The sequence below is a fragment of the Amborella trichopoda genome, chromosome 6 (assembly GCF_054954075.1).
Source record: "Amborella trichopoda isolate Santa Cruz 75 chromosome 6, AtrichopodaSantaCruz75HAP2 v2.0, whole genome shotgun sequence".
NCBI classification, from domain to species: domain Eukaryota; kingdom Viridiplantae; phylum Streptophyta; class Magnoliopsida; order Amborellales; family Amborellaceae; genus Amborella; species Amborella trichopoda.
The window spans coordinates 6,469,184-6,525,046 of NC_142341.1; the positions used below are offsets into that span (position 1 = coordinate 6,469,184).

General features: G+C 36.5%; 4 protein-coding genes and 1 pseudogene across 12 annotated transcripts; 1 reads left to right on the forward strand and 4 right to left on the reverse strand.

Annotated features, from left to right (window-relative positions):
- The first annotated feature begins 4,768 nt into the window (after positions 1–4,768).
- LOC18434340 (uncharacterized) lies at positions 4,769–8,493 on the forward strand. The gene is made up of 2 exons (XM_006844412.4): positions 4,769–5,283; positions 8,025–8,493. The coding sequence occupies exons 1-2, from the start codon at positions 5,036–5,038 to the stop codon at positions 8,440–8,442; spliced, it is 666 nt and encodes a 221-aa protein (XP_006844475.2). The 5' UTR covers positions 4,769–5,035; the 3' UTR covers positions 8,443–8,493.
- A 1,946-nt stretch (positions 8,494–10,439) lies between these two features.
- LOC148781517 (APO protein 3, mitochondrial-like) lies at positions 10,440–11,632 on the reverse strand (the record flags this gene model as incomplete). The annotated part of the gene is made up of 1 exon (XM_088869923.1): positions 10,440–11,632. A coding segment is annotated over one exon (789 nt), but the record flags the coding sequence as incomplete, so codon positions are not given.
- Positions 10,440–14,742, reverse strand: LOC148781516 (protein MEI2-like 4 pseudogene; annotated as a pseudogene). Its single transcript, XR_016056926.1, has one exon. The product of XR_016056926.1 is annotated as a protein MEI2-like 4 pseudogene (transcript).
- Positions 14,743–14,916: 174 nt separating this feature from the next.
- On the reverse strand, positions 14,917–17,150 carry APO3 (APO RNA-binding protein (DUF794)). Its single transcript, XM_011625106.3, has 2 exons — positions 16,493–17,150; positions 14,917–16,420 (listed from the first exon to the last, which is right to left on the reverse strand). The coding sequence occupies exons 1-2, from the start codon at positions 16,852–16,854 to the stop codon at positions 15,235–15,237; spliced, it is 1,548 nt and encodes a 515-aa protein (XP_011623408.1). The 5' UTR covers positions 16,855–17,150; the 3' UTR covers positions 14,917–15,234.
- Positions 17,151–20,858: 3,708 nt separating this feature from the next.
- Positions 20,859–37,734, reverse strand: ML1 (MEI2-like protein 1). Of its 8 annotated transcripts, none has more exons than XM_088868820.1 (15): positions 37,370–37,734; positions 34,663–34,932; positions 34,116–34,161; positions 32,298–32,663; positions 31,500–31,936; positions 31,131–31,289; positions 28,458–28,574; positions 28,214–28,362; positions 27,735–27,832; positions 26,798–27,238; positions 25,650–26,307; positions 24,766–24,850; positions 24,580–24,648; positions 24,311–24,490; positions 20,859–21,677 (listed from the first exon to the last, which is right to left on the reverse strand). In XM_088868820.1, the coding sequence occupies exons 2-15, from the start codon at positions 34,807–34,809 to the stop codon at positions 21,528–21,530; spliced, it is 3,102 nt and encodes a 1,033-aa protein (XP_088724946.1). In that variant the 5' UTR covers positions 34,810–34,932; positions 37,370–37,734; the 3' UTR covers positions 20,859–21,527. The 8 variants fall into 8 exon arrangements, with proteins under 8 accessions (XP_088724946.1, XP_088724945.1, XP_088724944.1 ...); XM_088868819.1 differs by having other exon boundaries at positions 28,211–28,362; XM_088868818.1 differs by having other exon boundaries at positions 28,458–28,595.
- Positions 37,735–55,863: the final 18,129 nt, after the last annotated feature.

Genomic DNA, 55,863 nt, shown 5'->3' on the forward strand with positions numbered 1-55,863 from the left:
AAAGTAGAACCTAGTTGGATGCCAAGTCAATAAGATATGATTTTCTTGAGTATGCTGGTGATGATAGAAGTTATAGTATTTAGAATCCTATTGCAAAGAAGGCTATCTGAAATCGGGATGTTCTCTTTAATAAGAATGTAATGTTTGCTGAAAGGAAGCAGGAAGAGCCGAAACAAAAAAAGCTTGTTGTGGATATACAAGAACCAAATCTCATTGTTTTACCTCAACAAGTGCAATAGAGTCAAGCTCGAGCTCAAGACAGTTTAGATGGAGGTGATGCTAGTTATGAGGATGACACTGAATTAGTTCAAGATGAAGAGGGACTACCAGTTACACCTAAGTCAGAATTGAGAAGATCCACACGCCCTCACAAACCCATACAAAGGTATTCTCCTACCTTATATTATGATTTGTATACTGATAGTGGTGAACCTAAGTCTTTTTAGGAGGCTATTTATTGTCATAATGCTGAAAGTGGCATAAGGCGATGGAAAAGGAGATTGATGCTTTGCATAAGAATGATACGTGGGAGTTGGTGGAACTTTCACATGGGAAGAAAGCATTAAAGAATAGGTGGGTAATGCTATTAAGTGGGAGGCACATGGCCTTATGCGATATAAGGCCAGACTTGTGATAAAAAGTTATCAGAAAAAATCAGGTGTTGATTTTAATGAAATTTTTGCTCTCGTTTTTAAGCATAGCTCTATTAGAGATGTTTTATCTTTAGTTGCTAATTTGAATTTGGAGCTAGGACAACTTGATATTAAAACTGTTTTTTTGCATGATGATCTTGATGAAGAAATTTAAATGTGTCAACTTGACGGTTTTGATAACAAAATCAATTCTAGCTTGGTTTGCAAGTTGAAAAAGGGATTGTATGAGAATCTAGGCAATGGTATAAGAAATTTGACAATTTTATATTGGGTGAAGGTTATTCTAGATGCGATTTTGATCATTGTGTGTACTTCAATGGTTCAACATATAATTCTTTTACTATTTTGTTAATTTATGTTGATGATATGCTTGTTGCTAGCAATGATCTGAGTGAAATCAAGTGTTGAAAGCTTGACATGTCTAAGCATTTTTCCACCAAGAATCTTGGACTAATCAAGAAGATTTTGGGCATGTATATCCATAGAGACAGAAATCAATATAAGCTTTGATTAAGTCAATCTGAATATATTTTTAAAGTTCTTGAGCGCTTCCATATGATTGACTGTAAACATGTTTCTACGTCATTAACTGCACATTTCAAGTTGTCTAAAAGAGACTCTCCAATGAATGAGGAATCTAGAATAAGATGAAGAATGTTTCATATACTTTTGTAGTGGGTAGTTTGATGTATGTCATGGTTTGTACTAGACCTGACATTACCCATGCAATGGGAATATTTTCCAAATTTATGTTTAATTTAAGTTGGGAGCATTGGCAACTAGCTAAATGGATTCTTCGGTGTTTTGAAGGACACGAAATGTATCCTTGTGTTTTGAAAATTTATCATTGGAAGTTGTTGGTTATGTAGATGTAGATTATGTAAGATGCCGTGATACTAGAAGGTCAACCACTGGATATATTTTTAATGTTGGTGGTGGTGCAGTCAGCTTGATGTCGAGGTTACAGGATATTGTTGCATTCTCATCAACTGAAGCTGAGTATGTGGCAGTGACTGATGCAGCAAAAGAAATGATTTGGTGAGAATGTCACTTGGCCAGTTTGGGGTGAAACATGATAAATATGTTATGCATTATGATAACCAGAATGTTATTCATCTGGCTAAAAATGCAGCTTTTCATCCAAGACAAAGTACATAGAGATTAGATATCATTTTATTTGGTTTGCCCTCGAGCGTAGAGATTTGGAGCTGGACAAGATTCACACTAATAAGGACCTTGCTGATATGTTGACAAAGATTGTTTCAACTAAAAAGAATACGATGTGTAGAATACTTTTGGGGTTGGACGAGAAGTAACCTCAGGTGGAGTGTGGTGCATTGGTGATTATTTCGAAGATTTTGTGATTTGTCTTTAAATGGGATATTGTTACATGTAAGAAAACAAATCATACATGTGGGAGTTTTATTTAATTTTTCTCTCTTTTATTTTGGGCCATTGGATTTCATCTAATCCATTGGTTGTAGTATTATAGGAACTTTACTCTTTTAAAAAGATTAATTAAAGAGAGAAATAGTGAAAAAAAGATAGAGAGATGGGGCTACAATTGGGTTTTCTCTTGAGGGCTTAGTATGCTCTGTTTTAGAGAGATAAAGTGAGCAAAAGGCTTTAACTCCATTGTAGGTTTGCTGTGTGCCATGTTTTAGTGAAAGAAAGTGTTAAAGAAAACTCATTTTTGGGTGTTTTTGGTGCCTTGTTTTTAGGTTCGGTTTAGAGTGAAAAATGGTTGTTGGAAATTGATATTTTGAGCTTGATTTCACCTTGTAATCTTCCTAAATCAATAAGTACATTTTCGCACCATTCTCCCGTGGATATAGGTCACATTTTGTTACTGAACCACGTTAAAAATTTGTGCTCTTTTGATTGAATGTTGTTGGATTTTTCATTCCATGTTCTTGCTTTGATATTGTGTAATTTTCATTGCTTGTTTATATTGATGTGAATGCACAATACCTTTGAATTTTATAAACCCTTGCTGATTTTTACCAATCGATCCCAACCAATAACTCCTCAAACTCATGAAGTTATATAGATATTTAATTAACCAAAGGTCAATTATAAAGTAGAATTGGTTTGCATTGCATTTGAGCTTCAAATCTACCCCTTCAATCGTGTAAATAATGATGCAATTGATTATATTAATGTTAAAGGGGTTATGGAGTTTATTTGCATTTTTTGGCTCCAATACCATGTAATTTGGGAGAATTTGATGGAGAAACAGTCGAAGGCCATCCTGCCTGCAACTAGAAGTGACCCTTTTGATCATCCTGCCTGCAACTAGAAGTGACCCTTTTGATCATTCAATTGGACCCTCATGGGAGTAACCCTGATATATATATATATATATATATATATAAAAAGAGAGAGAGAGAGAGAGAGAGAGAGAGGATTATGTCAGCCCATGGGCAGACTACTACAATGTCAGCCAATGACTCAGATTCAATCTGGGCTAATATGACAGTTACAATCTCATTTCGTATTTGAATTTTTCATTTTTTTAAAAAAATACAAATCACTTGAAATTTTAGATGTTCACCCTTCTCATCAAAGCTCACATAATAAAAATATAAAAAACTAATTTGTAAAATATAAATAGAACAAAATACCCTCAAAATATTTTGGGGGTATTTTGGTTAATTTATATTTTACGAATTATTGGTTTTATATTTTTATTAAATTCTTCTATTTTTGAATAATATATGCTCCAAATTTCAAATGATTTGGATTTATAGAAAAAAAAAAATTCAAATAAAAAATGAGGTCGTAACCGTCATATCGGCCCAGATTCAATCTGGGCCATTGGCTAACACTGTAGCTATCAGCCCGTGGGCTGACATGATCTTTTTATATATATATATATATATATGGATATGAGTGTGAAAAAATCCCTAAATCCCTCAAAATTTCATCTCATTTCACTATGAGGTTTGGGAGATATGATCAAAAGAGTGCCGAAAGGTTATTATCTTTGGGAACCCACCGTCAATATAATTTTCAATAGTTCATTCGAAAATGGTATCATCATCATCATTATCAAACCTTTTTCAAACTATTTGGGTGGCTATACAAATCCTGGTCTACCATTCTGTTTTGTCATTATCTAGAAGTTGCTTTATAATTGAGCCAGTTTTTAAGTTCCCAACTATGAATAGTGCCTTGTCAATGGCTTTGGATTTTGAAACCCTATATCTCAAGCATCTGATATCAGAATGCCTTGATTTTATGAGGGTGTCTTGGGGGCATCTTAGGTTAAACTTCAATCAGCTTTGGTGGTATTTTGAGCTTATTTCATTGAGGTTTTGTCATCTCCCTTATCCACCATCCGTGTGACAGTTCAGCGTCCCGACAATGTTTGGAACCCAATATTTTTGGCTTAGAAGCCCCATTTCATATCTTATGAGGAAGGCCATTATTTGATTATGATAAAAACCATTTTTCAAGTTCTCAACAGGTTCTAACCGTTCTGGTGTATATGATACAGTTTGCCTGTTTGAATGGCTAACCTTATGCTTTCTATAGTTAGTGGCTTACCATTATGAAGATTCCCTTATATTCCCCACCTTTCAAGGATTTGGAGTCCTAATGTCCATCCCTAGGTTTTGATCCCAGGTTGCCAGGATAGGATGGTCACAATCTAGTCCAATCTTGTACTCCATATTTGACCAGACTAGTTTTGACGCCATGTTGGATGTCTGGATACAAAATTCACCCAAACAATATCAAAATAAAAATGAGAGCATACCACTACTACTGCATATCTATATACCGTGCACATAAATCCACCAGTGGAGTACTATTCCATCATAGAACCATAGATTATCATTATCATCGTCAAAGCTTTTTTTTCAACTTGTTGGGGTCAGCGACACGAATCTTAATCCACCATTCTACTATATTAAGGGCCATAGAGTATGAAAATATATTTTCTTAATCCAATTCATAGTCCAAATATAGAATTTTCCAAGAAGTGTTCTTATCACACACAACAAAAAAAGCCATGGAGAGAGAGAGTATAAAAAATTATACATTCAATGTAAACAGTTAGAGAAATAAGTTGACCAAGAAGCACTAGAACAGACAACCTCAAATTCCCACCACAAGGTGCTGAAAGGATGTGAAGATCTGGTTTCAACAGTGCAACGTTGGTGCTCAGTCTACCCCTCCTTTAAAGAAAAAGTGAGGCATAGCAACCACACAAACTTCATCTCTCTCAAACCAAACCAAGACTATGCAAATTCTCAGTCAATGCTTTACATGAGTGCTCTAACACTCACAACTATATAATATGCGCATACATATGAGAGAAAGATCAAATTTGAATCTTCAAGTATCTCTACAGAGGCAGAGAGAGATTTGCATTGAAAATGTTTCCCATTAGATGGTTATCATCATTATTAGTGATTGGGGTTCAGTTTTTGTTTATCCAAAATGCTTGGTCAAAGCCCTATGAGATGCCTACCAACTGCAAGAGACTAGAATGCCCTTCTTATGTGGTTCTTCACCACTTCAATGAATTTGAGATCAGGAGCTACCAGGGCCACACTATCTGGATGTCCACAAAAGAGATTAGCAGCAACTCGTATAAAGAGGCTGCCAATGAAGGCTTTGAAACGTATGTATACTCATCCGCCTTGTTCCCAAATTTCAAACATAAATTGCCGTCAGTATTTGTGGTTTTAGTACTTGAAAATTTGAACCTGGGGGGTCGTTTACTTCGTCCTAAAGTTCTTCAAGAGTAAGAACTTTTTTTCATATTTGACTTTTTTTCATATTTGTTTTATGAAAAGGTAGTATGCCCTATTGCTCTTCATCAATGCTATTTTGTAGGAAAGCTCATTTATATCTCAAAGGGGAAAATTACAAGAACCCATATTGACTCAACTTCTTTTACGGCCTCTCCTAACCGATTTTTTTAGGGAAATATGTAGACTTTATTTTTATGTTTCATTTTTCTATAGACCCAAGCTTTCAAAATATATATTGCTCTATAAATATTCTATCTATTATATCTTCTAATCCCTAAAACAACTTTACTCATTTTAAATCAATTTTTTTATCCTAAATAAATTTAAAACATACATCATTTCTAAACCCCATCTTTCTATTTTTCTTTCTTTGTCCCGGTAAATCTCCGAAACCCCTCTCTCTCTCCAAAATTTCCCTCAACTCTCCCTCCGCATGTCTATTACAAATTTTGAGATAGAGGTTTGGAAAATTCATGAGGAGAGAGAAACACATCAAGAGAGAGGGGTTTAGAAATAATGTCTTTTTAAAATTTGTTTGGGCTAAAAGTATATAATAAAAATAGGTAAAATTGGTTTAGGGGTTAAAAGATATAAAAAAAAATTACAATAAAACCCCTAAAATGATCCTTTCTAGACAACCTACCCCAATAAAGTTTTTATAAGCAACTTTTACTCCAAATTGAACTTTTCTAGCAAATACCTTCCCAAATAGAAAAAAAGTCCTATTTTTTAACAAAAATGTCCGTATTGCTGGACCGCCCTCATTTTGTGCTGGACCGCATGCCTAAAGTACCGCACCGCGCCTATTTTGTATCAGACCGCATGCTCTCCACAAGCCAAAGTCCCAGACAACTCCCATTTTGTGTTGGACCGCATGCCCAAAGTATCGGACCGCCCCCATTTTGTATCGAACCGCATGCTTTCCATAAGCAAATTGTCAAACCACCCCATTTTGCGCTGGACCGCATGCATTTCAAATGACAGTTTGGCTTTCATTTTACCTTTTTATGATTTGGGGATATTTGCTAGGAAAGTTAAAATTAGGGTAAAAAATGAGAAAAAAAGTTTGGTTAGGGGTAAGTTGCATAGGAAATCTATTCTTGGGGGTTATTTATAATTTTCCCAAGATATAATAGAAAGATTATTTTCTGGAGATAAGGTTTTGAAACATTGGGTTTATGGAGAAATAAAACCTAAAAATTGCATCTATGAAGATATTTTCTCGTTTCTTTAACGCAACTTTTATCCCAAAATTAACTTTTATAGCAAAAACCCCCCAGTGAAAAAAGCCATAGTTTGAAGGATGAAAATACCCTTACCCTACGTGAAGGCGCTACATTCCCGTAGATGCTCAATCACCAAAGACGATCCAATACATATTACTGTCAGACCTGAACCCATACTACATTAACTGTCGGACAACGATATGTCAGACTGCATACAACTTATGCCAGGCCAAGGCATCATAGTGTCGGATCGACAAAATATACTCTCTGACCGCTTTAGAATTGTCAGACCATAGGCCTTGCAAGCAACACTGCCGGACCATATGGAACATAATAACAGACCGTATGTCAAATATGCCGACCTTTGGCCCACGTTGCCAGATGGTTTTTACAAATGCCGGGCCGACGGCATTGGCATTTTGGTCCAAAGAATTATGATTATGGCAAATAATGCCCTAATTTGTTATAAAAGTTTGTTTCGGGATAAAAGTTACAATAAAAAAAATGGTTAGGAAGAAGTTGTCTAGAAAGTTTAATTTAAAAGATATTTGTAATTTTTCCTAAAAACTATGTACTAATTTTCCATTGGCGGACCATGTAATGTGTGAGAGCTCTCTCAGGGAGAGAACTTCCACATGAACCAAATGACCACAATGTTTAGAGAATGGTAAGATCCATATGTGTATAAGAAATTTATGCTCATGAGTATCCAATGCCTTCTAATTGATGGATGGACCGTGTGATGGAGAGAGTGAAACCCATGACATGTATTATACTGGTGGATCCCCTCTCTCCAAACTGGCCAAAGGAGTTGGATAGTGATGAGGGAGAGCAGGGTGTACACTGCACAAATGTACTTGTAGCAGGGCTCATTATCCTTCAATCACCATCCAACCTACTAATGCGATGGTGCTAATCATTATGAATAAAAATTTAAAATGTTGAAAAGCAAAATAAATAAATAAGTTATATAAAAATGACATTTTCTCATTTTTGGCTTTTTTCTTCTTTGATTGTTTGATCTTCTTCCTAACATATAGTGTGCTTATTTCTCCTAATAAATTGAAGACGATTAATAAAATACCGGTGATTTCTTAATTCTAAATTTTAAATAATTTAGGTCCCAGTTTTCTCTAACAAATATCATTTTAAAAAGGATGGATAGTTGGTCCAACTTCGATATCAGCTTTGAGAAGTATATTTTATTTTGGAAAAAGTTATTATAAAGTTGCAACCTTAAAAAGTAGAATTAAGGTACATGTCAAAAATCCATCGAAAAAAGATGTTTGAATGTTGAAAAACCTCTAATTGATCATCTCACCATCTAAATATGAAAAAAAAAAAGATTTCCATCTGCCTAATTCCCACCTCATTTTCGCCAGACTCTTTGACTATATACAAGGCAAGAACAATGTCCACATGAAAATTGAAATGACGGCACCGGTCCTTGTCGATATTGTCCCATCATCAAGCCCTCTCTGCAACTCCACTTTCGCCGTAAAATTTTATGTGCCCAAAAAACACCAGAAGAAGCCACCAGTTTCCAGTCAAGTCGAGCCGGAACAGTGGCCAGGAAATCAATATGTAGCAGCTAGAAGATTCGGAGGTTTCATGAATGACTCAAATGTAGCAATGGAAGCATTGGCTTTGAAGGAGAGCTTGGAGAAAAGCCCATGGGCTTCTAGAACTTCTTTAAAACGAAGGAAGGGCAGTTCTGAGTTCACAGTTGCTGGGTATGATTCCCCATATGAGTATGACAATAGGGTCAATGAGGTTATGATATTTTTAAATGATTATTGATGGGTGTACAAGAACTTTATTAAGGGAAAATAATATGAAAAGTCTCTCTCCCTCTCTCCTCTTTTTTCTCACTTGCACAAACAAGAGGAGACTGTTGCATAACTGCCATTAAGAAATCATGTCTTATCTCTCCTCTCTCTCTTTACTCTTTTCTCATCCCTTGCTTTGCACCTTGAGAATGAAGATATAATATTGAGAAGGTTTTGGTTGGAAGCTCGGGATATTTGTGGTAATAAGGTAGTGGCTTTCAATCATGTCTTTAGGAAAGCGAATGAGAAGGCAAACTCGTTTGTTAAGGATGGAGTGTTAGCCCCGTCTTTGGTGCTCAATTCTTTATCCTTTTAATTGTTGTGCTCTTCATCTCTTCAGTGTAATCTTTGGATTGATTGAGAAGTAAAGTCATTGTGACCTTGTCAAAAAAAACAAAATACAATTAACTATAAAACATTTCAAAAGTTTAATCAGTGAAAAATGCATAATTCTGGCCTCAGAAGAGAATGTAATACCTAAAAAGAGCCAAAAATGCCTTCTCTACTCTATTTTTTTGTAGGGTTGCAAGCAGAAGGATCCCACTAAAAGAAAACATATAATGAGCATGTCACAAAGAACACTCGTTTTTGCATTGACAACAAGACGGCAGATGTGCCGTTTTGAATTGAGAAGAAGAAAGGTACACGAGCCTTTGTGAATTGAGAACAAGAAAGGTATATTTAGCTTCCCAATTATGCTCATCCAAATATTTGATTGAGCCCACCTAAAAAGAGACTTCCTCTAAAACCTTTGAGTTTGGGTCTATATCTAATTTTTACTTGACAAAAAGAGGATACTAAACCAAATCAGACTAGACCATTGGTTTTATTGCTTTATCTCTTCTTATGATGTAGCTTTCACTTCTTTCCTGAGTATTTCTTAATGTACCTAATGTAATATCTTTTATTTCTAATGAAATCAGAGAGGGGACTAATTTCTCAGTTGACTTGCCCAAAAACAATTTAAGAAAGCACTCCTTCGCAAAAGCATGTTGGGTGGATTTTATAAATCCAAATTTTGCCACACACTTTCTTCATCTCAACAATCAATCTCAAGTGAATTCCCACCTTATAAAATCTCAGAATGAGTATGCACCAATAATGAACCTCCATCGTTCATTTGGTTGATTACAACTACAAACTCCCTTTTTACAAGGGGAGGAACGTGATCATTTATTTTACTTTAGGGGGGCTAATTTAGCGGGGGTTTTGGCCCAACCAAAAGTGCATTAATATAAAGATGAATTTACAATAATTTACAGAACTGAAGTCCCTAATTTTTATTTTTATTTTTCCATCTGGTAACTAACATTAAACTGAAATCCTAGTTTGGAGGAAAAACATAAATGGGTACACACCCTTCCACAATTTCGTTTTACGGGTAAGAAGCTCGCTCCACAAATTACAGAATCCCTATAGATCCATCTGGAAAAGGTCTACAAGGATAATGCATTAAATTTAACCGTGTAACATGCCTCAAGGAAAAGACTCTTCACCATATTTTCGAGCAAGCTAGGGTAGTCCCCCTCTTGCAGGGATAAGGTCGGCCATTTCACTGTTCATTAATTCTATAAATATTGAAAAATGGGGGATGTAAGAGGTAGAACTTAACTGGCTAAACAATTTAAACTTTTCAGTATAGAAGCAAACAACAATTGAATGCATGAGATTGATTCAATTGGCAAGGCATCAACGCTCAAACACCTGAGATTGATTCAATCAGCAAGGAATTAGGCCATTTGCCTGCTCATAACACGGAAATTTTCCTTCTGGCCATTTTGTTGTGGGATGTAAGGACAATGCAGAAAATGATGATGTTAGCAGTGAAAAAAAATTTGCATCTCACAAGATCTGCATTAATCCCAGGAAATAGTTCAATTTGGGTTTGGTTTAAAGCATTGCTGTGAAGGTTTGGATAGTCACCTTCCACGCATCCACAGATCAGAACTTGGTTGTCCTACTAGGTCAGATCATAGAATTCAAGAAATACACATTGAGAATTCAAATACAATAAAATATTTCCCTTACGATAGCTCCAAGCCCTCCTCAATGGGGCAATGGCAGACATACAGATAGAGCTAAAACACTCTTGTAACATCTATAAATTACACCTGTTCCCTATGGTGATACAAGTATACAAATCAATTACAGTAAAGGGGGGACACTTCTAGTCAGTCCTCAAAATGAGAAGAAGCATGGAAAGGATCGAGCAATCCTAAAACCACACCAGAGGAAAAACCGTCAACTCTCCGACTTTCGAAATCCCACCCCAAATTAAGATTCTCGCCAAAAAATCCTACACATCTCTGACTAAAGTTTCAAGAGACAAGATCAGCTTCATCCATACCTGGAGAAACCAAAATCCAACCTCATCATGCCCCTAAATTCAATTCCTCTGGAACTGGTGCCCCAGCTTGAACACAGAGCTCAACAATGGCTGGTGCCTTACCATAAAACCTCTTTAACTCGTTGCTTAGTGGAGAACCATTGGGATCTGCAGTGTGCCACACATATTTGGGGAAAATCAAATCCTCCATTGTAGCCTCTTGCCAAGCATGTTGGCCATTGCGTTGCTGGTGCTTGAAAACCTCACACATTCTCACCTTGGGCCCAACCTGAACCTCAAAACCATAACCACAAGTCTTCACTGAATACTTCTTCATGAGCTTCTTTGCTCCTTCCCTCATCTTAAACCATGAGTTCATGGTCTTAGTGCTCAATTCTCTCACATCTTCTTCTCCACTTTCAAAAGAAAGAATGCTCAATTCTCTTACATCTTGTACATTTTCAGAAGCAAATACTCGAGACTCTAACTGAAAACCATGAGCTGAACTTGGCTTCAATCTCTCATTTTCAGAGAATTCTCTCAAAGTCTCTTTTCTGAAGTCAGGAGGAAGGTGATTACGTACGAATGAATCATGGATCTCTGAATTACCTCCCAGATAGGATTTGGATCCTTTTAATGAACTGGAATTTTCTTCACGTTCAGGAGTAAGCCTAGTGTGACAAAGCAATTCATTGGTCGGCGAGTTATTGGCCGGATCATTGCATTGTAAGCTCTCACCTGAGCATAATTGGGGCCTTTTCTCCGAGTTCAATTTCCTTGAATTCTCTGCTCTCACCTTAAAATCAATTGGCAAGTAAATGAAATCATAAGTTCGTCAGTGGCATCCATCAATGGCATCCAGTAACATCTTTGATGTGTATATATGGATGAACCCCAAATAAAGAATCAGATAATCCAATATCAAACATAAAAATACCATATACATGCATGCAACCCGAAAACAACATAAAAAGAGGTCACATCTAGACGAGAGTAACAATAATTAATTTTGATAAAAATCATAGTAACAATAATTAACTTAGTAATATCTGTGCCTTGTTCACCTTTTATTTGTTTAGAATGTTTAACAAATTTTTAGTTTTGGACAGAATCATGGTCGTACTGAAACAAAAAATGACAATGAAAAGATAGCCAAACTTATATCTTTTGATATTTTGTGAATGCAGAGATACCAACTTTCTAAACAATAAATTATTTCAAGGAACCTTTAACAAATCTTATATTGGAGTTTTTTTACAAAGGACTATAAACTGAATAACGTACAGTCTCAGTTGCAGTTCCCATGGAGTCCAGACAATCCTGGAAATAGGATTTTTTCCACTAACTTATTACAGTATTTACAGGGTCAAAGATGAGTTTCAGCTAAATTTTTAAAAGAAAGCATATTATAACTCAGTATACTAAGAAAAAACCATTGTCCACTTGATCATAACAGGCCATCACTCAAATCAATGGCGATGGAGAGAGAGTAGGACACACCAAAACAAGGCAGGGTCCCAATGGAAGATTGAAACAATCTCCATCTCCATTCATCACTGGACAGGGATGACTAAATCAACAGTGGTTTTTCCGTAGCCCATTAACAAGTAGTACACTTTCCCAGCTTTTAGTTTAAGGATGTCATAAAGGTATATAGCAGGACCATCTACTTGTTAGGAATGTTCTTGATCATAAACGTGGTTCGTATGTCTTCTCCCCGCAAGATTCGATCAATGTCAAGCTCATACTGCTTCTTATTGTCAGTTTGATTAGAACTTGCCTCGTTCCTACGACTCCTAGCCCGCTCTGTGGGATTGTCAAACGGAGCAAGCATACCCATCATTGGGCATCTTGGAGGGTACATGTGGTGATGTTAAGGAGAAGGCAAACCTAGATTTGGAGAGGACAATGAAGGATTCATATTGTTTGCACCATGCTGCCCAAGCAAGTTATGAGCAGCGAGTTCTACGAGATGCAAACCAGAGCTCCCAGCAAAGCCCACACTTCCAAGAGAACCTGGGTGAAATCCAGAAGCATCGGCTGATTCATTTGTATAACTATGTCTTCTGTCCCAAAGGGAGGGATTCATAACAGGTGCTGAACCCACATGGTGGTGATGAAGAGAAAGAACAGGGTTTATGACGTGGCCATCAGCACGAGGAAATCCATGCAATTGAGGGGGTCGACTGTGAACACCATTAACAAACGATGGGGAGCTTGACCACATCATGGGTCCTGGAGCATGAGGATGGTGATATGCATTAGGGTTTCCCCAAACAAATTGGGTCCATGTAAAGGGCAGCTTTCATTTCCTGAAACACCGACTAAGAGATAGTATAAGATCTTTATATTTAATCAAAAAATTCCCCTAAGGCAAGAAATAGATTAAGCAATATTTAAACAAAAATTCGTTCTTACAGAATATGTGATTAAAAATAAAAAATAAAAAATAGCACGAAAGTCTGAGCAAATTCCATTCTTAATCAGGCTTAAAACACACTTAGTAGCCCCTCACACATTGAATAGAAGAAATCACTAACAAGTTATAAGTACAAATACAAATCTCCAAAACATAACGCAACCAGTTCATTAGTGTCTACTTCAACTGAGACATGACTGTTCCAGGCATTGACTGCCAAAACTAACTCTAAAAATGCAGACATCATTCTCTTTGTTTCTCATGAATTCCACTAAAGAAATGCAAGCAGGCATTCCGCATCATAAGCTCCAGATAAAAGCAATTCAGTCTTGTAAGGAACGTAAAGAGCAGAGTAAGGTTTCTTCTACGGTTTTCATTCATCTCATAAGAATGATTGTTGAAGCCATTAGAACCCCTTGCATGGATTGCCCTGCCATCAACTCCTTCAGCTGGTCCGGAATTTATATTTACAGCTAGGCCAGATATGGCACCCGGAGAATTATAGGGAACACTATTGCTGAGACCATTGTCATACTCTAGAAGCGAGTGAGGATGGAAAGCTGGCATGCCTTGAAAACCGAAGTTCATATTGTGGCCCACAGAATGGCTTTGCTCACTGAGACTACTGTCATGGTTGGCAGCTGAAGCAACCCCAACCGGTGAGGATAACGCATGGGGAACACTTGAGGAGATCCCATGATATGGGGCATCCATGTACGGACTTAAAGGTGCTTGGATGGTGGAATGCTGACCTTGGATAGCCCCGTTATCTAGAGAGCCAGGTGTAAAAGTTCCATGTGGGAACAAGCCTGCAGGTTGGGCAACGACTTTGGTAGAGCTAATGATGTATTTAATGAATTAAAGAAGGGAAAGTTTTTGAAAGATATGGAAAATTTAACACTTTACAGATATCTTTTGGTTTAATTTCGAAATACCCATGAAAGAAAGTTGGAATAGTTGCAAATGGGTAAATATTAAATAGTTCATCACTTATGAGTATTTTAGTAAATTTTCCATTAAAGAATTTAAAATGAGTGAAGCATACTATATTCAAGGGACTATGGATGGTCACCACTCTCTAAAATGATCGATGTTGATAGAGAGTGTGGGGACTACCATTGAGGTAATCTCCTGTTTTGGTGGTCCTGTCCTCCATCAGCAGTCCGCAATTCATGGGTGATGACCCCAATGAATTATAGCTTCCCTTAGTCCATTATATTATCAAAATACTTATTCAAAACTAATGGACAAGTAAAAGTGGCTAGGGTTATACCATAGCATCCAGAAGGTGAGTTATCAGGAGGGCGGCATGCCCTAAACAATTTAAACTTTTGAGTGTAGAATTCTGCAAACAACACTTGAATGCATGAGATTGATTCAATTGGCAAGGAACACTCAAACACCTGAGATTGATTCAAGCAGCAAGGCATTAGGCCATTAGCCTGCCCATAACACGGAAATTTTCCTTCTTGCCATGTTGTTGTGGGATGTAAGGACAATGCCGAAAATGATGATGTTAGCAGTGAAAAACAAATTTGCATCTCACAAGATCTACATTATTCCCATGAAATAGTTCAATTTGGGTTTGGTTTAAAGCATTGCTGCGAAGGTGTGGATAGTCACCTTCCATGCATCCTCAGATCAGAACTTGGTTGTCCTACTAGGTCAGATCATAGAATTCAAGAAATACACATTGAGAATTCACATAAAATAAAATATTTCCCTTATGATAGCTCCAAGCCCTCCTCAATGGGGCAATGGCAGACATACAGATAGAGCTAAAACACTCTTGTAACATCTATAAATTACACCTGTTCCCTATGGTGATACAAGTATACAAAACAATTACAGTAAAGGGGGGATACTTCTAGTCAGTCCTCAAAATGGAAAGAAGCATGGAAAGGATCGAGCAATCCTAAAACCACACCAGAGGAAAAACCGTCAACTCTCCAACTTTCGAAATCCCACCTCAAATTAAGATTCTCACCAAAAAATCCTACACATCTCTGACTACAGTTTCAAGAGACAAGATCAGCTTCATCCATGCCTGGAGAAACCACATCCAACCTCATCATGCCCCTAAATTCCTCTGGAACTGGAGCCCCAGCTTGAACACAGAGCTCAACAATGGCTGGTGCCTTACCATAAAACCTCTTTAACACGTTGCTTAGTGGAGGACCATTGGGATCTGCAACGTGCCACACATATTTGGGGAAAATCAAATCCTCCATTGTTGCCTCTTGCCAAGCGTGTTGACCATTGCGTTGCTGGTGCTTGAAAGCCTTACACATTCTCACCTTGTGCCCCTTGGGCCCAACCTGAACCTCTAAACAATAACCACAAGTCTTCACTGAATACTTCTTCATGAGCTTCTTTGCTCCTTCCCTCATCTTAAACCATGAGTTCATGGTCTTAGTGCTCAATTCTCTCACATCCTCTTCTCCACTTTCACAAGAAAGAATGTTCAATTCTCTTACATCTTGTACATTTTCAGAAGCAAATACTCGAGACTCTAACTGAAAACCATGAGCTGAACTTGGCTTCAATCTCTCATTTTCAGAGAATTCTCTCAAAGTCTCTTTTCTGAAATCAGGAGGAAGGTGATTACGTACGAATGAATCATGGATCTCTGAATTATCTCCCAGATATGATTTGGATCCTTTTAATGAACTGGAATTTTCTTCAAGTTCAGGAGTAAGGCTAGTGTGACAAAGCAATTCATTGGTCGGCGAGTTATTGGTCGGATCATTGCATTGTAAGCTCTCACCTGAAGGTAATTGGAGCCTTTTCTCCCAGTTCAATTTCCTTGAATTCTCTGCTCCGTGTTCATGAGGAGGCCTGGAATAAGAAAGTGAATCATGGGTCTGCAAGTTATTGTCTTGAAATGGCTCAAAATCTAGAACCCTTCCGTCGGCAATATAAACAGGCCTGGTTCTTCTTCTGGTTGGGTAATCTTCAAGGTCTAGACCAGCCTGAATACAGAGCTCCACAATGGCAGGAAGCCTCTGAACTTTGAATCTTTCATCATGAACAACTCTTGGTCTTCCTGCTCTATCATAGAGATGGAAACAATGGGGAAAACCCACCACATCTTCGATTCTTCCCTTCCTCCATACATGCGTATGGCTCCTGAAACCACTTTTGGGGCCTGTGCATGTCCTTATTTCATAGCCAATGGAACCGATATGGACCTCATGGCAGAACCTGAAAGGAATTCCAGAAGCTCAGAGAGAATACAGAGAGAGAGAAAGAGAGAGAGAGAGAGAGAGAGCATACCTGCATCTTTTAACAGGAACCACACCATAAACAAGCTTCGAGAGACCATCGAGAAGTTTAAGTCTAGCCCCGTAAACTTCGTATGCGATGGGAACGAGCTCTGGCACTAGAAGACCATTATCAGGGGGTGGAAGAACCCTAAAATGATTGGCCTTTCTCTCTTCTTTTTCCTGCTTTGCTCTTTGTATGAGGACTTTCATAGGTGTTGGATATGGCTTCCTCTGAGCTTTGGGCAATGGCAAGGGCAAATCAACATTTTGCAAGTCTTCATTTGATTTACAGGAATACAGGGATGAATTGAACCCTGGTTTCCTCAGTCTTATAGATTGGAAATAAGAAATCCTAGAAACCCACCTAAGCATCCCATCAAAGGAAAGAATGATTACTTCCAGTTGCAGATATCAGGAAACGCTTGAAGACGAAGCTCACATTTTCAGATGAAGATAGCCATTTTTTAACTTTGTCCATAGAAGAGAGACAGAGACAGAGTATCCCTAAAATCAGAGCATCTCTCAAAATATGTATGAACCAAAGTAAAAACGCATGATCTTTATAAACCCAATCTCTCTAAAAACCAATTCTCACTTTATAGAAACCCATCTCTCTCGAACACATTTTTTCTTACCAGAAACCCAACGTCTCTTTCTCATAAAACAGTGTTTTAAAAATCGGCCACACGCAACCATCTCGTCCGAGTCGAGAATAGGCGACCCACGTCCATTTAATATAAGTTCAAACGGGAAAAGCGCATCTCAAAATTCTTTATCAAAACAGATGAAGTGATAATGTAATACTCATATTTTTTATTGAATTTTTAAAAAAATAATATTTATAATAATTTTTAATAATTTTTTCAAATTTTTTTTTAAAACTTAATTGGATTGATTCGTCCGATTCTCGATCTGAATCACCGATACGAATGGGTTTTTGAAGAGACCGATCCGAAACACCGATCCATTTTTTAAACCATTGCTATAAAATATAAACCCAATATCTCATTCTCTATCTCTCGAACACATTTTCTCTTACTAAAAACCCAATATCTCATTCTCTTTCTATAAACCCAATATCTCTTTCTCTTTCTAAAACCTAATCTATCTTTCTCTCTCTAACTATTATCTCTTTCTCGAAATTCATTCTCCTTTTAAAAATGATCCTCTCGTTCTAAAAATCCAATCTCTCTTTTTTTCTCTAAAAATCCTCTCTTTCTCTCTAAAAACACAAACTTTTTTCCTATTTTAAATCCGATTATCTCTCTCTAAATATTTATTTCTCTTAAATTCCAATCTATCTCTCTCTAAAGACATACTCTCTCTTTTAAAAACCTTATATATATTTCTCTATCTAGCAATCCATTTTATGTAGAAACCAATATCTCTCTAAAAACCCATTTGCTCTCTAGACACCCAATCTCTCTTGCTCTCTCTAAAACATATTCTCTTTCTAAAATCCAATCTCTCTCTCTATAAAACCCATTCTCTCTTTAAAAACTCAATCTCCCTTTCTCTATCTAAAAACCCTCTTTCTAGAAACCCAATCTCACTTATCTCTCTAAAATTCCAAGCTCTCTTTCTTTCTCTAGGAATCCAAGTTCTTTTTCTCTCTCTATAAATTAATTTCTTTCTCTTTGAAAACCCAATCTCTCTATCGCTCTCTAAAATCAATATCTTTCTCTCTCTAAAAACACAATCTCTCCTCTCTCTAAAAACTCATTATCTATCTAGAAACCAATACATCTTTTTCTATCTAAAATCCCAATCTCTCTGTCTCTAAAAACCCAATCTCTGTTTCTCCCTCTAGAAACCCAATATTTTTAAAAAAAATTTAAAAACTATTTTTGACTTATACCAACAATAATAGTTTGAAGAGTGAAATAAAAACAAGGTGCAGTCTGCATAGGGATGCATTCGTAGGTGTAGAGGTAAAGTGCACCTTCAAAATTTATCATGGTGTATAATTTTGATGTAAAATGTTTTTAGGATTATCTCAAAATCTATTTTTGTATCTAATTATAAAATTTTAAGTTTCAAAATTGTCAAAATCAAGTAGATTGATAAACATATGAAAATCTTGAAAATGGACGGTGTGGATAATATGTTGTAAAATGCACTATTTCTGATACTTAAAATCTTTTTATTTTCCATAGTCATACATCTCGATGTCGAGATAAACAGTCAAAGCGTTTTTCAACATTAAAACTACCTTTTTCGATGAATTTTTTAGGGGCATCCGTAGTTGCACATTATAAGGTAGCATCCTTGTATACACTTTTTCCATAAAAAAATAAAAAAACGGGGGACTTCTTAATGGGCTGAACCAGGCCCAGGCCTAATATATTCTTTTTAGGTTGGTTTGGGCTGGACCAGGCTTTGATAGTACATAGTATGTAGGTCCAGGCTGGGCCGGGTTTTGATTGTACATAGGATGTAGGTACGATTCTTGAAAGATAGTACAAGGATGTAGGCTGGGCCGGGCTTTGATAGTACCTACGTAGGATGTAAGCTGGGCCGGGCTTTGATAGTACCTACATACGATGTAGGTACGATTCCAATTTCTTAGATTTTAAACACTTTTTATGGAAATTAATTTCATAGGTAAAAAGATTTCTTACTCTTGTGAATATAGTTATTTTCTAAGAAAATTTTCATACGAACCAAGCGTGTCCTTATTTTTCATTGATTTTCTATGAAATCAGAGGTATTTTACTCTATTTTTCTACCATGTATCTGATCATTGCGAAAACTTTCATCTAAACCACGAAGGGAAGAATACAAACTACTCAAACAGGAACCACACTCTCCTCATCGAAGCATTTTCGGCAATTTCATCAAATTATCTACAATGGATATCATTTTTTTTAATGCAAAATGCAATAATCTCATTTTAAATAAAAAAAAAAAATAGCTGGCTTTTTATTTTGTTCAAGCTCCGAACAATTCTCTTTTTAACCCTCTCGTTGACTCAACCGAGTTGCATCAAAATCACCAGTCCGATTTGACCAAGAAACTCCGATCCGGCATGATCAAGCAGGAACCACACTCTCCGCATCGAAGCATTTTCGGCAATTTCATCAAATTATCTACAATGGATATCATTTTTTTTAATGCAAAATGCAATAATCTCATTTTAAATAAAAAAAAAAAATAGCTGGCTTTTTATTTTGTTCAAGCTCCGAACAATTCTCTTTTTAACCCTCTCGTTGACTCAACCGAGTTGCATCAAAATCACCAGTCCGATTTGACCAAGAAACTCCGATCCGGCATGATCAAGCAGGCAACTGAGTCCGGGGCCCGATCCAATTTTTTAGACCCCCGGATTTACAAAAGAAGCTATCTATCCGTAGCTACAGAAGAATTGAAATTCAAGGATCCATAGTACAATCTCTGCGATTCATTATGAATGGAATGGTTGATCCCCCACGGTCCACAATTGAAAAATTGGCAATGGAGATCAAGTGGACACCAATAAAGATTGTTAATATTCGTCAAAAAAAAAACCAAAAAAACCATACCACATATAATTTACAGCATACTACATGTGAATATGGTATATAATGTCCAAGAGAGCCCACAATCAATCTATTAAAATGCAACATACCATCCTATAGTCCATATGCACAAATTCTGCCAACTCGAGAAGCGATATTTTTAATGTGGGATAGAGTTTTTAAACTCTCTATGCACTATGTTTCTCACTCATACATCTATCTCTCTAGTCAAGAGATTTCATGCCCCAAAGAAAGCAGACTGAAGACTTACTCTCTGGAATAAATCTCACAGTATTTTCAATACTCCAAAATTTAAGGATGTATCATGTTCAATCTAGCCATTAACTTAAGATTGGGATTCTTGAGCTTGAAAAAAGATGTCCTAAAATTAAACAGACTGCCCCATTTTTGGACAACCAGACCCTGTTAAAAAACTCGAAACCATTTTTTTTCTTGAAAATAATAGTCTAGTAATGCTTAAATGGATTCCAGAATTTCAAACCAAAAAATCCCCTTACGATAAAACTTCAACACTTCACCGACTCCCGGCTCAAACTTGCGGCTCAAACTTGCCCAAGTCACTTTGACCCAGGACCTTGCCAGGTCCCAATTACAACAAAATTTGGGCGAGTCTAATGAAGCCAGAGATTTCGTGTGCATCTCTCATTAAGGGTCGGCTGAATTTCTGTAAAAGAAATATAGAAGAATATCTGCTACGTTGGTGTCTAACCGGGGGCTGATCGTAGCAAGCCCAGACCTGAGCCTGGGTTTTTGATCAACGGATACAATGGTACAAAAATTAAAAGGCGGCAAGGATCAGAAAATATGAACAAGTGGTTCTGAGTAAGAAAAACAGATAAAATGAGCGACAATCAGATCTTTTGTGACCGCCCATCACCAACTCTTTATTCAGCATGGATGAAACATTAAAGATGTGACATGGCCTCAATCCACATAGGGCAAGCACCAAAGGGAGAGAGAAAGAGACCTGAACCATAGAGACCTGAACCATAAATATATAACTACATATAGACCCAACCCTTCAGATGCACGTCAACCATAAATATATAACTACATATAGACCCAACCCTTCAGATGCACGTCAAAAATTCATAAAAATACACCGACCCTTCCATATTACATTCATTCTTTCCACTCCAAAACAGAACCACAAAGGCTCTAATCTCACACAAGAAAAATAAAACAGGAGGACATGGAGAGAGAAGCCCTCAATAACAGCACAAAAAGAAGAGAGAGAAACTGAAATAACAAAGACCGACCACTGAAACTCCTCCTGTACATACTTTCACGCCAAGCTCTTGTACACCCGTCTTCTGCCTCGTCAGCCTCTTGATATCAAAAATATTTCAAAACTTCGGCTCACCCACAAAAAATTGTGTCAGCCCAAAACCCGTAATTACTCAAATTCTGAGGAAAAAAAAGAGAAAAAAGGAAGAAAAAAGAAAACCGGTCCAAAGATACCGGTTTTCTGGTTCCCACTTTGCTGTGTAGTTAGTGATATTGATTATGAGAGGCTCTTGCAAGGGGTCATTCTCCATCCTTTGAGGAGTCGTTACCATTAGAAGAGTCATCCCCTGTACCAGAGGTCGGAGGGCTCCCTTGAGAGATCTCCTCATTGCTGCTTGATCTCGATTTGCCTGGCCTTGTTCGGACATTTACACCCATTGGAAATGGCTCCTGTGAAATTAAAAGTGACAATCATTACAATCTGCCAATCAATCAACCGATCTATCAATCTAGCTAGCTATCTCTGTGTATGTATGTGTGTACTAAAAAGAGAACCATTTTGTTTTAAATTTTTTAATGGATGAGAAAGAGATGAAATAAAAGAAATAATACAAGACAAAAGCTATGCAGACATTATGATTGATCTTATTTCACCGTACATTACTAACTTTGTACAGGGTTCATTGCATGTTTGCAATTATCTGCATACAGGACTGTGCACACATGCATGTGAGGAAGTGTCCTGAACATGCATGCACATTGTGTATACTGTTACGAGGACTTTCGAATCATAAATTACGAAGTTTGCAAGCAGCCATCTGTGTGTACATGTCCAAGATTCTAGTGGTGTTAGCTGTATAAAGCCGAACCAAAAAAAGGTGATGTCAAACATGGGTGAGCAAGTTATAGAGATGCATATCTAAGTCTTGTTAATGATACATCTAGGAGACCCTTGCATCCGCTTGAGAAATTGGAATGCATGTCCCATCTTCATTTCATCTATAGAGGCCATTAGGGAAGCCTCATTGACAAAGGATACTTGAAAACATATTGTTTGCATCTCCGCCATAATTTGGGAAAAGTGCACAGATGACTTAGTGTATGTACCTTTCAGATTCAAATAACTCAGTGATATGGATGTGTAGCCACCAAATGTGTCCACTTATGATCATGCTTCCCTCCAAAGAAGAGGGAATTCCACAAAAAATTGTTCCAGTGACAAATACGAGAAGATTTCTTTATTTGAGAGTTTATGCCATCAATAATGATTGGGAAGAGGATGTGGAATACTACTTTCCATCTAAGTTGATTGTTTGGACATGAAAAGGCTTAAATTCACATCTTCAACAAAATCCAGAAGTTCAAAGCAGTGCTCGAAAATCACTGATCCAAACAAAATCCATGAGTTTAAAGCAGTTTTGAAAAATCACCAATCCGAATCTGGCTTGATTCAAATCCAGATCAGGAGGTGGGCAATTCTGGTTTAAGGAACCCTAGAACCACCCCAATATCCCAGTTTGTTTTCCTTAGTTTATTTGTATTATATAGCCCAACCCGACTCAGGAATCGCCGGAGTAGGACAGGCATATCAGAGTTGGACACTGGACGATTCAGGGCCTGATTCAAATTTCTAAAATACTGGTTTAAAGGCTAGATTCTTGTAATTTTTTTTATGGTTTGAATACTTGGTTAGTTTTATATATGGGGAATCAACAAGAAATATCCAATGGATAGAAGCATTTGATGTACCCAACATTTTTTATCAGCATGAACATCACTTTGTCCCCACAAACTTCAGGTATAATTTCATGAAAGCTGACCACCACTGTCTATTATCCTGATGCCCCCACCTAGGCCTCGCCACCCACTATCATCTCTCATCCTTTCCTACCGTATGTGTCATACTTTACAACTCCATCATACTCAGGCCTAGCAGTTACTAAATTATCCAGGCTCTACACATCATCCTTCTCCCTACTCTGCCTAGTCACTCAACACCCATTCAAGTTACTTGTATTTACCACATGTTCGTGACTCTAAATCACAGACATAGGATCCATCCATGCTAGATGTTCTAGCTTCCTGTTCAAACTACATACTTTAAAAATCTTCCTCACCATTATTCAGAAAGCTTGCAACTTGAGGACCTTCACCTAGATGGCACATCAAGCAATAGGTGGTTGTTCCCATCGTCTCAACATCCAATGGAAATGTCCTTTTCTTTTGACATTCCAATAGTGTTATCCTCAATGGAAAACACATGTTCATTATACTCAACAAGCTGACATGAATTACCAAGAGACCCCATTCCAACTGGCAGCAAAAATCCCAGGATAATGGAATAGAGCAGCAGCAACACTCCATGATAGGGATTCAAAATTTCAAACATTTTCACTATGAAGTAAACATTTTTGTAACAAAATTTATCTATCAACTCTTTAGAAATCATTACTCAACTGAAGGCTTAAAATGAACTCCAATATGGAAACCAGCTAAGTGGACAAGCTGATGATTGAACAGGATCAGCAACCACATCATGTTAAAAAACCGGTCCTTTCAAGGAGAATTCAGCTAAAAAAAAGACTAGATATAGAGGAAAAAATCAATCACAACAACAAATATTTTCAAGCAATCAGTACTAACTCTAAACAATAAGGCCTCCTACTTTTTATGCTTTAATTTATTTTCTGTTTTCCTTTCCTTTCTTTTCCACCACTAACCAATTGAACCATACCCGAGTGAATCTCGGTCTAAACATATGTATGCATGATCCCATCTCCAAAGCTAAACAACTAACATAATTCATGAAAAAGATTGCCATTCTTTCTTATAGATATTCAAGTTTGGAAAAAGAAACTCCAAACCTGAAGATTGAGCAAGAGAGAGAGAGAGGTCTGCTCATTTGTGAAACCAAAAATCCTCAGGACCAGAAACAAAGAAAAAAACAAAAAGAACTATGCTGCATATGAATCACAAATTGGCCTATTCATTTTAACTCCTTAAACATCACGAACCACAGCGTCAGACTATATCTGGAGAAGGGCAAAAAGGGAATCCAGTAACGGCAGAACAAAGCATGTTACCTGGTCACCAGCATTTGGACCATCTGAATGGAAAAGAATAGGCCGGCATCGTTTATCTTCATTCATCAAACTTGAATTCTGGAAGTGAGCAATGAGAGCAGCTTTCCCCTGTATCCGCGCATAGGCAAGTGATGCCACTTTTTCACTATTAAACTTCTCCCATTTCTTACCATCAAATGCCTGTAAAAATGATAAACAAATCATTTACGCACAAGCACTTGCACAAGAAGACATTACTGAAACAAAGTGAAACTGCCGAAAAGACATACCTCAAAGAATGGAACGATCTGCATAGGATCAGTCATGTTGATGAATGCATAGCCAACATTGCATTTATTCTTGAGGAAGGAGATTAATATAGTGTATCAGTTGCATGGCCACCCATTTATTAAAGATGAACAAAACTACTCCATGAGCAAAGCCTGGAGAACCAGTAAATACAACAAAATCCTCACCTTAAAATCAATTGGCAAGTAAATGAAATCATAAGTTCCTCGGTGGCGTTCATCAATGGCAGCCAGTAACATCTTTGATGTGTATCTATGGATGAACCCCAAATAAAGAATCAAATAATCCAATATCAAACATAAAAATACCATATACATGCCTGCAACCCGAAAACAACATAAAAAGAGGTAACATCTAGATGAGAGTAACAATAATTAATTTTGATAAAAATCATAGTAACAATAATCAACTTAGTAATTTCTGTTACTCGTTCACCTTTGATTTGCATAGAATGTCTAACAAATTTTTAGTTTTGGACAGAATCATGGTCGATCAGTTACTGATACAAAAAATGACAATGAAAAGACAGCCAAACTTATTTCTTTTGATATTTTGTGAATGCAGAGATACCAATTTTCTAAACAATAAAATATTTCAAGGAACCTTTGACATATCTTATATTCGACTTTTTTACAAAGGACTATAAACTGAATAATGTACAGTCTCAGTTGCAGTTCCCATGGAGTCCAGACAATGCTGGAAATAGGATTTTTGCCACCAACTTATTACAGTATTTACAGGGACAAAGATGAGTTTCAGCTAAATTTTTAAAAGAAAGCATATTATAATTCAATATACTACGAAAAAACCATTGTCCACTTGATCATAACTGGCCATAACTCAAATCGATGGCGATGGAGAGAGAGTAGGACACACCAAAACAAGGCATGGTCCCAATGAAAGATTGAGACAATCTCCACCTCCATTCATCACTGGACAGGGATGACTAAATTAACAGTGGTTTTTCCGTAGCCCATTAACAAGTAGTATACTTTCCCAGCTTTTAGTTTAAGGATGTCATAAAGGTATATAGCAGGACCATCCTACATACTTGTTAGGAATGTTCTTGATCATAAGCGTGGTTCGTATGTCTTCTCCCCGCAAGATTCGATCAATGTCAAGCTCATACTGCTTCTTATTGTCAGCTTGATTAGAACTTGCCTCGTTCCTACGACTCCTAGCCCGCTCTGTGGGATTGTCAAATGGAGCAGGCATACCCATCATTGGGCTTCTTGGGGGGTACATGTGGCGATGTTGAGGAGAAGGCAAACCTAGATTTGGAGAGGACAATGAAGGATTCATATTGTTTGCACCATGATGCCCAAGCAAGTTATGAGCAGCGAGATCTATGGGATGCAAACCAGAGCTCCCAGCAAAGCCCACACTTCCAAGAGAACCTGGGTGAAATCCAGAAGCATCGGCTGATTCATTTGTATAACCATGTCTTCTGTCCCAAAGGGAGGGATTCATAACAGGTGCTGAACCCACATGGTGATGATGAAGAGAAAGAACAGGGTTTACGAGGTGGCCATCAGCACGAGGAAATCCATGCAATTGAGGGGGTCGACTGTGAACACCATTAACAAACGATGGGGAGCTTGACCACATCATGGGTCCTGGAGCATGAGGATGGTGATATGCATTAGGGTTTCCCCAAACAAATTGGGGTCCATGTAAAGGGCAGCTTCCATTTCCTGAAACACCAAGAACTGCCAGAGGGTCCGGGTCAATCTCATGACTAAGAGATAGTATAAGATCTTTATATTTAATCAAAACACTCCCAAGGCTAGAAATAGATTGAGCAATATTTAAACAAAAATTCATTCTTACAGAATATGTGATTAAAAATAAAAAATAAAAAAAAGCACAAAAGTCAGAGCAAATTCCAATCTTAATCATGCTTAAAACACACTTAGTAGCCCCTCACACATTGAATAGAAGAAATCACTAACAAGTTATAAGTACAAATATAAATCTCCAAAACATAACTCAACCAGTTCATTAGTGTCTACTTCAACCGAGACATGATTGTTCCAGGTATTGACTGCCAAAACTAACTCAAAAAATGCAGACATCATTCTCTTTGTTTCTCATGAATTCCACTAAAGAAATGCAAGCAGGCATTCTGCATCATAAGCTCCAGATAAAAGCAATTCAGTCTTGTAAGGAACGTAAAGAGTAGAGTAAGGTGTCTTTTACCGTTTTCATTCATCTCATAAGAATGATTGTTGAAGCCATTAGAACCCCTTGCATGGATTGCCCTGCCATCAACTCCTTCAGCCGGTCTGGAATTTATATTTCCAGCTAGGCCAGATATGGCACCCGGAGAATTATAGGGAACACCATTGCTGAGACCATTGTGATACTCTGGAAGCGAGTGAGGATGGAAAGCTGGCATGCCTTGAAAACCGAAGTTCATATTGTGGCCCACAGAATGGCTTTGCTCGCTGAGACTATTGTCATGGTTGGCAGCTGAAGCAACACTAACTGGTGAGGATAACGCATGGGGAACACTTGAGGAGATCCCATGATATGGGGCATCCATGTACGGACTTAAAGGTGCTTGGATGGTGGAATGCAGACCTTGGATAGCCCCGTTATCTAAGGAGCCAGGTGTAATAGTTCCATGTGGGAACGAACCTACAGGTTGGACAAGGACGTTGGTAGAGCTAATGATGTATTTGATGAATTAAAGAAGGGAAATTTTTTGAAAGACCAGGAGATATGGAAAATTTAACACTCTACAAATATCTTTTGGTTTAATTTCAAAATACCCATGAAAGAACACATGGCCTTCAGTTGGAATAGTTGCAAATGAGTAAATGTTAAATAGTTCATCACTAAAGAGTATTTTGGTAAATTTTCCATTAAAGAATTTAAAATGGTTGAAGTATACTATATTCAAGGGACTATGGATGGTCACCACTCTCTAAAATGATCAATGGTGATAGAGAGGGTGAGGACTACCAATGAGGTAATCTCCTGTTTTGGTGGTCCTGTCCTCCATCAGCAGTCCGCAATTCATGGATCATTCATTGGTGATGACCCCCAATGAATTATAGCTTCCCTTAGTCCATTAGATTATCAAAATACTTCTTCAAAACTAATGGACAAGTAAAAGTGGCTAGGGTTATACCATAGCATCCAGAAGGTGAGTTATCAGGAGGGCTTCCACTTGGTCGACACAGACCCGCCTCGTCATGCTCCAATTCTTGACATAATTGTTGCATCAAGCTGTTCAAAAAGAAAAAACTGAGAACACATGCAGATATTTAAGCATGCAAGACACAATGTTACAATGGCAAGCTGGAGAACAATAGAAGTTAAGATAGGACAAGCAAGAGACTTATAATATTGGGATGAATGGTCTCCAAAATGATTCCTTCAAGCCACAATTAGAAATAAATAAGACCAAGCTCATCTAATAACTTCCAATTATTGGAAGAAGTTCGAATAAACCATGTGATGTACTATTAGCACGGGCACACGCACAATATGACAAGTCACATGATTTGATGACTGCTCTTATGAAAAAATCTCAATTAAATTATTGTAAAATCACATAGAGAATAATCATCCAGAACATAAGGGAAAGCAATGGTTCGGCAGTACCACCGTCTTGCACCACCAGGACGACTTGGCTCAAGCTTAATCCGCTTCCCAGCAATATCACTCCTATTTAAAGCACGGAGAGCAGCTTCGGCTGCCCTAACATCATAAAATTCAATGAACTTGTGGTGACGCTTGTGAGGAGTCTCACGAATCTGTTGTGGCAAAGACAATAGTCATAAACATCACCAGTAGATTAGTACTGAACAAAATATATTAGAGCCGAGATGATGAGAAAATAAGGACTCACCTCTTTGATTTCACCATAAACACCAAATATTTGGCGAAGATCATCATTTGAGACAGAAGAATCTAGGTTAAAAACCACTAGTGTGCCTTGATTAATATCCTTTTCTGACGGGTTATCCTGACAATAGACAATGTTGAACTAAAAAGTTAACCTCATAGATGCTGTTCATATACATTAAAACAATTAATTCAATTAAAACAACAGGGATTATGTTTAAATCTCTGAAGAACAAAATACAAAACAGCCAAAATGATGAACAGAAAGTGCATTCTCAAAGTCAAACACAAAAATTCCCTATAACTCGCATAGAGAAGTGACAATCAAGGTAAGAAAGCGATAAAGGACGGGAAATTGGGACATTAGTGAGAATCAACTAACCATGGGCGAGGTAAGTAATGTCAAAGCTGAAAATGTTTTCAAATTTAATAACATGTTTGAAATATAAATGGCCATACTTCCACAACTCAGAAAAAAAAAAAAACAGATTGACCATACGCAATGTCACAAGAAGATATGGAAGCACTGGAGGTTGTGATCCATAATCAAATAGTTCAATAATATTTTGTCGATCATATGTTTCCTGGAATGAGATGGCTGACTGTATTAAGAAAGTGGCAAAAGAAGTTTTAGGATAATCTAAAGGGAAAAGAAATTCCGATAAGGAAATTTGGTGGCGGATTGATGAGGTTCAGAAAGCCATTAGCAAAAAACAATCATATTATTAAACTTGGCAGTGTAATAGAAATGATTAAAACTTAGAGAAACATAAAAATACTAAGAAAACATTAAATGAATTGTAAGTAAGTTAAACTTAAGGCATATGATAATATATATAATAAACTGGGAACAAGAAAATGTGGAAAAAGATATATTCAAATTAGCAAAAATGATATAAAAAAGGTGTAGGGATTCAGACCATATTAAATGCATTAAGAGTGATGATCGAAGGGTCTTGGCTAAAGATGAAGAGGTCAACAAAAGGTGAAAAGTTTATTTTCAAAAATTATTGAATGATGAACACAATGGGAACATAGCGGTAGAAGGAACCGTTGGCATAAATGAGGGTGGAGGTCATAGATATATAAATAGGATTAGGATATTGGAAGTGAAAGAAGCTTTAAAAAGGAAGAGGATAAGTAAGGCTTTAGGACCAGATAGTATCCCGAAAGAGGTTTGAAAGTGTACGGAGGAGATTGGCATTGACTGGCTGACCAAGTTGTTCAACAAGGTATTAAGAACCACGAAAATGCCAAACAAATAGAGAAAAAATATACCGACGTACAAAAATAAAGGAGACAAACAAAATTGTGCAAGCTATCAAGGGATTAAACTTATGAGCCATACTATGAAGCAAGTATATTACAAAACCATTTTAGTTTTATGCCAGGGAGGTCAACAACTGAGGCTATTCTCCTACCTAGGTAACTGATTGAGAAGTTAAGGGCGAAGGTAAAAGACTTCCACATGAGCTTTATTGACCTAGAGAAAGCTTATAATAGGGTACCTTGAGATTTGATTTGGTGGGTGTTGGAAATGAAATGAGTCTTCATATACCACACATACTTGGTGAGAGATATATACGATGGGGAGCTAACTAGTGTACGAACAACTAGTGGAGAGACGAGTGAGTTTCAGTGATAATATGTCTACATCAGGGGTCAACATTGAGGCCATACCTCTTTGTCTTAGTTATGAATGACTTAACTAGGCACCTACAGGATGAGATACCATGGTGCATGTTGCTAGCAGATGACATAGTTTTAATTGATGACACCCGAAACGGTGTCAACACAAAGTATGAACTTTGGAGGGATGCTTTAGAATCTAAAGGTTTTAAAATTAGCTGGTCAAAGACATAGTATATGGAACGCAAGTTTAACAATAATAGGAGTATATGGAATGCAAGTTTAACAATAATAGAAGTAAAAACAAGGAAGTAGTTAAGATTGACGGCCAGGAAATGCCAAAAAGAGCGCTCTTTTGATATCTTAGATTGACAATCCATGAAAATGGATAGATTGGGGAAGATGTTGCACATAGAATTAGAGCTGGGTGTGCAAAGTGGAGATGTGCAACTGGAATTTTATGCAATCGCCGCATTAACAATGAAGTTGAGGGGCAAATTCTACAGGACAGTTGTGAGACCCGCTTTGCTCTATGGACCGGAATGTCGGGTGATCAAAAAACAATATACTCATAGAATGAGTGTAGCAAAGATGAGGATGTTGAGATGAATGAGTGGCAAGACAAGAGGCATAGAATTTGAAAAAAAGACATTCGGGAAAATTTAGGTGTGGTAGAGAGAGTAGACTTAAGTGGGCTAGTCATGTGTGCCGCAAATCCAATACATCTATTAGGAGGTGGGAGTTAGTTCAAGTGGAAGGTTCAACAAGGGCAAGGGTAGACCCATGGAGAAGGCTTTGACAATGATGATGATGATGTTTCCAATTGTATATCTTTTGATGCCCATCCTCACAACAAAAATATACACAAGAAAGGGCACCACTGAAGCCCCACATCAATCAAAGCCCCAACAAGGGGATATGGAAAAAAAGGATGCAATCCAAATTTTTCCTTTTATTGAAACGAGACATCCAGAAAACTTTATAGTTGCATAGCGAAGAAACAAAAGAAAATTGGAAGGTAACAATAATGTAACACAACAAAGCATACCTTTGGAATTGAAAAGTGTATGTCAAGTTTTCGACGCCTCAATGGCTTGTTCTGAAGAGCTCTCATTGCATTGCGTGCTGCCCTTATGTCATAGTAAGAAATCATTACAAAACCACGATGCTTACATGCAGTGTAGAGTGTACGGATATCACCATATTGCTGAGAACATATAGAGAACAATTGTCAAGAAAGCCAAGACTTAGTGACCTCTTGATAGGCAGAAAGACTAAAGAAATCATGCCATGTTACTAGGAAGGCACCTCAGCAAGAAGTAGATATGACAGGATCTAAGCTATGCTGCTATTCACAAAATAGCACTACAACCAACTAAAGCCGGTACATATCATTAAAACGGAAAAGGATCCAAACCTCAAAAAGATCCCTTAGTTCTGCATCTTCAACACTGCTGTTGATGTTTCTCACAAAGAGAGTTCTTGAAGGATGTTCACCATAAGGATGTTCTCCAGCAAAAGAGCTACTATTTGATCCACCCTGCTGACCATTGGGAATTCCACCAACAATATCTGAGTTCTTGCCCCCTCCATAGCAGTCATCACCTTCTAGTTCCATTCCACCTCCACTGCTAAACAAATCAAACTCCTCCATATCCTCTCCATTGCAGGGTGGGGCACTGAAATCAATCTCATCAAGAACTCCAGAAAGCAGATCATCATCGTCAGGAAGAAGGTCACCAATTGCCTGGGCCTCCATTTCTTCTAGAGATTCGAAAGGCATATCGTCCTCGAGGTGGGGGCCAACTGCATCAATAGACTGACCAACTAGGGCATCTCGTGACGTTAAACTAACTGCCAGAACATCATGTGCAGGTGCTTAGTACCACAAAAGCATTCCAAAAAAAACCACATCTCTTTGAATCATCTAGAAGTTAAATAGAATGAGAAATGTGCACATTAGAAACACTAAATGGTACTTATACAAGTTTAAGTTCGATTTGTCATTCAAATCAAGGGTCCAAAATAAGTTTTGGTACGTATATCTCCAAAATGTTCTTCAATATTACATTCAAAGGGGTCAAAAACAGAAAGGGCTAGAAGTAAACTCCGTTAGAAAAAGCTAAGGGCCAGTTATCAAGATAAGAGAAAAGAAATAACTTAATGCCTTAAAGTGAGATGACTTGCCAAACAAAGAAAATAAAATAGCACTCACGTTTTTTCTCAAATATCTCTGAAAAGGAGCTTGAGAAGAGACCATTCTCAAAGTGGGCTTTTTGTGCATCTAGCTTCTCTGAATTTCCTCCCACAAAAGAAGCAGCAGGTCGTACAAGAAAGTCTGACCACAATCCCAACTCCTGTTCCATAGATTTCCAAGAATTCGTGGACAGAGTTGCTGTCCTCTCTGCCCCAACCAGGCGTCCTTCAACAGCAAGCTTGGGTTTCTGACCTTTAAAAGCATAAGGCCGAGCAAGCTCTGAAAAATCCACAGAGTGGGCTCCTATTATACCAAATTTCTGTAGAGGGGAGGAGCCAACTGCTTTGCTGCCTGACATTACTGACATTTCTTCTGACCTTACACCTGAAGTAAAATCAAGAAACCCTCTGAATCAGTAGAAATTGCAACTCTATATGCTAATGCAATCATAGTCAAACAAATATATTATCATAAACTGCTGAGGGAATGAGCTAGAAGCAAGTGAAAAGGAAAGCTACCACTCAAAAATGAATTGACAACATATAACTTTTGATCATCTTAAATAAATAAATAAGTACATAAAGTAAAATTAAATAGGTAGAGAAAAAAAAAAAACTAAAGAGTTCGAATCTTCAAGTTGAAAATGCACGGGATTCAGCAATTACAATCCGAATTGGAGCATATGCATCTAAAGTGTTGGCCAAACATCCCATAAGAAATATGTAAGTTAAATCAGAGAATACAGATGATGATAATGATGAGGACATCAGAGAATACAGATCCTTGGACTGCACAGCATATATATAAAATTTACGACAAGGATCCAATTAACACAATCTACCACAAGCCAGGTAAATTTCATGTAACGCGAACAAATCTAATTTCTTAAATAGCTTGGCATTATAACTACAAAGAAGAGTGTTAAAAGAGAACATCTTTAACTAGACCAGATACCTACAAAGAATAATATCAAAAGAGGATCACTGGTGATCGTGCATTAGAGAGGATGTGGAATGGAACAATAACGGCAAACCAAAGCTGGCAATTTTTTCTAGTAAAGGGTTTAGAACGTTGAAAATTACCAACTCCCATTGAGCACAAGAGGAAGGCAAAGTTCCATGGGAAGCAATCGGTATGGATAGGGTTGTATGTATATCATATTTGTCATTTTCTTGCTTACTCTCTAAAACAAGTTCCAGTGAGTTGTATACCTTGTCAACAAAAGGTCAAGGGCAATTCAACTTTCTGACGCTTAAATTATTTAAATTCATATAATAAGTGCTATGCAACGTTATTGATCTTATATTGGAAAAGAAATATGGTACAACAGCAAATTTTAGTCTTTATTTTGCTTTTTGTTTGGTGGTTCGAGCACATTAACTAGCTATTTGCTTTCTGGAGACTTTATGTAAAAAGAAAGCATCATACTTCCTAAAAAGAAAGAAAAAGAAAGTATGGCTCCTTTCTTAGTGGTGTGATATTCTGGGAAGAAGGGAAAAGCACACTTCCTCTTTCTTCAGCTAGACCAGACCTTCACAGTATTGAAGGCTTGAATGATGATAGCTCAACATTTGTTCACCACAATAATCATATAATCATTTGTTTCCATGGAGTTTTATATTCATGCACGCAAAGGAACTCATTTTCATTGTTTAACTAGAAAATTCTATATGAGATTCCAGGTGAAATGTCAACTCTGGTATCCATATTAAAAAAGAAAAAAATAAAAATTCATGTTTCAGTTTTACTTGGATAAGCACCCAGAGCATCTGAATGTTAAGGAAAAGATTTCCAAGTGAAATGTCTAAATATAGATAGGAGCTACACACTGCTCACCATGTTGATCTGACATTGATTCATGCTTCCAAAATCCCACTTGTCTCTGCAAAACAAGGTGTAACAGAGAAAGTCAAACAAGGAAGACAGTCTTCCATGTTCCCCTCAAAATGTGGCAACAGCAGAAGGCAATATCTAGGATGTCATGAGGCCAGAGATAATATAGAGTGAGAAGAGACAGCCAAAATAAAGGTACATTACAAAATGGTAGAAGAAGAGGGTACACTTGTTATATTTATAGAGACAATTGAAACTTTCTGCTAAAAAATAACTATCCAATAAGGTAAATGAACAATTTATAGACAAAAAAGGAATATTCAATGAAACAAAATAGCATGGATTTCTTCATTTGGTTTCTGAATCATAACGTTAAAATTGAAGGTAAATTGCAACAAAAAAAAAAAAAATCACCTTTGATTTTACAAAATCTCCTTAAGATCAGAGTATAAAATAGAGAGAAGTATACAGTTATACACAAACATGCAATGGAAAGTAACCTATTTTAGCAATTTAATGGCTAATATAAGGGGTTTCTGGCAATTCAAACCTCTGCAGGGAAACTCTTGTCCTCAGAGAAGAAGGATGAAGCCACTGAAGGAGAGTAGAGAGAAGGCAGCTTCCTCTGGTCTGTCATCTTTTTCAAATCTGAACATCTGATGAAGACATTACATGCATCCACTTCAAATGGCATCATGCATTTTCAAAATCATGAACTATGGAAAATGAGTGAGACCCTGAGACCAAGATATGGTCCATGTACAGTAGAAAGACTTTTCAGGCGGACGAGTTTCTCAAATGAAGAACTCGCAATAGAACCCTGTTTCAAATCAACAATGAAAATGGAATCAGATTTATAATTCCAAAATTCTAGCCAATAATGCGATAAATTCATCTGCCCCTTCTCTAGCTCACCAGAATTTTCTATTAAAAGATAAAACAATAGAAACAAACAGCAAAAGGAACAAAACGATTAAGAAAAATCAATCAGAATTATGATAAATTCATTATAATTTTATGGCAAAGACAAGGAAATACTAGTTGTCTTGATCACTCGTCAACCAACAGAATAATAACAATAATGATAAGCATTGCAATGCATCCAATCCTTAGAACCGAATATCTGAGCTGGAAAGTGGACAAAGAGAAAAGGAAATTTGCAAAAAACAAAAATACATAAATCATTTGTCTCTGAATAATTCCAGCAATTGGAAATTTAGAATTAATATATAATCCAATGCATCTAATGTGTTGCAAGGAATTGTCTGACAGCTTCCAAATGAAAATAAATAGAATTCCACATATCTAGGGCAGAGATTCAACGGGACATTATTGTGAAGATCCAATTCCAAGAAATTTTCTGATTAATTAGAGAAATTATAAAAATCAGAAGTGTTGAAGCAGAAATGCTTCACTTAACCAATGAAGCAGCCATGGAGATCGTTGGGAATAGAATGCAGAAACAACAGATGGAATTCAATCAAGGATAACAGTGAGACAGCTAGAAAAGAATCAAACATGTTCTCAAAAAACCAAGTCTTGTAATAAAATAATCCATTAAGTCTGAAAACTGCAAGTCTGGTAGACAGATGATCAAAAGTGATAATGAAAAGTGCAAAATATAGAGTCTTGAAATAAAATTCAAGCAAATGTAAAGATATTCGACATCAGGATTACTTGGAAAAAATCAATTGCGGGCACAATGTTTCCATTGATGTGAGACATTTTGCAGATTTGGAAAAACCTGGAGAATTGCACTTCTTGTATCTGATAAACCTAGTTTCAGGTAAGAAATTCTAAAGCACGATCCCAGAAAAACCACCTCAGGCAATTCTTTTCTATAGACAAGAAAAAAATGTTTGCACCAAATTAAAAAGATCAAAAACATAAAAATTTATTATGATCCATAAAGGGTGTAAATACTTTCTAGCGAGGCCGTGAGGCCCATATGGAAACAGCAAATGATGTGATAGAAAAATTGGTGTACACCATAAAAATAATTCCTTTTTGTTTTCACAAAAGAGAGATATTCAACCCAAGATTGCTCAATTCTGATCTTTGGACACAACGCAATTCTGATAATGGAAATATCATGAATCAATGTAACGAATTTACAAATTAGAGTGTCCCATAAATGATCAGCCACACAGAAACAGAAGGCTTAGCAGGGAAAGATCACAAAAATTCAGAATTACAAAGAGTAGAAAAGGAGAGAGGAAATAAGAAGACCTCAAATGAACCACAAACAAGCACATCAATTGCAGCATCATTCACATATATTGGTAAATGGGGGGACATAGTGCAAGGAATCATAATGCAAATAAAGCGACAGCAATAAAATAAAAAAAATCAATTGGAATTTAATATCATGATACTGGATTGTTTCCAAAAACTAGTTTGAAGCATCAATAATCCCAATAGATCTCAGAGATCAAATACATGGAGAGGCGAAACCATAGGGGGAGAAATCGAGCAACCAGAGCCAGCCGAGAGACCAAACCTCATTAGAAAAAGCAAAATTCAGAAACAGGATTGGCCAGAAAGCCAAAATCAGGTTAAAAAAAACAATGAAAACTTCATTCATGAGGTGCACAATCTACTAGAAAATAATCTGTAAAATCAACAAACTGATCACAAATCAAAAACATTTACAAAACAAAATAAAAAAATAAAAATGTGCAGAGAGGAAAACTGTGTCAGAAATTCCTAATTTGGCACCATGAACAACCGGAACATTAAATTCAGATCATTCAGCCACGATAGGACCCGCACTCAGATGATCAAATTTAAAACCTGAAAAGATAAGTTCAAAAACAGAACAAAAAACGCACTCAGATAAAATCAAACAAAGGATCGCAACTTCACAGAGATCAGAATCTAAAACTCGCTCAGAAATTCAAAATTCTGAGCCAAACCTCGCGTGAGAACCAGAAAGCAAACACAAAAACCACTCCACAAAAATCAACCAAAATAATCCTTTCCAAAGCCACGGTGATCAAGCGTTGCAACACTCACCAGATCAGTATCTCGCCATCAATTTTCGGTCTAAAATTACAAGCCTAGAATTTTTCTTCCAAAAACTCCACGCCGACCTTAGTTTCCGGCCAAATCCCCGTTTTTTAAACTTTTCCAGTTAACTTTCCGGCCAGGTATGCAGTCTCTCAGTGTAACGAACAAAGCCTAAGCCATTTATTTAAACGGGAAGACAAGAAGAAGAAGAGGAAGGAAAAAAAAACACGAAGCATGGAATGGATTACGGCATAAGGCAAGGGGATCTTGGCATCTGTGCCGTGAAGGGGCCTCCAAAGCACAAGCCTTTTCCCTGCATTGCAAGGAACTTCAAGCTTCACGTCAAGGATTCGTTCATGGAGGTTTTCAGGCGGAATTAGGGTCTCTCGACCGGATACCCGCGAAAATGTAGCTTTTTCCGGCCGTTTCCGGCGAAATTCGGATTGGTTGTGAGGAGGCCCCGGGCTGCGAACCCTTGATCACAGGGGCCTCTCTCTCTCTCCAAATCTTCTCTCTTCTTTCTCTCTCTATTTTCTCTCGCGCTCTCTCTCTCTCTCTATTTTCTCTCGCGCTCTCTCTCTCTCTCTATTTTCTCTCGCGCTCTCTCTCTCTCTCTCTCTCTTCCCTTAGAGGGTGAGCTTTGTGTGGATAAACGTACGAGCAAGGCGGGCGCAAGAGACCGGTGGTAATTGTTGCCAAGCGGTTGCCCATGGTGTATGGAGTAGGGTGGACTGTACGGACATCCGGTGACATCGGGTAGACGCGCGTCTCGCGTTTGTTGAGAGGGGTTAGATATGGCATGGGTCTAACCGGCGTTGAGCCAGTTTTCACGTGGCATATTCTGATTGACGGGGATTGGGCTTTTGTTTTTCATCGATGACCGGTGGATCCTCGGTATTTTAGATTTTCAAAATTGGAGGGAGGGGTTTATTGAGGAGGGGTGGGATGACGGAAAGCGGACATTGTATTCCAACAAATGACTAAATGGTCCTCTTACACTTCTTGAGTTACCCTTACCAATGAGCGGTTGATGAAAGCTACGTTTGCATTTTGTGAAAATGACAAAAGGGTCCTTGTTTGTATTTTGATTTTTTGTTGCCCAGGTTTAAAAACACGATTTGGTGGTCCGGACTTCTCCTCTGAAGTTTTTAGTCAAGTTCAACATATCCGCAACCGGGATTCCCAAACTAGATACTAAAAAAAATTAAATTAAAAAAAAAAAAAAAAATAGGGCCGATTTGGTCAAGTTCTCTAACAAAACTGGCCGTTCAGATAACCAACTAGAAACGTGTCATGAGGGAATCGGTTGGTCTGCATATAGCCTGCATTTATGGGAACACATTTTACATTTATGGCACATTTGATTCGTATAAAAATATTCTCACACTTAATCAAATGAGATAATTTTTTCATTTGAAAATATTTTTTAGAAAATAATTTCATGTGAACCAAGCATGCCATTACTCACTCATCCTAAAGTCCAACCTAGAATTTTGAAATTTTGCAACTCACTTTGTAATTATTGGATTTTGAGTTTCTAAGTACTTTAATACCACTCTTTGAAAAAACTTACCATTCCCTTTTTAATATGAAGGTGCTCACGTTATAAAGCATTTTATAATTGTACTCAATAAATTTTAGACATTTGTTTTGTAATATAATATTTTTTTAGTATGGGTATTTTTTGTCATTACGAAATGTGTGATATCATCTACATAAAGTGTAACATTATCCACACATATCACATTAGGGGCATTTAATACTCCATATGAATGATGTCACAATCGTGTTGATAATGTCACACCCCTCTTAATAACAAAAAATATATTGTAAAAAAAATATTGTATTACAAAACAATGATACATATATATATATATATATATATATATATATATATATATATATAAGTGTTCAAAATTTGTTAGATTACAATTATAAAATGCTCTATAATATGAACATTCGAGCATAAGACTATTTTTAAATATATAAATATATATCTATATATATATATATATATATATATATATATATATATATATATATATATATATATATATATATTTCTTTATTTTTTATTGAGTTTGGTCACTTGATCGAGGAGGCTAACTTCTTAAATTTTGGGGTACTAAAAACACTCAAAGAGGCATTTGCAAAAGAGGAGTAAACATCCGATATCATTTTGGCGCATTTTTTCTTAAACTTTTGGGTGTGTGAGTTGTCATTTTCCAATGAAAAATTTATCAAAACACACCATGAGATATTACCATTTAACATTTTACACATTTACAACTATTCCAACTTGTGTCTTTTCATGGGTATTTTAAAATAAAATCGGGCCATTATCATTATCATCATAGTCATTTTTCAATTAATTGGAGTCGGTTACACGAATTTTGATATGTCATTCTGCTCTATTAAAGGTCATTCACCCAATAAGACCATAAGTTTATATATATTTTTTGACTACTTTCAACTACATTCCTTTGGGCCTGCGTCTAGGTCTTTTTAGTCCTTTTATTTAAAGTTTTGAACTAACTCACGCCTCCTAATAAGTGTGAGCTCATTCCTATCTTATAAGTACTTTAATTAATTGCCCTTTTTCAATTTAGATTGGCCATCATAGTTTATTTATGATCATTTGGACACGTGTGTAATTTTCCCTTTTTCGACATCTTTTCTCAAGATGGATTAAATTTGCCTACGTCGAATCTTTAACTAATCACAACTAATGAAAAACTCAATGGGAAAAGGGCTGGAGTCGTGGTAATAGTACCCCTACACCCAAGTCACTATGTTGCGGTTTTTATTTCCACTTACGCTACCACTAACACCTTCAAATATATTTCATTCCTACCAACACCACCCACTAACACCTTCAAACCTGTCTTCCCATTGAATTACCCAAAAAAAAAAAAAACGCAATTCAATGAAAAAAAAAAGATCGTAATCCACCTCGCGATTCATTTTTTCACATCACGAGGTTGCCTTACAATTTTTCATACAAGGCTGTTTTAGTAATTTTGGCGACTTTAAATGCCTTTACTTTAGAATATAAAGCTCATGTCTTTTAATCGATAACTACCCCCGCAAATGGTACAGAGGAAAGGGCTAAAATAGTACAGTTGTTGACGTGGCATATCCTTAATAGGTGTCTACAAGGATAAAACCGAAACAAAAGAGATATTTGTTTTAAAAAAGGGAAAAGTTTATATAGAGCCGAGGCTCTAAACCATCAAATTAGAGCCCACCCTAAAAATTTCACAATATGAGTTTGTTTTGATGTCAGAATATCCTCAAATTGATCATCTCGACATCAAAATATAAGAACATGAGAAAAATAAATAAATTTCAAGATTTGGAAATTGTGTATCTCATAATGTATTATTTGACCGTCAATTTTTAAGTTTTAACAGATCTGCTTGCTCTACACTATTTTTTAAGTTTTAGATTTGGGTGCGCTTTGTATAGAGCCTAAGCTCTAAACCATCAAATTAGAGCCTTCCTTAAACCAGTATCAAGAAATGTGGTTTCAATACTGAAGACTTTTGTGATAGCCTTAAAATATATTTTCATCTTTATTTATAAAGTTCAAAGCTTCAAAAATAGTGTAGATCGATAAATTTATAAAAACTTGAAAATTTTGAAAATTAATAGTTTAAAAATATATTACAAAATACCCTATTTCTAAAACTTGAAATCTATTTTTTTTTTTTCGTGTTTATGCATTTTGATGCCAAAATGATTAACTTGACAATACCACTTGAAGATGTGCTTTATTTTGATCGTTTAACACCTCAGCTGTATACAAACCGCACCCTTTTAAAAATGTGCTCATTATTCTTGCATTCAAGAGCAGTCGGCTCCATGCACCACTCCTCGGTAGGAAAAGTGTATCGTCCGTAAGGGGACGCAATTCTGCATTAGCGTCCCCCGGACTCACTAAGCATCCATTTTCGTAATGTAAAAATATGGCGGTCCCACTCGCACCGTAAATTACGATTAATTTTTTAAAAAAATAAGTTTTTTGGGGAAAGTAAATTTTTTCAAAATATCACTTTTCGTCTTTTAAATATTATTTTTACATATTAATGACCCTTGTATTTAGAGATGGAACTTATTTTTCAAATTTATGATATACTCTCATCTATTCGATTTCAAATCCAATGACCTAAAGTGACTTTGACCTCATTATACAGAAAATAAAAGGTGTGGTTTCTATAAGATTACAACCTTAAGCAATCCAATTAAGGCGCACCTTTAAATTTTATTATAACATGTAATTTTGGTGTAAATAATTCTTAGGATTTTTTAAAAATTTATTTTCATATCTAATTATAAAATTTTAAAATCAAGTAGATCTATAAACATATGAAAATCTTGAAAATAAATGGTCTAAATAATATATTACAAGATGCACTATTTATGGGACTCATAATGTTTATATATATATATATATATATTCATACATCTCGATATCGACATGATCAATTAAACTGTTTTGCAACATTGAAACAACACTTTTTAGGTTTATATGTAATTCTACATTTCAAAGTTGCAGCTTTATATAATTTTTTCCCATAAGTAAATGGTCTCATAATATACAGAGATTATATATTTCTAAGAGATATATGTTCATCTACTCCATCTAGTAATATCCCACCTAGACTTAATTTTAGGACCCCGATTTTGGTATGCAACCTTTTCAACCCATAGTTTGACCGCAACAAAAAAACTTCTAATTGTTTCTTCTAGCACTTGAAAAAAATAATGTCTTGAGATTCAATACTGACCTTCCAATTTTTAGATAGTTAGATCCGAAGTGTCAAGAGAAGTCAATTTTCAAATAATAATAGCATCTAATAATTCTTAAGTGCTTCACATAATTTTCAGATTGAAAAACCTTTCCCAGTAGATTTTCTATTATAGGGAGTAGGAGCAAGTGCACATATCTTCTTTAAGGACACGGTTTTTATGAGTCAATGTAGAAATGAGTCACCCCTTAAAACTTTATTTTTAAGATGGTTTTTTTGCTTTAATTTTTAAAGACATGTAATATCTATTATGGAGATCATGAATATAAAAAAAGAAATAAATTTTTAAAAATAAAAATAATATAATGATCAATAAAACATTTGGACAGTTAGTTTTAAATGTTTTTAAATGGGCCACTTATTTGCATCTATTTTTTTACACCTCAAGAACCATGAACGTAGAAATACGGTCCCCACCGCATGAAACTATTTTGCCTACCCGAATACCCCACTTTATAAAAAGGAACAATAAATACCAAAGTACTTGTTTTCCAAGTTTGGCTCTCTCCCACTCTTTGTCTCTTGGCATTGAGCATTTGTTATTCAATTTGGCGTTATCTTTTTATATATATATATATATATATGAAAAAGTCTTTCTAATGTCTATAGGCGAAAAGGAACAGTGATTTTGTCTATATTCATCACCGTCTAAAGTTCATCGTACAGTCACGATTGTCTAGTAGTGTTTCAATTTTTATTTTTATTTATAAATCAGAATGATATGAAATTTAGAGTGTGAGTATATCTCAGTGAGACGCACCTAATGAAATTATGAAAAAATAATTTACAAAATATAAATTAACCAAAATACCCCCATAAATTTTCAGTAATATTTTGGTCAATTTATATTTTACGAATTATTTTTTTATATTTTTATTAGATTCTCCTATTTTTTATGAACACACGTTGAGTACTAGGTCTGGTCGGATCCACTGCCACCCTCATTGTGAGTTTTTTTTTTTTTTCATTTTTTTACCATCATATACCCATATTATTGGCAACAATGTTACATTCACCCTCCATTAGATTTCAAGCTATCTAATTTGTCGTTTAATAGCTAAAGATGACTGCGAGTTTTTATTGTATATGATCCTTAATAAACTCAAACGAATAGATCTTGAAGTATTTTATCTCCCACAGTTTACGAGTATGGGCCGAGACCGAGACTCGGGTTAGGTATACCCGACGAATCTTGGGTCGGGTCCGAGTCCATTGCCACCCCTACCGGCCCACATGTATTTCTCCTCTCCTAAAATGCAAATACGATAGTTTCTCTCTCCTTTTAAGGGGTTGCAATGGGCCAAGATGGGCCAAAAACAAATATAAAATAAAAAAAGAGGGTGGGGCCAGGCGGAACTCGGCCAGCGCAGGCCTTAACCTGGCGATCGGGCCACAGTCCAGGCCCTAGTTCTAGGGTAGGGCTGATCAGGCCGTAGCCCATTGAGAATCTCTCCCTCTTTCTCTCTCATGCTGCACATATATGGCAGCTCTCTCTCTCTCTACTAAAACGCAATTAATGATAATCACTCCCTCTCTCTCTCTCTACAATAATTTAAGGGATGAATCACCAACCTTCAAAGGGCCGTTGCACCTACAACCAAACTCAGGAATTTCCACCACTTTTAATATTATTCACATGACCTCATTATTTATTTCTATAATTAATTATTGCCTTAATCATACCTAGAACCAATAGCATCCTCTGATTGGCTCCCGCATTAAAAAACCCCAAACATGTGAAATTAATAAAAAATACATTTTATTTTTACCCCCCTCTTTGTCGTGTAGTGCAGCCTGCCTTTAAAAGGTTGGCGTGACATGGACGCGAAAAAAACCCTAAATTTACCACGCCTGCCATTAAAGCTGAAGAACTGGCGCCTTTGCCCCTTTCTTTTTCGGGTAATTTAATCAAAAGGCGGGGATTTATTCAAAAATTTTATTGATTTGTTGGGTTTTTTTTTTTTTAACAAATAAAATTATTGCGTTCACGATTTGTCATTCGAGGGGTCCGGGCTGATGTTAACCAGGGTTGGACACGTGTCCAATTGCGGTTACTTACTGGAAAGGCGGGCCCCACATGGACTCGTACGCGGCCTTTTCCATGTGACCTTGGTGTACACGACAAAACCTAAAAAGTTGGGAGAGGGAGACTGGTAGACAGAGAAAATGTACGTATATATAATATTGCCGAAAGAGATTGTATTCCCTCGGGTGTAGAATGTTCATTTACTCCATTGGGTGAAATCATATCTAGAATTAATTTTAGGACCACAATTTTGGGATACAACCTCTTCAACCATAGAATAAGAAATATCCTAATTATATTTTATGTACACTTGAAAAAATAATATATTGAGATTGAATATAGACCATCTGATTTTTAGATGGTAATATTTAAGCGTCGAAGAACTCAAATCTCAATTGTTTTTTTATTTATTTATTTGAGGATAGTTATTTAAGAATTATCAAGTGGTTCTCAAAATCATCATCATCATCTTTTGTTTTGACAGATATTATGGAATTTTATTAATCAAAAAATAATTACGACAACACTAAGTAAACAAAGCAACCCGAATCAGAAGAGACTGCAAGTTTACTCTTCTCTTAGCACAAAAGTATGCCACTTCATTCGCCTCCCAATAAACATGTCCATTTGTTATGCAGAGACCATTCCCAATCTCCATAAGAGCCAGGTATGCCAATCTAAGCTTCCACATAGGACTTGAAATATTATTGCACCAATTGATCATATTAAGCGAGTCCCTTTCTATAATAATACAAGGCTGTAGCAAACTCCTATCTCTTAAAATCATCATTATGATCATCATAAAAAAAAATTTAATGAATTGCGGTAGGTTATACGAATCATGATGAGCCATTCTACCAGTAATTCTCAAAATAATTACCCAAAAAATTATATTGGTCCTCAAAATTTGATATTGAAGAAACGATTCGATGTAGGTCTTATGAGAGAACATGGTAGAAGTAAACTATGCTCCCGAAGGAGCATACTATAGGAACTCATGTATATTTGTACAGATGGAACGGAGACCGATGGGGTGGAAACTCATGATAGAAACGGAGGATATATCATACAGATTGTAAAGTAGAGAGAGAATATATATTTATATAGAGAGAGAGTGATAGAGCGAGTACGAGGTGAAAAGACATGTATAAGAGGAAGTCGGGTACACATTTTTCTTTTTTTGAACGCCATGAACTCCATAGACATGGAGAGAGAAAACTTGTGTGGGGATGAGACATGTTAGAGAGAGAAAGATGGTGTGTGCTGGACGGGGAGGAACGGGCAAAGAAGAGTGAAGAAAGGGCGTTAGAGAGAGAAAGAGCGAAGAGAGAGAATGGTATTTTGATACATGAAATAGAATATGCTAAAAAACTGTTACGTCAATGCCGTACCCAAAGTTACATGAAAAAAGGATAAGGGCGTTGAGAGGTGTAAGTCGTGTAAAAGATGAGAGCGTAGACACGAAACAGAGGGAGGCATAGACAAGAAAGAGAGCGAGTGGTCCTTATTAAATTGTTATTCACCTGTTTTTATTCATCTCGTCATAATGACGTATGCGTACACTTAGAGTTGGCATGTATTGCTCCATTAGAGGAACATGCCCTAAACTTGCTTACCTCAACCAGAAGGCATACTTAAAAAGAAATTTTTTACCCTTGATGTAAAATCGTGTGCTCGGATGCGACATTGACTAGGCAATATGTCCGTAATAAAATTTTTCGAATACTGTGAAATATTTAAATCAATTAAATATCATATCCAATAGTTAAAAATAATTGTGACATCTTTGTACTGCAAGCAAATAATAATATAGTATACCATCTTTTTTTTTTATATATGAAACTTTTAAGATATGTTTTAGAATTATTTGTATAAATATTTTTAAATTTTTTAAAATAAATATTAGATTTATAAATAATTAATTTTGATTATCCAACTTTTCGATGGTCTTTTTTAATATTAGGATGTCATTTTCTTTTAATGACACTACGAATGAAATTTTCCTTTTTTGAAGTTGTCCACTAAGTTAAGGAAGTTACCTACCAAATTTTAGATCCTAAAAAAAACATCTTGATAGGGTTTTAGCCCCGTGTATATAAAAACGGATCAATGGGATCCCGATCCAGGTCGACTGTATTGATGGTCTAAAAAAAGAAATAAATAAATAATTAAAATTAAAATAGGCTTATAGGGTGGGGATTTAAGGGAAGGGAAGGGAAGGGGAGGGGAGGGGAGGGGAGGTGGGGGACACGAAAATAAGCTAAGAGAAAAAAGAAAAAAAAAAAAAGTGAGGATTTTAGGGGGAACCATAATACGCATTCCATTCCAGAACCGGTTTGGTCCGGACAAATTCCACATCTAAATCAACGATTTGGATCTGTAAAGCACCGGTTTTAGCCGAATGAGTGGATGCATGATATGCTTATAAGCAGGAACATGTATATCCCCACATTTACAACATTAAGTATAATCACAGTAGACTTCATAAGAAATCAGAATCTCATGATACAATAAGGATTTACCAAGACTCTCATTAGCCAGCACCACCTCCATATTAGTTTCACTACACAAGTGGATGAGCTAGATATATGGCTTAGTCATTTTGTCTCAAATTTATTAAAACGCCTTCCTAAGATGCTAAGGTCAAATACATTATAGCAAGTTATCTCTCTTGTAGTAATCGGCATCACTTGCTAAATGAGCATCTTGCTCAATGGATCCACACTAAGGTGATGGTCCTAAGTTACAAGAGAGGACCCTGCCACTTTATATCGTATTAAGTTGCCTATAAAACTTCCATTAGAGTTTGATTTTCAATACTCCTTGGGGGTAGGATTCGATCTATTCGCCCTGCCGTTTCTCAGTATATAGTCATGTGAAATTTCTTTGGAATGTGCTTGGAAATTCGAGAAATTATAGCCTTTGAACTCCATCGGGGCTTTGGCTAAGAAATAATTGTAGTTTTTGGACTCCCTGTGATGGAATGTAGCTTAAATCAACTATCTCTAAATGTTATGCTATTCCTCACTTGCCATGGATGCCATATAGGTGCTACTGCTAGGAGAAATTATCATCCAGGAGGTTTCGTAATTTTGGGAGCGCCACGGAAAACCCTGATGTGAATCGGGATTCTACCAAAGCAAGCATTACTCACTGTATTTCAAAAGGCCCAAGATACATCATGATGTAGGCAGTTGACTACACCCTCCAGAGGCAATAACTCTTCATCTTGTATATATCCGGTATCTATTATGACCACTGGTTTCAATGGCATCGTAGAGCCTCATGATGCGGAAACCTAAGATAGGTTTTGTCCACTGTATTTTTTTACAAGATACCTGTATAGGCCTTAAATTGGCTTTCAAAGTTTCCACTATGAGTTGGGGATAGGATCAAAGTTGTCTTTTTCCTTTAATGTGTAAAGTTGTCATTCCATGTTTTAAGTTTCTTAAGAGTCTAATTTTGGGTTACTTCTTTGATTAGGATTTAGAGTCTATGAATAGATTAGTGTTCTATTAGTTTTGGACTGTGATTACTTTGAGAATCCTGGTACATCCAGAGGTATCTATTGAGGCCTGGCTTGTAAGCTTCTTTCTCTATTGATCAATGCATTAGATCTTTGCCTTCATTCTTACTCTGTTGTTAGCTATTCACTCCATCACAAGACAACCTGTGAGAAGCAAAAGGACTTTGTAAGAAAAGGCCGCTTACCGTTTCCTCAGCGTGCTTATAGAGATAGAGTTTGTGAATGGGAAAGTCTTTTTTTTGGTAAGATGATCCATTCTTGATGCAATATGCAGCAAGACAAGTGCTAAAAAACCTTGTGCAGGTTATACTGGAGAAAAATGAATTCTATGAGCCTTCGGTGACGTAGCTTATGGACCAAGGGGCTTCTAATCCCTTGTCTGAGACAACCTCTCATACTGTGGCTTCAAGCATTATAGTTAATGCAACTAGATCATAGTCAACTTCATTTAGGGGACGACGGATAAGCCATTTGTTGAACCCAAAAGGAGCAATCCTCCCATTTCCTATCATCACCTTCCTGTTACCCCTCTTGATACCCCTCCATGAATTGACACCTCTTGATACCCCTCCATGAATTGTGAAGTAGAATTGACACCTCTTGATACCCCTCCATGAATTGTGAAGTAGAATTGACACCTCTTGATACCCCTTCATGAATTTAAGACCCTGGCCTTGTTGTTTCAGTCTTTTGCTAGTCTTCCCCCCTCTCTACCTAATAATTATTAAAAAAAAACCTTGTTTCACAAGTTGATCAGTACAGCCCTGCATCTCTACTACCATTTAGTGAGTAGCATGGTTTCATTTGCCTCAACATCCTAAACTTTGAGCCACCTTCATTTTTGGCTTGCAAACCCCCTCCCAACTAACTAATTGGTATTTAATCCATGATCTGCCTTAGAGAAAGCATTTCATTGCCCGTCCTATGCAATTTGCTACTAAAGAGTGGATAAAGATCAGGTACATGAAACATGCAAGTAGATTTTGTGGGGCTGACTTTATCATGTATAGAAAAGGTATTTTTTCCATTCTCCCCTGTATAGAAAGGTATTTTTTCCATCCAAAGATTGATTTCCCTATTAAACCTATCCATTACATCCCTTACAAGCCTGATTTGGATTATGGTTTAGAACGACTAGGGATTAGTGTCGGCTTGAGTATACTAAACTACTGTGATCTCTATAGGTCAAATGGATTGAATCGCACACTGTTTTCTATGATTTGAGCTCATTTCTTATGCTTCAGGATTCATGAATCTAGGAACAAGTAAATCTCAAACTGGGTGTCTACAATTATTAAAAAAAAAAAGAAAAAAGAAAAAAAAGGGGTCAACTAGCAAATTATCAAACTTAGTGCCAATTCAAAGTGTCTCAAATTCAGAAGACATTCAAGCCCTCCAAATCAAAAACATCTAAGGTCTTCAATCAAAGTCCCTCAATTTCAGAAGACATCTGAGCCTTTAAGTCAAAATCAATCAAGACGTCCAAAGTTGTCAAGTCAACATAGACACACACCCAAAGTCAATTAGGGGCATTAATCCAACATGTCATTGGATGAGATCTCAACAAGTAAACCTAAAGGATTAAAGGGTTACATGTGGGGGTGTGAAACTGTAATTAATGTATGTATATAATGTTCACTTGTCTTTTATTGTCATTGTATATTTGTATAGAGATAATGCGGTCTACACTAAATATGTATTTATATAGAAACCCTTTTAAGGTTTCCATTCATGTGTAATGAGAACTTATAAAGATTATATCTCTCTCTAGAGGGCTCCTGAACTCCTTGTGTTCTCTAAATCTAATATGGTTATCAGAACGTTAAGGATCTGATCATCTCTTCTCTGCTGCAGCTCACAGATCGTGCTCGTGTGAAGGTCAGTAATTAAATAATTTTTTTTCTCTATGTCACCGTAATCTCCATCTTCCGTTTACTTTGTGTTTGCTGTTCATTGATGGACGCATATTTTCCTCTCTATCCATTATTGTACTTTGATAGTTATCTTTTATACTACCTTGGAAATTCTCTTCCTTTAGGAGCATAACCCTGACCACCCATTAGTGGCCTATCTCTTCTCTGACCTTGCCCAAAATATATGTTGTCCACTGGGCTAAAATCCTATCTTTCCCCTTTTCCATATTTATTATCTCAAATTTGGGGAAGCATAAGCCCTCTCGTCTTTCATATTTTGGGGCAGCCCTACTCTCTCTCATCTCTACCATATCCAATTGTGCTCTCTCTTATGTCTCCCATAATTAGTTGGACGCTCTCTCATCGGCCATGCTCTCTCTCATCTCTCCCATAGTCGTGCTCTCTTTTATTCCAGAATTTTATCTCAAATCCCAAACGTGTCATATATTATCCCTTGAACATCTCATTTTTTCAAGAGAGATACTTTTTATTTTTATTTTTTTACCCATCTATGGAGTCCAAAAGTGTTACGGAGAGTGCAACTATCTCTATTCGTCTTGATGGAAAGAACTACAATTTGTGGACTTTCCAAACGAGACGATTTCTTAAGGGAAGAAAGTTATGGGGCTATATTGATGGTTTTATTCCCCAGCCTGAGGATGAAAACGGGCGTAGCGATTGGCTTGCCGTAAATAGTTCTATTGTGACATGGATTATGAACTTAGTTGAGCCCAAAATTGGACGCAACCTCATATATCAACCTAGTGCTAAAGTATGTAGGATTATTTACAAAATGTTTATTCTCAATGAAACACTGCCTGTATGTATACCCTTGAGAACAAGAGAGTGTGAAGACACAACAAGGAGATTCATCAATTCAATACCATTTCAATGCTCTCTCCGGCATATAGACTGAGATGGACTCAATGGAGACTGAGTCACCCACTGAAGTTATTATTAAAGAATCGAAATCGATCACAAGCTCTGCTAGTTTGTCATCTTTCCCCTTCTCCTCATGAAATAAGTCAATCAAACTCTCTTTGGTATGTTTAGCATTGTAGGTTAAGATACCCACACACTCAAAACATGCTTTTTCTTTTAAACTCTGAATTTTTACCTACTCATAGAAAATTTAATAAGAATATTGTGAGAGTTGCAAGTTAGCAAAAGACTTGGCTCAACCTTTTCCTCATAGTAATAATAAAAGTGTTCAACCTTTCTCTTTAGTGCACTCTGATGTTTGGGGTCCTACTCCTGTTCCTTCTATTAGTGGCTTTTCTTATTATGTGGTCTTTATAGATGATTTTTCAAAGTATATTTGGGTTTATTTTCTCAAACATAAGTCAAGTGTATTTAGTGTTTTAAAGACTTCCATAATATCAAAAAAAAAAAAAAAATCAATTTGAGAAAAACATTAAAACTTTTAGGTCTGATTATGAAGGGGGGGGGGAGCAATGGTTTAGAAAACAGATCGGTGGCCTGAATCGGGCATCCCAAAAATCCATCCGGATTGGTGAATCGGCGATCCGGATAGGGAATCAGCTGAAAAAAAAATCCAAAAAAATGATTAAAATTCATTATAAATGTTGTTTTTTAGAAATCTAATAAGAAATAAGGGTACTACGTTATTAACTTTCATTTTTTTCATCAATATGTGAATATTAATATCTTTTTTTCTTGACTTCTAATCCAAAATTATTACAACTTAACCAACTGTAATTTCATATACTGAAATTGAAATTGTTAGTTTCATTTTATAGTTATTTTATTATATAAATAATAACAAATCCAAAATATCTTATAATATCATCTAATTTAAAATGTATTATTGACATTTGTAAGAAAAAATAGTACATTATATAATATATAATATAAATAAATTAAAATAAATGAAATAAAAGATTTGGTTATCAATGTAGAAATAAATTTAAAGTGGTATGAATTAGTGTTATTTTTTTTATCTTAAAATATCCTCTAAACTAATATTTTTTTAATATTCAATAAATTAAAATTAGTATTATTTTTTGTTTTTTTAATATCATATGAGCTACTACTAATTTTTAGTCTCAATTAACTACTTAATTAATTATTAATCATATAATGAAATGATCCCGTGAGATAATAGCCTAATAAAGTTTTTATGTTTTATTTGGGAGATAAATTTAAATTGTTTTGGTGAAAAATAGGCGTGGTGAGCACCTTATTATTAGCTTTAATAATATTTTTTAATCATACAATTTAATTACCACCATCGAACGTATACTTTTTTTATTCATTACGGGCATACCCTGTCAGGGGTACACCATTGGGCGTACACCAAGACAAACTAATGTGTTAAAACAAAAGAGATGTGGGATTAAAGTGAAACAATCAAACCCTCACGGGGTTAGTAAAGTTAGTAAAATACATGTACTTTCAATTTAGCCAAAATATTTACTACTCCTGCAGGAGTGTGCTATTTATTTACTCCTACAGGTCTGACACACGCTAGAAGTATCTTTTAGATCTCATTTTTTCAACATATAATATCTATAACCCCAAAATGAATTTCCAAAAAAATTCCAAAAATAAAATTTTTATGTACTAGAGAAAAAAAGAAGAAGTCAAGATTGAATAGAGACGTCTGAGCTATATCTAAATCTCAAAAAAAATGAAATTCAAAATTTCTCTTTTGAAAATAATATTCCAATAATTCTTATGTTGTTCCCAAAATTTTAATCCAAAATAATCTCTTTGAAGCAGTATTTTGTGCGAGGGAGTATACGCATTGTTTGCTCTCGCGGGATCATAGTATACGCACTTTTCATTTTAATATCAATGTCGCTCGAGTGGGAAAATGAGACTTCATTATGATCACCAGTCAATTATCCCACATCGAAGAGATGTGGGATATATAAGCTCTATAAAACCAGCAAAGCGAAAACTATCTGTAAGTGGGTGATACCAGCAGGGTCATGTGGAAGTGAGTTGGAGGTGTGTTCGCTAGCGCGCGAGCAATATCTGCATATTTGTGTTGTTTTACTTGCCGATCATATCTAAAATCGCCCTATTTCCACAGAACTTGACATCACTGGGCGGCGATCTTTAACTGTAGCGGTTTCACATTTAAAATCGCTCGGCTTCCAGTTTTCACTTTAAAACGGTACGTTCATGGCGGTTGCCATGTCGTGTGCCCCTGAGCGATTTCGGGATGAAGTTTGAAGTTCTCGTGTCGCCCTTGAGCGATTCCGAGATAAAGTTTTGAAGTTCATATTCTTGAAAGTGCTCTTTCTCAAGAAAGAGCTCGAGCTTGTTCTCTTTCTTGAAAGTGCTCGTTCTCTTCTTATAAGCGCTCATTCCCCAAATGGCATATTGAAACTGCTCGTTCTCTTCTTATAAGCTCATTTCCGTGTCGTGCCCCTGAGCGATTCTGGGATAAAGTTTGAAGTTCCCGTGTCGCCCCTGAGTGATCTTTTATTGTAGCGGTTTCACATTTAAAATCGCCCGGCTTCCGGTTTTCACTTTAAAACGGTACATTCATGTTCCTTCCCATGTCGCGCGCCCCTGAGCAATTTTGGGATGAAGTTTGAAGTTCTCATATCCCCCCTGAACGATTCCGTGATGAAGTTTTGACGTTCATATTCTTGAAAGTACTCTTTCTCAAGAAAGAGCTCGAGCGTGTTCTCTTTCTTGAAAGTGCTCGTTCTCTTCTTATAAGCGCCCATTCCCCAAATAGCATATTGAAACTGCTCGTTCTCTTCTTATAAACTCATTCTCGTGTCGCGCCCCTGAGCGATTCCGGGATGAAGTTTGAAGTTCCCGTATCGCCCCTGAGTGATTCCGGGATGAAGATTGAAGTTCATATTCTTGAAAGTGCTCGTTCTCAAGAAAGAGCTCGAGCTTGTTCTCTTTCTTAAAAGTGCTTGTTCTCTTCTTATAAGCGCTCATTCCCCAAATAGCATATTGAAACTGCTCGTTCTTTTCTTATAAGTGCATTCCCCAAATAACATCGTTCTCTTCTTATAAGCTCATTCCCCAAATAGCATCGTTCTCTTCTTATAAGCTCATTCCTCAAATAGCATCGTTCTCTTCTTATAAGCATTCATTCTCGTTCTCTTCTTATAAGTGCTCATTCCCCAAATAGCATTTGAAACTGCTCGTTCTCTTCTTATAAGCTCATTCCCCAAATAGCATATTGAAATTGTTCGTTCTCTTCTTATAAGCTCATTCCCCAAATAGCATCGTTCTCTTCTTATAAGCATTCATTCTCGTTCTCTTCTTATAAGTGCTCATTCCCCAAATAGCATTTGAAACTGCTCGTTCTCTTCTTATAAGCTCATTCCCCAAATAGCATATTGAAATTGTTCGTTCTCTTCTTATAAGCTCATTCCCCAAATAGCATCGTTATCTTCTTATAAGCTCATTCCCCAAATAGCATATTGAAACTGCTCGTTCTCTTCTTATAAGCTCATTCTCCAAATAGCATCGTTCTCTTCTTATAAGCTCATTCCCCAAATAGCATCATTCTCTTCTTATAAGCGCTCATTCCTCAAATAGCATTTGGCGCTCATTTCCCAAATAGCATATTGAAACTGCTCGTTCACTTCTTATAAGCTCTTATTCCCCAAATAGCATTTGGGCTGAAGCAATCTCTACTGTTGTCTATCTTGTTAATCTTTTTTCTACACCTGTTTTACACAATGTGTCACCATTTCAAAAGCTTTTTCAAAAACTCCCTGATTACTCACATTTACGTGCGTTTGGATGCACATGCTTTGTGCTTTTACCATCTCCTACCCGTGATAAACTCTCATCTAAGTCTGTCAAATATATGTTGGTAGGCTATCCAACTAGTCAAAAGGGATATCACTGTTTTGATCCTTCTGTTAAATGTATTAGAATATCCCGACATGTTCTTTTTTTTTAGCACATACACTTTCACTAACATTGCTCACACCCTAATTCAACTACACATGGACCAGAATTTTCCTATCTTCGTGGTATCAATATTCCTCATTCTCAGTATGATAGTTCACATTATCAATGAAATCAGGGATCACCACTTTCAGTCACTAATTCTGTTGAGTCATCTTTGTCAAGTGTTGATCAAGCATCATCTCTAGTTGTTGATCCTCCTACAGTATTTGTTCAACTTCGACGGTCACTTCGAAAGCCAATTCTACCTGATCGAATTAACTTACTAGTGGTTAGTCCATACCATACTTGCTCTCCTGCAACCATCACTAATCCATTGTTTCATGAGCCATCATCTTATTCTTAGGCATCTAAACTCCAATGTTGGCTTATAGATGTGAATAAGGAAATTGCAGCTCTAGAGGCCAATCACACTTGGGATTTGGTCCCATTGCCACCAGACAAGCATGTCATTGGTAGTAAATAGGTTTATAAAGTCAAGTTATGAGCTGATGACACCCTTGACCGGCACAAGGCCCGATTAGTTGCTCAAAGTTATGCACAGGAGCATGATATCGATTATGAAGAAACTTTTGCTCTAGTGGCTAAGATGACTACTATTTGTACTCTTATTGCACTCACATCTATTCGTGAGTGGCCTATATGGCAGATGGATATAAAAAATGCATTCTTTAATGGCGAACTTCAAGAGGAAGTTTACATGCGTCAATCACCTAGATTTGTTTTTCAAGATAAGCCATTGGTTTGTAGATTTTGTAAGGCAATTTACGTTCGCAAACAAGCTCCCCGAGCATTTTCGAGCTGTCATTCTTGCAACTGACTTCATTCAAAGTAGACATGATTACTTCATGTTTATTTGTACCACAAAGTATGAAATTTATATTATTTTATTATATGTTGAAGATATTCTTAACTTTGGCAATGATTTCACTTCCATCAAGGATGTAAAGCTATAATTGTGAGAATAATTTCAAATGAAAGACCTTAGGGAGGTATCTTATTTCCTTGGCCTTGAAATCTTTCACTCTAAACGAGGTATTTATATCCATCAACAAAAGTATGCACTTGATCTAGTTTCCAGTGCCCGTTTGAATGATGCAAAGGTTGTTGATACACCTATGGAACTCAGTGTTAAACCTTTTGCACATGTTGAAGGTCATCTTCTTGAGCTTACAATGTATCGCAAACTTGTAGGCTCCCTTAACTATCTCACTATGACTCGTTCAAATATTGCATATGTTATCTATATTGTGAGCCTGTTGTTTCAGATCATCAACAACCTCATTTATCAGCAGTTCACCGAATTTTGTGTTATATTCGAGATACTCCCAATCGTGGATTATTCTTTAACTCAACATCCTCTCTTTAGATCTCAGTGCATAAGCCGATGCAAATTGGGCAGGTGATCCAGACACTTGCTGCTCTACTACAAGATATTGTATGTTTCTTGGATCATCATTAATATTATGAAAGAACAAGAAACAAGACATTATCTCCAAGTCAAGCACTGAAGGTGAATATCATTCTATGTCCTCTGTTGCTAATGAGATTG

Excerpts from the sequence above, each read along its gene's own strand:
- LOC18434340 (XM_006844412.4), top strand. The coding sequence starts at position 5,036 with ATGTTTCCCATTAGATGGTTATCATCATTATTAGTGATTGGGGTTCAG. Across the intron at positions 5,284-8,024 it reads GCCAATGAAGGCTTTGAAAC|ACTCTTTGACTATATACAAG; the intron begins GTATGTATACTC and ends CATTTTCGCCAG.
- APO3 (XM_011625106.3), bottom strand. The coding sequence starts at position 16,854 with ATGCTTAGGTGGGTTTCTAGGATTTCTTATTTCCAATCTATAAGACTG. Across the intron at positions 16,421-16,492 it reads GTTCCTGTTAAAAGATGCAG|GTTCTGCCATGAGGTCCATA; the intron begins GTATGCTCTCTC and ends AATTCCTTTCAG.
- ML1 (XM_020667373.2), bottom strand. The coding sequence starts at position 34,809 with ATGATGCCATTTGAAGTGGATGCATGTAATGTCTTCATCAGATGTTCA. Across the intron at positions 31,937-32,297 it reads AGAGATATTTGAGAAAAAAC|TTAGTTTAACGTCACGAGAT; the intron begins GTGAGTGCTATT and ends ATGTTCTGGCAG. Across the intron at positions 31,290-31,499 it reads AACTAAGGGATCTTTTTGAG|CAATATGGTGATATCCGTAC; the intron begins GTTTGGATCCTT and ends ATATGTTCTCAG.